The sequence below is a fragment of the Amblyomma maculatum genome, chromosome 7 (assembly GCF_055883805.1).
Source record: "Amblyomma maculatum isolate TAMU_Amacu chromosome 7, ASM5588380v1, whole genome shotgun sequence".
Taxonomy (NCBI): domain Eukaryota; kingdom Metazoa; phylum Arthropoda; class Arachnida; order Ixodida; family Ixodidae; genus Amblyomma; species Amblyomma maculatum.
Genome location: NC_139350.1, coordinates 138,432,809 through 138,504,897, shown reverse-complemented (window position 1 = coordinate 138,504,897; position 72,089 = coordinate 138,432,809). Strand labels below are relative to the sequence as shown.

General features: G+C 45.2%; 1 protein-coding gene and 1 long non-coding RNA gene across 2 annotated transcripts; both read right to left on the bottom strand.

Annotated features, from left to right (window-relative positions):
- Positions 1 to 16,350: 16,350 nt before the first annotated feature.
- On the bottom strand, positions 16,351 to 64,661 carry LOC146184851 (uncharacterized). Its single transcript, XM_084609504.1, has 4 exons — positions 64,316 to 64,661; positions 33,121 to 33,378; positions 22,550 to 22,718; positions 16,351 to 18,824 (listed from the first exon to the last, which is right to left on the bottom strand). The coding sequence occupies exons 1-4, from the start codon at positions 64,634 to 64,636 to the stop codon at positions 18,661 to 18,663; spliced, it is 912 nt and encodes a 303-aa protein (XP_084465630.1). The 5' UTR covers positions 64,637 to 64,661; the 3' UTR covers positions 16,351 to 18,660.
- Positions 57,379 to 60,969, bottom strand: LOC146184852 (uncharacterized). Its single transcript, XR_014708938.1, has 3 exons — positions 60,931 to 60,969; positions 60,633 to 60,698; positions 57,379 to 57,624 (listed from the first exon to the last, which is right to left on the bottom strand). It is a non-coding gene; the product is annotated as an uncharacterized LOC146184852 (long non-coding RNA).
- Positions 64,662 to 72,089: the final 7,428 nt, after the last annotated feature.

Here is a 72,089-nt window from a genome sequence, read left to right as displayed (position 1 = left end):
AGCCGATCGACGTCACTACCGTGACTGTAGCGTCCGCCGTGACTCTGCCACAGGGTGCGGCAATATGGGTGTATGTCAAGCTTGACAGTCCTATCACAGCGGACGTGCTTTTCGAACCCATGCGGTGTTCAGCTCCAGCCCGTGAGATGACCTCCCCTCGAAGCCTTCTGCCTGTGTTCGAAGGAGAGGCCCACGTATTTATGTTTAACATCAGCCGCGCACCTCTCGTGCTGGCTCCTGGCACTCAATTGGGTACAGCCTCAATCCTGAACTCCGGATCACCGGTTGCGTCTCTGCAACCTAAGCACCGCCTCAGCACCCTCCAGCGCCGGCGGTCCTACCATGGGAAACAATTAACAGCCACCCTCACCGACGCAGAGCTTGCCTCTCTCAAGGCCTTGCTGCTCGAACATCGCAGTTGCTTTGCTCTAAGCGCCGGTGAACTCGGGTGCACTTCCTGGGCTCAACACCGGATCAACACCGAAAACCGCGGGCCCATTCATCATAAACCTCGCCGTGTAGCGCCAGCCGAACGGAGAGTCATCCAGCAGCACGTATGCTGAATGCTTGACCAAGGAATCATTGCCCCGTCTTGTAGTCCTTGGTCCTCCCCTGTAGTCCTTGTGCGCAAGAAGGATGGAACACTCCGCTTCTGCGTTGATTATCGCAAGTTAAATGCTATTACTCACCTCGACGTGTACCCTCTTCCCCGCCTCGATGATGCACTTGATCGCCTGAAGGGGGCCCGGTATTTTTCCACCTAGATCTTCTCTCGGGCTACTGGCAGGTGCCTGTTCACTCCGATGATGCGGAAAAGACGGCTTTCGTGACTCCCGACGGCCTTTACCAGCTCAACCGTATGCCCTTCGGTCTCTCGAATGCTCCAGCTACCTTTCAGCGCCTCATAGACCGCGTCTTAGGCAATATGAAGTGGACTATGGCGTTGGTCTACTTGGACGACGTAATTGTCTACGCGGCTACGTTTGAAGAACACCAAACGCGACTCAAACTGGCCCTCGAAGCCCTTACCTCTGCTGGGCTCCGCTTAAAACCAAAGAAATGTTTCTTCGGTTTTGCAGAGGTGACGTACTTGGGTCACGTTGTGAGCCGGCATGGCATCCGTCCCGACCCTCAAAACTAAAAGCGCTTACGGCTTACGAAGCTCCCACCACCGCCAAGGAGCTCAAACGTTTCCTTGGATTCGCTTCGTATTTCCGTCGTTTCATTCCGGACTTTGCCAAGCGAAGCGCTCCGTTGACCGCCCTGCTGAAGAAGTCTGCAGCAGAAGACCCGCCGCCGGACCCCCACCGGTAAAAATGGGTACAAGCGTCCCCCAGACTGGCGCCCGGCTCTCACAGGGGTGTGCGCTTGGAAGAGGCTCCACAAAACCCCGCTGCGCTCCCTCTGGGGCAAAATAGTTTCGAACACTTCAGCCTGCAAAGGTGGTTCGAGTTACCGTGTTTCACGGGGTTCAAAACTGAAAACGAGTCGTGTCCTGCACACGCGAAAACTCAGAAAAGCCTTGTTTCAAGTGCGAAACGCTTTAAGCCAGCGTGTCGAAAGACGTAAAGATTCACTGTCACTGATGAAGTTCACTTCTCAGAGAACAATGCAGTCCCATGGCATGTCCGGATTTCCGGCTCTTACCTTGTCTTGCCTTTTTTCGTGTGTTTATACTTCATGCATATAACATAGATTTGTATAACAGCTTCGGCGTCATTTACTTAGGGTATATTGAGTTTTGTTTTTCATATTGTTCCGTTAAACCCATGCATTCTTCTCTAGTTTCTGTCTTCTTGTTGTTCCAATGTTTTCCCGTTCTTGTTCGCATTGCATATTGAGTTTGCTCACCAATTATGTAATGCCCTCGGGGAAAAATAAATTAAATTGCAGAACACGAACCCTCTCAGAAGGCTCACATGCAAGCAGATATTCTTGTGAATCTCTTATTAAAACACATGTAGCACTGTTTTCAAATCCCTTCGGTCACTCAGCTTTTCAAGTACAAGCAACTCATCAAAATTGCTCAGCTTCAACAACAAAAAAAAAAAACACTTCTAAGCGAAGACCGGCAATGACACAATCACCCGCGAACGGACTTCGCAGAAGAATGAATAGGATCGTGCAATTTTTTTCTTCTGAAGTTCGCAATAGTTTTCGGTACCATCCGTGCGTTCAATGAACGCTGATAACACTCAAAGTGATAGCGGCCAAGGCGTGGCGATACTTCACGCTGCCGATCGACTGCAGTGCGCCTGCAATTATTACCGCCGCGCGAGCCATTTTTTATGTGTGTTTTAGTTGTCACCGCGAGTCATTCTTTACGTGGCATATACATATACGTATGATTCTCTCAATAAATAAAAAAAAAACTTCGAGCGAAACAGCCTCATTAATTATTTGCAACGACTGCCTTCGGGACGTATGTGACTCAAGCGACTGTGGTGAAGTCCAATTCTTCCGCATTTGCCGGCCTGTGCGGCGAAGTTTCCGCATGCGCGGAACGAAGTATCCGCATCAACCGTACGCACTCCGTAGTTACCGCATCATGTCAGTGAGGAATCCGTATGCTCCGCACACATCCGTCCGCAATCGCCGTACATCCTCTGTACACTCCATTAGGACATCCGTATCGATCATCATCATCATCATCAGCCTGACTACCCACTGCAGGACGAAGGCCTCTCCCATATTTCTCCACTTAACACGGTTCTGTGCTAGCTGCATTCACTTGACCCCTGCGAACGTTTTAATCTCACCCGCCAACCTAACTTTCTGCCGCCTCCTGCTACACTTTCCTTCCCTTGGAATCCGGTCTGTTACCCTAAGCGACCATAAGTTATCCTCTCTTCGCCCTACATGTCCTGCCCATGTCCATTTCTTCTTCCTAATTTCCACTAGAATGTCGGTAACTTGAGTTATTTCTCTAACCCACTCTGCATGCTTCCTATCTCTTAATCTTACCCCTTCCATTTTTTGTTCCATAGCCCTCTGGGTTGTCCTCAACTTAAGTAGAACTCTCTTGGTTAGCCTCAACGTTTCAGCGCCATAGGTGAGTACAGGTAAGATGCAACTGTTATATATTTTTCTCTTTAGCGATAGCGGTAAGCTGCTAGTCATAACCTGCGAGTGCTTGTCAAATGCGCTCCATTCCAATCTTATTCTTCTTGTTATTTCCATTTCATGGTCCGTATCTGCGGTTAATACCTCTCCTAAGTAGACATATTCGCCTACTACTTCCAGTACTTCGCTACCTAATGTAAGCTGCTGTTCCTTTCCGAGGCTGTTGAATATTACCTAGTCTTCTGCATATTGATTTTCAAGCCTACCTTTCTACTTTTCCTGTCTAGGTCATCAATCATTATTTGCAATTCATCCCCCGAGTTGCTTAGCAAGGCAATATCATCAGAAAATCGCAGATTACTGAGGTATTCTCCATTTACCCTTATCCCTAACTGCTCCCATTCCAAGTCTCTGAATACTTCCTCTAAGCAAGCTGTGAATAGTACTGGGGAGATTGTGTCTCCTTGCCTAACACCTTTCTTTATGGGAATTTTGTTACTCTCTTTATGCAGATCTATGGTTGCTGTGCAGCCACTATATATATCTTCCAGCACTTTCACGTACGGCTCGTCTACCCCCTGATTTCGCAATGCCTGCATCACTGCGGATGTTTCAACTGAGTCAAATGCTTTTTCGTAATCAATGAATGCTATGTATAAGGGCTGGTTATAGTCCGAGCATTTTTCTATCACCTGATTGATGGTATGGATATGATCGATAGTAGAGTACCGTTTCCGAAACCCTGCTTGATCCTTTGCTTGATTGAAGTCTAAGGTTGTCCTGATTCTATTAACGATTACCTTAGTAAATACCTTATACGTAATAGACAGTAAGCTGATTGGTCTGTAATTTTTAAGGTCCTTAGAGTCCCCTTTCTTATGAATGAGGATAATGTTTGCAGTCTTCCCTGATTCCGGTACCGTTAATGACACCAGGCACTGCGTATACAGGGTGGCCAGTTTTTCTAGCACGATATCCCCCCCGTCCTTCAGCAAGTCTGTAGTTATCTGATCCTCTCCAGCTGACGTCCCCCTTTTCATAGTTTTTAATGCTTTTTTGACCTCGTCCTTCGTCACTGGTGGAACGTCTGACTGTTTTTCCCTACCGCCAATCTCACTACGGTCCTGACTACTTTGACTACTGTAGAGATCTGTATAGAGCTCCTCGGCTATTTTGACTATCTTATCCAAATTCGTGATGACGTTGCCCGCCTTGTCCCTTATCGCATACATCTGGTTTTTGCCTATGCCCAATTTCTTGTTTACCGCTTTAAGGCTTCCTCCATGCTTTACAGCATGCTCAATTTTCTCCATGTTATACTTCCTTATATCGGCCACCTTGCGCTTATTGATTAGCTTTGATATCTCGGCCAATTCGATCCGGTCTGTTGGATTGGAAGCTTTCATACTCTGGCGTTTCTTAATCAAATCTTTCGTCTCCTTAGACAGCTTACCGTTATCCTCTCTAACTATCCTACCGCCTACTGCTACCACGCACTCAGTAATGATATCTCTGAAATTATTGTTCCTTGCTTCTAGGGTAATGTCGCCATCCTCGGTTTGAGTTGAATACCTATTCTGTAGGGAGATCCTGAACTCTTCTGCCCTCCCCCTCACCGCTAATTCGTTGATGGGTTTCTTTCTTACTAATCTGTTGCGTTCCCTCTTCAGATTTAGGCTAATTCGGGACCTCACTATCCTGTGGTCACTGCATCCCACTTTTCCGATTACCTCTACATCTTGCATGATGGCGGGGGTTGAACACATTATGAAGTCGATTTCATTTTTAGACTCCCCGTTTGGACTTTTCCATGTCCATTTCCGGTTCTTCCGTTTGCTGAAGAAGGTATTCATGATTCGTAAGTTATTGCGCTCTGCAAACACAGCTAGTAACTCCCCCCTGCTATTCCTAGAACCAATCCCATAGTCACCTACTGCCTTCTCTCCTGCCTGCTTTTTCCCTACCTTGGCATTGAAGTCACCCATTAGTACAGTATACTGCGTTTTTACTTTTCGCATTGCCGATTCTACATCTTCGTAGAAGCTTTCAACTGCCTGGTCATTATAACTACATGTAGGTGCATAGGCCTGTACAGCCTCCAGTTTATACCGCTTATTAAGCCTTATTACGATGCCTGCCACCCTCTGATTAATAATATAGAATTCATCTATATTACCCGCTATATACTTATTGACAAGGAAACCTACTCCTCGTTGTCGCCTCTCTGGTAAACATCGATGAAACAGTACATGCCCATCCTTCAGTACAGTATATGCCTCATTCGGCCTCCTAACCTCGCTAAGCTCTATGACATCCCATTTCATACCCTCCAGTTCCTGTAAGAGCACTGCTAAACTAGCTTAACTAGCTAGGGTTCTAGCATTAAACGTTGCCAGGGTCAGTTTCCAATGGCGGCCTGTCCAGCGGAGCCAGGCATTCTTAGCACCCCCTGCTGCGTCACAGGTCTGACCGCCGCCGTGGTCAGTTGTTCCGCAGCCGCTGGTGACTGAGGGCCGGGGTTTTGTGGAGCTTATCATGAGAGGTTGCGGCCAATTACTGCACCAGGGTGGCCAACTCCTGTTCTGGTGAGGGAGTGCGTTGCTGGAGGTGTTCACCGGCATCAGGTAGCACCCCGAACCTGTTTATGCAATCACCGTACATCCTCTGTACACTCCATTAGGACATCCGCATCGATCGCATGACGTCTATATGTTCTCCGCACACGACCATCCGCATCCGCCGCATGAAATCCGTAAGTTCCGCAAGAACTTCCGTAATGAACGTATGAAATCCGTTTGTTTTCTGTAAGCGTGATGCGGAAAACGCACGGAATTCGTACGCTTTCTGTGCTGCTGCATACGGAGTCGTTTAAATAGGGAGCGCTTTCATATGACATTGAGGCTTCAAATGTCGACTATCTGACACAGGGAAAAAACAAAAAATCGGCATATTAACAAAATCAACTGAATTTCAGGTGGCTGTAAATTAGCGAACCATCGGGTGACTCGACAAAACGCACGCTTCGTTATTTGATCGGCCGCGCTGGCAGGTATGAAGGCAAAGAATGCAAACCTGAACTTCGCGCTCTGGACGCGAACCGGACTTCGCATGTATTATCACGTGATAAAATCTTTCGAAACGGGCTAGATGTGAGCATATTGCAACACACTAGTGAGATGTCATCTTTTCCTGCTTTACTAGACGCTGCAGGTTTGGCAGCGGCTTTTGCAGCCTGAAACACGCACCTTGGGCGCACTAAACAGTCGTATTGCTCTCTGCACCAAGCACTACCATTTCGTACGACTGTGAAAAGTAGTTTCGGTAATCATGCCGTTGTCTTAAATCAAATACGCAATGGTAAATGCAACCTACGTACAAAAGGTTTCAAAGAACGTATTTGAACTACAGCGTTCGTTATACTTGCATTGCTCCTTCTCCCGTGTCCTCCATCGAAGCATAAGCTTATTCTTCAAGTTAACAAGGCTCCATAGCACGCAAAACAACCTTGCTATTTTAGGTGATAGCATTTCTGTGAGCTAGTTCCCAGTCAGAGGGACGTGAAGTAATGCTTTACATGATGCAAGTGACACTTGTAAAGCCGGTTAGGATTGCAAACGAGCGGTCGCATACACGAGTATACCTTGTTTCCGCGCGCGTCTACGACGGTGCGCTTGCCGCAAAAGGGCACGCAGCAACATGCTGGTGTCATTCCGAATAGAGCTTGGTGCAAGCAGCGACTGCTGTGATGTTAAAAAATGGAACAATCGCTTGTGAGCATTCCAATGCACCTTGCGGTGCAAGCACGGGTTCCACGAAGGCGCACTTTGACAGCGTACTCGATATGGGAGGCGCGGGCGGACGGAACAAAACATGGCCGCCGCGCACAGTTTCTGTCTCTTTCAGTAGATGGCGCTAACTTTTGTAAAGCCTCTATTGACTCAGCATGCCATCGTAAGCGGGTTTGGAAGCCCTCGACAGCTGTCGGCGGCCAGGCTCAATGCGAGATCGTCTGCTCGCTCTGATCCTCGCGGCGCTAGCGATGCATGCGCAGGCGTGCTGAATGGTGCTAAAACCATCGAAACTCAGCAGACATGTGACCTAGTGGGAGAGAACTTTCGCTTGGCTTCAAAAAATGTGATATCACAGAATCTCATTTTATTGTTTCCTTCCTCAATGCTTCCTGAATATTGGGGTTTCGCATTAACAAGAAGCAAAGTGAGGTGAGAATCGTCCTGAGGGATTAGACATTGGCAATATAAATATCAATTCTTCAAGCACGCATGTAACCTAACCCAAGTAGCACAAAGTGGGCTATGACGTGGGGGCCCGCGCTGGGTCCGTGGGGGCAGCCCATACGGGCCCCATGCGGGATTTGCAACACGTACCCAGAGGGGCCCCGCGTGGGCTGCCCAATTTTGCCGTGATCGGTCCCAATCTGTATCCGTGTAAGCAGCCCAAATAAGGCTGCCCGCATTCAGCCCAAGTAGACGAATGTGGGCAGCACACCAGAATCATTAATGGGTCCCACGTTTGTGCAGGCTGTGCCGTCCCATTGATCAAGGTTTTAATTGTGAGGTCGATTAATCCCTTCAATACCTGAATTGTACAGGCGCGGGATTTGTGGAGGCCAGTCCGTTTCGGGCTGACCCACGTGCTGCCCTAATGGGTTCGGTTCAATCTGGCATTTTCGGGGCTGCCCAAGTTCCAATAATCATCAAGTGTGAAACATTAAGCAGTATTTTTTTGCTTGTATGCGACAGTTCAGTCATTCAGTCGTGTCCAACTCTTCGTGACCCTATGGACCATGTCACTCCACGCTTGTATGGGACACTCAGTAACATTAGAGAAATTTATTCCCAACACTACAATAATGTGGGCTGGCCCACATCACCCCCAACATGTTGGTCTGAATATCTATTTCGATGGTGTGTGTAGAATAGTAATGCCGCAGGAAACATTTGGAGGTCGTTCATTACATACTCGTAAAGCGGAACAGTTGCTGTTTCATATTTTCTGTCGATACTGCATAATTAACGTAGTTTTTAGAGTAAAAATAGATAGTCTTTATTCACGGCATGGATATGCTTAGGACGTTTATGTGAAACCTCCAGAAAAGACCAATTTATGTAACACGATTTACATAAATTAAATGGTGCCCTAAATATAGGGTGGAGACGTTTCAGAGCGGTAAGCCCGCCTACATCAAATTTGGGGCCCACTGCGGCCTTTCATTGGCCGCCCCAATTGGGCTGAGCTTATTTGTACCGCATGGACTACGAATATATGTTGCATTTTCCCGCAAGTACCCCAAGAAATACCCGTGTGGGCAGCGGGGGGGGGGGGGGGGGGGGCGGGCTGTGCTCACTTTGCAGCCCGGCGGTAACCATGCGGAACCTATACGGCTTTTGCGTGGGCAGCCCCAATCGGACTAGTCCGTCTTCTATTTGCTTTAGGCTCACATCTGCATCGAATCTGCCCTAAATTGCACCACAAGAGACCGATGCGGGCAGAAGTGGGAAGGAGCACTTGCCTTCCCCGCTAACGGCCATGCGGAAATTATCTAGGTTTTTGGTGGGCAGCCCTATTTGGGGCAGCCCAGGAATTTTCTGCATGAATTCCACATTTCCGTCTGACCTTCACTCAAGTACCCCTCGAGGGTCCCATGTAGGAAATGTGCGGGCATACTCGTATTTAGCCCCGCCGCGGCCCATGCGGGGCCTATTCGGCTTTTTAGTGGGCAGCCCCAATTATATTAGTCCAGGCTTTTCCTACGCAAAGCCAAAATTTTCTTTGCATCGGCCCTAAATATTCCCAGGCGGGACCCTTGAGGGCCAGATGTGGGAATATGTATTCAGTTAGCCCTTTCCATGCTTATATGATGCCCAGATGGAAAAAGCATGGGCAAGCCCAATGTGGGCTTGCCCGCTTGATCCCTAAAGGGACCGTCATGGGTGTTATTGTGGTTGGCCAAGCCCAACTTGCCCATACGGGCCCCAGGTGGGCTAGGCAATGTGTGCTACTTGGGAATCTTTATGGTGTCGCCAGTCCATGAAGCAAAATGTGTCTTTAACAATTTTTAACATTAAAGTTTTGTGAGAGTGAGGTGAAAACTGGGAATAAGTATTTCTCGATTTTTGACACATGCGAGCTTCTATCCAGGCGCTTTCGGCACTGCTTCCGAGATATTCCCGGTAAATTTCCTTCTTGCGACATCAATAGCTTTGCGTTCTAGAAAAAACGCCTTGCGCTATATGTTCACAGGTACTTGCCTGCTATTGATTGATGCTACTCAAAAGCGAAGTGATGAATTAACCTCAAAGATGCCTCTCTGGCCACAGGCGGTGTGACTGATTCCTATGACGTCATGGTTAAATACCCGTGGACAAGCTTGTGGCTTTTTGTGGTCATACCAGAATTGATGCATGATTGATCCACAGATGACGAGGCTAGAATCAGGCCAACATAGCGGCCTTCAGCCGGCTGGCCCGTTCCAATTCTGTATCCCTAAACTCGCCAAAGCCGTACTTCGATATGTGTGCTATGCCGCTGCAGGTTGTTTGAATCGATTTACTTGACTCAGTCGCCAAGTGTGCACAGGAAGAATGGCACGTGCATCAATATGTAGCGGACTATGTTGGCTAGATTGAACTATATAATAAAGCACGCACTTATCCTAACTGAAAACAATTTATGCCTATCACAGCTTTTTCGTAATATCCGCTGCTTGTTAACTGTCCGGTTCATAAGCCTGAAATCAAAAATGACCAATCAGGCAGGACAAGTTGGAATTCCTCTGGATCCATAAATTTTAGTGTCTACGTAATTGGAGCGCGGTGCACGTAACACTGGTGTGCGTGACGTTAATGTCGCTGATTTTGCGCCTGCGGACTCCTATAACGCGTCGACTAAGGTGTAACGTCAAATGACCTTCCTTTCTATTGGTTTCGATGGGCCTATTGGAGACTCAAAGAAACATTCCAAAACACACGCTGGATTTTCTAATGGATGTTGCGTTTGTTACAGTCGACAGTGAAGGAACAACACCACCGCAGATTTTGGCCTCACAAGGATAACCGGCCTCTAGAAGAGGAGAGCCTTTAAGATAGCCCCTATGTAGACACGTGCGATCAAAGACGATGAAGTGTCTGATTGGTCACGTAGTCCCGCTGAAACTTCACTATAATCGCTCTGATTACTGTTGATTCTTTATTGGTTTTTTAAATTATTTAGGCCATTCTTTTTAGTTACGGGTGATCCGGGTGCCCGTGGGTCCTGGCCGATGGGTTACCTTTACAATCTCCAAAATATATTTGCAAATCCTCTCCAATCTACTGAAGAAAACCAATTATCAGTCCGTTTCCACTCACGTCAGGTATCTACATTTAGTTATTGCCGCAGGAAATTGCATAACATTTCAATGCGCATCAGCTCTCTGTGGCATTCTGGCCAATGAAAAGCTGGTGAATCGGCCCGTAAAGGCCGTGATCAGTGATACATTCGGACTTTCCTCATGAACTCTGACGCGTCCCAACTGCCTAAAAGATTTGCTTTGGAAGCAAAATACCGCCTCTGGAGCTTGCTGACCCATCACTACGAATTTCTTTCCTCATTCGACCCACGTCTAAGATCAAGACTCTCTGCCAAAACGTTCTCGCCATCTGAAAACTCTATCATCCACTTCGTCTGAACTCTGCCTTTATAAACGGCTTGCGATGCATTTTGATGAAATGAACAGTCCACATTGTGACAACTACGGCTCGATCAAGGCTGTGGAACGTATCCTTCTTGAGTGCTATGCGACAACTAACTGGCGTGCGTACTATTACCAATGCATGGAGAAGCTCGTCCCAGTGCCTCTAACAATGGAGTGTCCTTTAAATCTCTCAGCATGCCCTAGGAAATGGAAACAAGCAATGCTCTTTTTATTTGCGTATATAAAAGACACCCGACATCTCGGCAATCTCTGGTTGTATCTTGTGCGTTACATTCAAGCATTTTTCACGCAGTGAACTTCGTAATTTCATTTGTCGTAATACGCTCAACACTTCATGGTTTAACATTGCTAGATGAGGCACCTTAGTGCACATTTAATGGCCATATTTTATCTCCCCTTTCATTAATGTTTTTTTTCTACACCACTCTATTTCTGTCTTTCTCCAATTTCCTTGCCCACGCAGAGTAGCATACCAGTGAATTCTAAACATCGACTAAATTCTCTGTTCTTCATTAAAGAGTTCTCTCTCTCTCCCGGGTGTAGGTGATTTCTCACCAGCTTAATCTGCTTGCGTTCTGCTGCTTTGGAGACGTGGGACATGACAGGTTTCTTTTTATCTTTAAGACGCTCTTTTGACAACGAAATTTTCATTCGACATCATAGCCTTTGATGTGAAAGCATTTCTCTCGAACACTCATGCGTGCCCTCCCTGAACTGCGCTTCGTTCCAGCTCTTCCGACGGGGATGTATAGTTAACTTGTGAGTGCGATTTCAAACGTTCACGGCATTATTCAATTCATACCGACGGCCAGCTGTCGCGCACGCATGTGCCCGCCACCAGTCGCCTACTGGAGTGAGAGCTTATTTAGTAATTAACACCCGCCCCACACTTGTCTCTGCCACCATTAATCACAGCGCACAGCAGGAACGAAACGCCATAAGGGACTGCAACACTGAGTGCATGCGTACAGAAATGGGCACCATGCAGCGTCACCTATAGCTCGATGCCTATCAAAAAACTAAGTGGACATCGCTTTTACATCTGGCTGAATCACTGACACAGTGACGATTGAAAAAAGCTCGACTCTTGATGTTGGGCAAGACAGCATACATGCGCACCTCTTTTCCTTCCGCCTACTCGTATAAGACAGGCTGAAAACCGGTGGAAGACAAATCTAAGCCAAAAACTTTCTTGCAGTTATCGACGTCATTTTGCAGTATATACGGTGTTGGAATGGTTGTGGCGTTGGCCTGCTGGGCAGCAGTTCACAGGTTCGATACCCGTCGCGTAGACCACATTGCGATGGAGGAAAAATAGGAGTACTGAAATTGTGCTGCATGTTAGCAAACCTCGGTTGATATAAACAAACATTTCCGAACCATGGACTATACAGCGTACCTCAGCGCTTAATGTGCCCGTTCGGTACAATAAATAATACATAATAGCAGCCCTCGATATTGCTGTATCGCTCTCTTGTATATACGCCTCTTGTGCAACCTAAAAGCTTTTTGTACCACACAAGTGCGGCCTCCTGCGGAACCTAGAGCTTGCACTTATCAGACAAGTACTGAAATCCCGAAAGCTGTCGGCAAAAACTTATCGTTATTTGAATGCAGGATTCGTCTTTCGCCACCGACCAAGGAACTGGCACCGGCTGCAGTATCAAGCCCCCCGTGCTTTTGGCCTTATCAGATCATGGGATTCAAGCTCTTGTCGGCAATGCGCAAGTGCAATTAAGGATGTGATGGCACTGCACTGCAAGTGCAGAGATCGAGCAGGGCAGCGTCGTTTAAAGAAAGTTCAACTGGAGTACGAGTTACCTATGTGGCGCCAAATTACGAGAGTAGTTTTATCCGCTTAATGTTAAAAGTCCCGTTCTCGCGAAAAAACATGGCCTCGACTCAGTCAGGTGGTAGTTGGCAGGTGACATGGAAGAGCACGGCTTTGTGGTAAGGTTGTGCGATATCATGAGGCCATGTTGCATGGCAGGATGGGCCAAGTCATGTTATTCTCCTCAGATGGGAGTCGAAATCATCGAGGCTTTGGATCCCGAGTCGGCAACGCTGTTTTAAGGCTACGCAAACCCGTTCGTGCGGCTTAGTTAATGTGGGGCTTGATATCTATGTCGCGTAGTATTTCGTATAGCAGTATAGCTTACAGCTGTTCTCTAATGAGTGTTTGTGAGCGACATATTAAGGAATCAGTAAATAAACCAATAGCAATGCGCTTATGCACGAAGGAGAATGCGCAAGTGGGGCCGCAGACAAAAGCCATCAACACTGTCACATCACACCCTTCAAAGCAGATCTTTGGTATCTCCCAATTTTTGCGTCACAATGCTTCAGAACGCGTGATACAGACTCTGGGGTTAATATATGTGCAGTGAATAATTTATTGCTGCATTACCCGTACTGAGCGACTTCGGTTTCGGGTTTCTCATCACCAGGAGATGCTGCGGCGTCAAAACCAGGGACGATCAACCCCTGTGGTCACATGAGTTCCTGAACTCGTGACCATGGCTTTGCTGGTTGTGTCGTCGGCTCCAGTACACAAGGTGTGTGTGCGAGCTCCTTTCTAAATCCGGCACAATGCGTGGGTCGGTTTCACCATATGATGAGAAAACTCCATGCGGACGAGGGCGGCGCAGTCTTCTCAAACCGAACGGTTTGCTTGAACTGATTTCGGCCCTTGTATTAAGCTTTTTCAAGCACGCAACGCTACGCCGATTACTGCAGACGTCATGGTCGGTGGCCCATAGCCACGAGAGGTCGTTAGCGTAGGCCGATACTCATGTCATATTTCAACGGTATACGATGCCTCACAGTCTATACCGACCACGATCCGTCGCCCTCCATTTCGGCCCACTGCCCCACTCCCTTACTCCCCCGCCGGGCCGAAACACTGGCCTAGGTCTTGTGGCTGGCGACTTCTTTATCTGCTGAACCCCTTCTTTTTTATCGAACCATTCTCGCATTCCCTAAATGATGGCTTCAAGATAACACTAAAGGATTCAGCCTTTACCACACGCGATTAGCAGCGCGATTGCCCCTAGGGTACGCAGGTGACGACGATACAGATCGAGTCACTTTCACCTGATTACAACTGCACCTCAATTCTGCTTATGTTTACATAGCTATATTTGTATGTAGCAAGCTAGTGTGGGATTGTTTCGGCCTGATATGCAAGTTGAGTTGTGCTTAGGGCAAAAAATATTTTCCAATTTTCACTAGTTATACTTTGACTTTTTTGCGCAATGCGATAACACTGCGACAAGCGCCGATTATTGCGAGCGCCAGTCTATTGTTGGCTTATTGACGCAGCGTAGGACCGGCGTTTAACACTTATTGTATCTGTTTTCTCAAATTTTACGAGTATACTCAATTTTAAATTGCTGCTGCACCCAGCAGTTCAGCGACAATTCTTATCATATAAAACGGCCTAATTTGTCCGCAAGCATTGCCGACGAGTCGACGACAGCTGCTGGTTGCGTTTGTAGTAAGACCAGGTCACGCCGCCCGGCAGTGGAGCTTTCGGCTCATCTGTACTCGTCTTAGGATACAAAGAATTGTAGATTTCAAATCACCGCTGTAAAAGCTATACTTCATTGCCATCTCATTCTCTAAAAGTTACAAACTCTATGTACGCAATCATCGTCATCGTGCACACGAACCCCGCCGACTCGCTATCATCGAGAAAGTCGGTGTCAACTATAAAACCTCGATCGGAGTTAGCCGCTGTGTGTCGATGCGTGCACTATTAAATGCAGTGTGGTTTAATTTACTTGTGATTCGATGAAGTACAAAGAGAAGCTAACCAGGCCGTAGTCTTGTCAAAATCCCGCTCGCTATTCCCATGGAGTTTTATAAAGGCTTTCTCTCCTGCCTTTGCATTATTTGGATATAGCGCAAAAACAAGGACAAAACAATGAAAACACGCACGAAGGGGTAGTGTGTGTTTCTCCTTTGTCCTTGTGTTCTTTGCGCAATGTTCTCTTAAGGAAAATGCACAAAGTCGCCCAATTTCAATGATGCTTTAAAGGGGGCTAGTTGGTTGTTCATAGTAATGGTTGTTTATGATTTTGTTTGTCTGTTTTTTCAAGTTAGCGCCCTCCAGTAATTATTATTCGACCATTTAGCATTCTTGTGCTCCTGTCTTCGACTCCCTGCTTTTTCAAAATCCATTTGTCAACCTTCCATTGCCTACTGCTCCTGCTGACGACGCCCCAGTTTTCCGCCATTCCCTTCTTCCTCTCCATGCCATGACTTCTCGTACTGCAACGGGGGAGAGGGCTTTGTTGGTTCGAAGAAAAGAAAGGGGTGTATGCGACCAGATGCAACGCTCTTCGGCTTTTTTGTCAGTACATTCGCTATCGACCGCGCTCGCGTTTATAGGACTCTAAAAGAGAAGGTGCGGAACTTGAAAGACAAAAGTAGGCTCGCCGCAGAAGCTCTATCGGCTGTTTTCTCTGCATGCTTCCTCTTAGTGAATAAATTATCCTTTCTCTGCACTCTCTAAGGACAATCAAGCAATAATTTATCTAAGAGCAGCCTGTAAAGGAACATGGAAAAGAAAATACCCATCTCATCCGAACCATACCATTTTTCACTCCACAGTTCAAATACGACTATTTCGCTTCAGCTTGAGATACGCCATCAATCCGCAGAAAACGCCCTCGCCTTGTCATTGGCCCAAAATACTTAATCTTGACGCATGCGACACTGGTCTACAGGTAGGCCAGTTTCAATGATGGCTTATTATCGACTACTAAAACGCCCCTATTATTCGATCCAACCCCGTCTTGGACAGAAGTCGTGGAGCGGAATCCTATGTGATCTATATACAATCCTGCACAACAGCAATTCTCTGCAGCCAAGCAAGTGCCGTAAGCGGGAACTCTTCGTCTTAGTCGCAAATGTACTACCACATTGCGTAATATGCATTTGAACATCGAAAACCTTGCGACCCGGGCTCCTTTCCTCAAAGAAGCAGCAGCCTTTGCTGCGTCCTCACACCAAAGCATGCAAAAAATATACATCATTAATTGTCGCGCTGACGATGGGTCTCTATCGTGAAAGTCTATAACGATACATTAGAGCTAAATTAACGTATACTTTAGCCGTTTGATGCTTCCAGTACTTGGCACGTGGGTGACATTGCATGCACAGGAAGCCCATAACATGTTGATTTACTCCCCCAAAGTTAGGTACGCCTCAACCACATTAAGCACCTTTGCGCTAGCGCGGAACAGCCTCGCAAGTTGCATTTGCGGGGCAAAGTAATGTAACTAATCTGGCAGGAAGCGAAAAACACTATTCCACTAGTTATCAACAAGACAGTTACACAGCATCCAAATAAAAAAAAAACATTTTATGGAAGCTTTAGCGACACATGGACGGTTAAATGAGTTATACGCCTGCCAGCCAGGCTGTTCTAATCACGTACGAGTCTATTATTTTATGAAGGCACAACTATTGCGCAGTGTCTCACACTACTAACGTAAGTCTTTTATCACTGATATCCCCAAAGTAATTACAAGATTACAAACATAAAACCACAAAAGCAGGCCAATAGGTTGTTTAATAAATTTAAGTACAATATCAGAATCTTCACTCTATTTTGGAATGAGATCAATGCACGCCCTAATATATTTCTAAACTAATCTGTTTTCAGAGATTTCTTGTGCTTGTTTGACCCCTAACGCCTAGCCTAAAACCGCCTTCATTAGGCATCTAATTAAGTCCTAATGAAGTATAGATGTTCTCCGAATTTTTTTGTAGTCAGCAGTAATTTCAGGCATTCTTGAACTATATTTTTTTACGTTTCGTTTCCTGTTATTTTCAATCTTCTTCATTAATCTACGCTCCGTGACCTTCTATAAGAACCTCAGGGGGTCAGAATTTTCGAAGTCCTCCACTACGGCGTCTCTCATAGCCTAAGTCGCTTTGGGATGTTAAACTCTACAGGCCAAACCAGACCACACCTTTCACTAAGGACCTTTTAACACTACTATCATGTTTCAATGAACTCGTTTCACTATCGTTGTCTGAGCAGAATTTACCCTTTATATTTTTACAACATTTGTGATTTTCAAATATGGCATTAACATGCTTGAACTCGAACAGCATCCAGATTGTCACGCACAAAACGTAAGTTAGGCACCAAGAAGATGATTAAACGTAGATTTAAGCACCGAATGGGCAGCAATTGGCACTAGACAGAAGTGCAAATGGTTGCATATCTACGCATCACAGAGCAGTACCTGCTGCCAATTAAAAACTAAACGGAGGTGGGAAGGGGGGGTTGCAAACAATTTGGAATTACAAAAAAGGCGCTAACTTTGCTTAATGTTGAAATGGTGCTACCACCATTTTGACAAACAATTTTTATGCCCCTGGCAAATGGCAATCAGTTTCACATAAAATTGTTGTTAAATCATAAGGTACTGTCGGGTACAGAAGTCCCTGGAAAGTGCGAGCGTCAACCAAAGCACATAGTTTCCCCTATCGGCTAGTAAGTTCGGACCATACTTGCGGCTGTGAAAGAAATAAGGAATTAAGAAATTGGTCCATATCCCGCTTCTGTAAAACTCTTCATTCACACAAGAAATTAGTTTATTTTTAACAGCAAGATGTTTCAAGATTAAAATTTCTAGGGGGCACTTTGGACCACTATAAGTGCGGTGAGGCGAAAGCCTTTGCTCGAAACGCTACTTATTCCGGTTTTACTGCACCTGCTTCTGTATGCTGAGTGGTGCGGCTTTCGAGGAAGCGCCACGGCGTTCAAGGAAGGCGCAGCACGGGCGCCCGGATCAGACGCCCAGTGGGGTCAGCTTCGCATGTGTGAATCGCCTGATGATATCATCGGTCATAGCCAGACGCGACGTCATGACCGAATGTGACGTCAACGTTAGGTCACAATCCATGGCCGATGACGTCACCAGATGATTATGTCACAATTTTGTGGAGTCCCGTGGAATCTCGCGAAGTGCCACACTTCTCGCGGACGCACACACGGACGGACACGCTAGTGAGCCATGAGCAGTTGGTGTCTAAAGCCACACTGCATTCTAGTACTGCTTGTCTCTTACAGTGGTCCGGACACCGTGCAGAAATGTTTCGTTGTTTTGGCTTAAGGAGCTCATTTCATTGTTTACACTCTCGGCGTTGATACAGCGCTCAACACTGACAATTGGCAGTCATTGTGTCTTGCCACGTGTGGGCATGACTGAAATTCAAATATGTACGAAAGTAAATTGAATACGACGATCAAAGCACAGAACTCTCATTGTCATTAAAAAAGTTCAGAGGCCATTTTTAGGCCACATCATATTGGAATAGGCATATACAAGCAGTAAAACTAAAAGAATTCATTTATAGCCACTGTTAAACAGTATTCGACATATTCTCATCCCCCAGTTTGTGCTGTTTGTGCATATAAAAATGATATGGCTATATGACGGTTAGCAAAAGGTTGGGCATTTGCCTAAAATCTGGTCTTTAGTCATGGTAAACGTTTCGCTTACATTGTAAGAGCTTTTCTTCAATTTACTAGCTCTTTGTGTATTTGATAGCACATGAGCGGTCATGTTCTAAAGCTGCCAAGAGACTGGTTGTGTTTCGTGCACCCGCTGATATTCTTAGGATCCCGATGCTTCTGACCTCTTCTGCGGTAAAAAGAAAAATGGGCCCATCACCTCAATCTTTCGAAGCTATAAAACGCAACTGCTTCTACTGGACCTCCGCTACACGGTCTATCGTCGGAGCGCGGCCACTTTTGACAAAGACTTGCATGCTGGCTCAATCCGAAATCAGCGCCTAAAGTAAGCGGAAGGAACCACTCGAGCAGTGGGCTGATCCACCATGATGGGCTCAACGGGGACTATTTAACGTGGCCTGGCATGAACCCTGTACATTCCCAAGGACATCTCATAGCCGGACGGTGTCTGTGCCACCCAGGGTCGCAGCCGCTGGGCAAACGTCGCTTCCAAGGCGTCCCGGTCGCTCGGAGCCACATCGGTGTCCATAAGAAAACAGTCGATGTAAATATCTGCCATCAAAAGAAAAGCCACATTTTTGGAAATGTATAATTCCTGTATAACAGCTGTGCCACGCGGGTATTGCAGGGGCCGCTGAATCAACGAGCACTGTTCTCAATGCACTTTGATCACTGTTTCACGGCTTGTCGGAGGCTTGTTGGCAATGAAACCTTGCTGAAACCTTGCGCGTTGCTGACCCTTTTGTAACGTACTAAGTTTGGCAATGGTTCTCACCTGGTTTGGCCGCGCATAATGATGAACCAGAGTCATCTGGACGAGACACGGGTGCGAAAAACGCCGACGTTGCTTTTCCGGCAAATGGCAGTAGCGGTGCTATCTAGCACCGCTAGGCAAATGTGCCTACGCTCACCTCGACACTTCAAAACTGCGTGCTTTCCTCTAACGCCACCACATGGCGCCACCACTGCCTTTTTACTGGAAACTGCTTTGGCGTCTTTCGCTCCCTCAGTCTTGTCGCATAGAGTTCTTGTTTCTCGTCATGCGCGCCCAAACTAAGTTAAGTACATGATGAATAAACAGGGCTACAGACTAGGACGAAGATCAAGAAGCAAACATGACGGGCGCTGACCTCGTCGTTGATCTTCGTCCTAGTTTGTAGTGCTGTTTATTCATCATGTCACCGTACCAACTCGCCCAGATGTATCTTCTATTACAGTAAGTTAAGTACTATTGTAAAACTATCTCCACAGCAAAAGGGTACACAACGCACAAGCTTTGTGCACGGTTTTGCCGCAAACGAGCCTACGGTTGAGGCAGGGGCGTTTTTGACATGGTTTCGATAAACGTACAGAGCAATATATATATATATATATATGTATATATATATATATATATATGTGTGTGTGTGTGTGTGTGTGTGTGTATAATTATTATGAGCAGGCATAAATTACACATCACTCCCATCAACGCCAGTGCATGGTGTGCGTCTATCGAACATTGTGCCACGTATGGTCCACGTAGTTCTATGCTATTGTGCACAATGAACAAGCAAAGTGCCAACGAAAGAAGAACATGAAAAAGTAAATGTCATCCATTCCAGCCAAAACATGTTTAAATATGTCTCAGGATTAGCACCTTGGCCTTGCCTGGCATAAAGGTAATCCACATCCCAGATAACCCTGCTATTTATTCCAACATCTGCTCACATGTTCTCCGTGCGCATATATGTAACGTTCTTCTCAATTTTTAGTATGCTGTGTGCTATTGCGAGAAAAAGACATCTTCCAGCGCGTGGCGAACCACGCCGTTCTCCATGCAGGCGCCACGTGATGAAGAACTCCTGGTTTGCGTACAGGCGCGCCGAGGTTGTCTCAACTTTCAATTTAGCTTTCAATATACGCCTATCACCCCGTTCGCTCCCTTAGTTATCATATATTGGTTAGAATCATCATCATCATAAACCTGACCATGTCCAATACATTGCAATGCCCTCTCACATATGACTCCAAATAACTAGATGTGCCAGCTGCAGCCATCAAATTACTACAAATTTCTTAATCTAATCCATCCACACTACTTTCTGCCGCCGTCTGCTAAGTTCTCCTACTCTTGGAATCAAATCACTTGTTGTTAGCGACCATCAGTTACCCTTTCTTCGCACTACAAATCCTGCCCATGTCCATTTTTTCTTGATTTCCACCAGAATGTCGTCAACTCGCGTTTGCTCTTTGACCCACTTTGATGGCATCATGTCTCTTAATGACGGCTCCTCCTCCTTTCTAAAGCTCTCTGCTTTGAGCTCAATTTAAGTTAAACCTTTTGACTATCCTCCACGTTTCTCCTCCGTAGATGAACACCGGTAAGATACAACTGTTACACAATTTATTTTGGGGGATACTGGCAAACGACCATTAATAATCTGAGCATGCTTGGCAATGCGCTTCATCCCATTCTTACTATTCTAGTTAACTCCACTCTCGTGGTCCGGATCTGCTGTTCCTACCTCTTCTATGTGAACGTGGTTTTTTTTTACCGCTTCCAGCGCCTCGCTACCTAAAGTAAGCTTGATTCCTTCTGTGGCTCTTGAACATTACTTTAGTTTTGTGCACATTAATGTTTCAATTTACAGTCTTAATTTTTCTATCAAGTCGTTTATCATCCTTTGCGATTCCTGCTCTGGGTTACTTAACAAAGCAAAGTTGTCAGAGAATAGCAGATTACTGAGATATTCTCCTCTGCCAGTCACTCCCAGCTGTTCCCGATCGACACTTCTCACTTCTCACCAGGAAGCGGTGAAGACTTCCTGTCAACACCCTTCCATTGTGGATTTTATTACCTTTTAGCAGTCCTGAGTTGCTTGATCCTCCCCTGCTGCTTATCCCGTTTCATTGCTTCTAAAGCTTTCCTTACTTCGTTCTGCGTTACCCGCAGAATGTATGATTGCGCTTCACAGTTTTTACTTTCATTCTCAACCTGATTATATCGAACAGTGTGTATATCAGTGCACAACTCCTCAGCTACATTGATCATATTATCCATATGAGTAATGACATTGCCCACCTTGTCTCTTATCGCATACACATGATTTTTGCGTATGACTAGTTTTCTTCTGGCTGCTTTCAGGCTGCTAAATTTTGTCTTTATTACACCCCCTTATGCCCATTACTTGAACCATATTGATTAACTTTGATAGCTGTGTGAGATCTATCTTGCTTGTTGGGCTATAGGCTTCCATGCTTTGGCGTTTCTTATTCCATATCTTTGAACCATTCACCGGTATCCTCTTTAACTATGCTATATATAGCACCTACATCAACAGCGCACTCGGTCATGATATCTGTGGAATTATTCCTCCCCGCATCTACGTTAAGGTCGTCCTCATCTAAAGACAAATATCTTTTCTGTACATATAACCTAAATTGCTCTGCTTTCCCTCTTATAGAGATTAGGGTAGCTAGCAATGAGGATATCCTTAATGACCTCTCTGTCTACTCTTCTTTTTTTGCTTCGTCTCTCTTTCCGATGTCTGTTTTTTTTATTGAAGAAAATATATGCATTTCAGATTTTGAATCTAATGATATCCTAAAACAGAACATCATGATGTCAAATCTGTAGCGCACGTTCAACTTTGCAACTTGGCAGCGAACTAAGAGACCTATTCAATTTTCGTCAGAATATGCAGGTCATCGATAGGCAAGAGCCATTTACGGTTATAGAGAAAATACAAGTGGCAACTAGTTCAATTTTCTGCTTACTCCACCATCCTAATCTGGCACAACATGCTTTCAAAAATCGCAGTTATTCAGTGTCCTCTCTCCTAGTGAGCTTAAGCAAGAACATCTCAATTTGTCGTAACTGCAGAGCACTGCAGCTTTGAAAAAGCGATGTCTTGTAACCGTCCTCGCACTGAGCCTACCATCGTTATCTAATACTGTTTCCTTAAAGAATAAAGAATTAATGTCTTACGAAGAACTTTTTTTCAGCTCTACGCGTAGAATCAAACGCATGCGGTTGATTTCCGATGCGAGCGCAAAACGACGCAAACAACTAGAAGTAGGAAAACGCCAATACGATTCTGAATTGTTAAAAGCGGGCATCGCACTCCCGAAAAAGGCATTAAACTTTTATCATCTTTCGCCGCTAATCTTTTCTATCATTTTCCTCGTCGAGTATTAAGAAGTCCCGTTAGCGCTTCATGTGACTATAGGACAGCATACGTACCCAGATTGAAGCATGAACAATTATTATTTGTTATTGATATAACAACTGCTCTCACCGCAAAAGCCTTTGATGTCCGGTGACACCCAGGTGCTTTGCCAAACTTCACAGGCGATGCACTCCAAGCCGGCGGCGCTGACATGTTGCCGCGTCTCTTCTTCTATTTGCGCCATGGTGCCCGTGTAGTGGAAGTTGATCGACCACGAAGGCAGCACGGTCCTCGGATCCTGCGAGAGCACCGAGTCCCAACGGGCTTTTCTCAAACGGGCAAGTGCGGCGGCTTTGTCCAGCGGCGTCCCAGGCTAGGGGACTTCACTCATGTAAAAGGCCGGTCTGGACCTGCACCCTCATTTTTCTTTCATTCCAAGTTTTCAACACCACGGAACGAATTTCTACACCGCGCTCTACATACTCCCCGCTGTGGTACCAGTGCACTCACTGTCCCTGTCATGACAAACAGTTGCTCACTATATCGATTTATTTACTTATTTTTTTATTTATTATATCCGCCGGCCGAGCTTTAATTCGCACACAAAACAGTCTATGACTACTGCCAGCACTTAAGCTTCGAATTCGCATGTACTTAAGCACGAAAACGGTAAAAGAATGAAGCTACCATTTCTTAATCAGAGCTGCATGTACCTGCAGGAAATCGAAGACCTCACGCAGAAATCTATAGGCTAGATGCGTGCTGCGCGACAATGACAAAAGGATACACAAATGCCCCTGACCTTGATAAGAGCACAGGCGCGCAACATTCTTTTCCAGAAACCAGAAATTGCAAAAGGGAGCGACAAAACATATCTGCAAAATGTGAAATGAAATGCGAACAGTGGAGCGCGTGACCAAGTATATACAGTGTGCTCCTTCTAGCAGTCCTCGTGAGAGAAAGGCGCGCTCATCCGATTTCCCGCAGTTTTGGTTATATTTTTTACCCTTCGTTTTTCAACTTTCCCATTGCAGCGCCATTAGCTTGCATTCACCGTCCACCATCCGATCGGCCTTAAACATTATTGACACCGGAACCAGACACTGATAACACGGCGATGATAGAAGCCAGACGCGTTCCATAAGCGCTCAAGGCAGGGGCAAGATTGATGTAAAGAGGTGGTGAAGGCTGGGTCCAAAAGCGGTTTGGTGAGAATGCAGCATCCGCATGCTAGGGGCCAGAAAACTTACCACTTGCACAAAAAAAACTACTAAATTATTAATTTGACTTCTGCGTCCTAACAAAACCATATTAAGTATAGAATACATCGTTTTGTGAATCACATAACTGGTTTGATAAATCGTAGAGTTTTGTTTTGTCATTGTATCGAAACACGCCTAATGAGCCCCACTGTTTATAGCTGCTGTGCAGTTTGGCGTTGCAGGCCGTACTGCGGTCTTTGTGCTTGTGAAGCAGGCAACTGAGCAGGTTCTTGTCCCTCCCGTCTCGCTGCCGTCTCGCTGCCGTCTCGCTGCCATGTCGCCGTCTCCGCTGGTAAACGCGGGAAGGGCAGGGTTAGCTTGTGTGTCTCAAAATGTGCCGGTTGAGAAGTCTTCGTCCTGCAAGCTAGTTGTTTTACAGTGATTGCTATAAGGTAGGATGCTTTATAGTTCTGTTATTTCTTTGTTTCCTCGTTCTAGGTGCAGCCAGCTAAAAGTCTTGTTGCACCGTTGAGGCACGGCTTTCGTTTCTTTTAAAGCGCTTGACGCTTATGGAACTGAGTTCACGGCATGCGAAGAACCGACGCACTGTGGCACATCGTGAAAGCGAGGACTCTACCGTCGGTGCTTGTTGTTTCCCGCTGAACTTTAACACGTAAGATATTGTGTGCATGTGTCCTCTGCTTTCCGCTTGCTCATTGGTCACAGATATATATTGCTGGCTCTTATATTTTATTAGCATGCTTTAGCATTGCATAAAGCACGGATCTATTGGGTCATAATTGTTAGTCACTACATTGAGAATTGTGCAGTTAGGCCAGCGCTTTATAGGACATACCTTTCTGCGTACATTGTGTGCAAAGGATCTACGTAACATTTTGCAATAAAAAGTATGCTGAGCCTTTACCTTCGAAAGAGTTGCTACTCTGCTCCCTTGCTGTGTCGTGTTCTTTGCCAGCCACATTTTTTGGTTTGCCAACTGCACGGGAATCGAGCACATTTAAATGACGAAGGCTGGCTAGTGCCTGAAGGCCCCATTAAAATTACGGCCTCGTAAAAAATGCCCCTTTATCATTCGGGTCAATAGCATACGTATGCGTGAGGTCGCTTAACGTCACAAAATTAACTTGCCGTGCAGCACCCAGGGGCACTGGGGTGCCCGTGAGCCGCCTTGATTTGAATGTACGGGAATCTATTTATTCTTGGCTACCAGGCGTACCATATAGTGACGTCTCAGCGGCGTCACTATATGGTTAACGGCACCCGGTGCGTTGGTGCGGCGCAATCCCCCCTCCACCTCCCGCGCTTGGCTTAGCAGCTGCACTCTGTTTTTTGCATAATTAAATATAGCTTCAGTCTCTTTTTCGATTGCCTTCCATTTTGTCTTTCGCACTTTTCTCTGTTAAGCCCCACTTGGCCTTTTTGGTTTATGCACTCTTCCCTTCCGCAGCAAGTATGACTGATGTCCGTGACTGCAAGCACACTAGAGTGACTGGGCCATGACTGGCACAATAAATTCAAAGCGTTTACCTTCCCGTGCTGCATATCGGAAGAATTATGCTTAAGAAACGCAGAAAAGGATGAAACGCTCCCATTTTCATGTTCAGTCGTTGTGAGCTACGTTAATTCGTTAATATTTCAAGTTTTGGCTGTAAATTTTCCTGTTCACAAATTCTTCTCCGCCATATCTCTGAGGTAATTCAAGCTCCACAACCTAGGTCCCGCTTTCCGCCTTATCTCAGAAATTCCTGGAGCTGGCGTCTGCCACTGAGGAGCAAAGCCTATAGATCTTGCGTTGCATTAGGAGCCGCAAACGCTGACGGCGCCGTGCTACGATGCAACCGCTACTGCTCCATGTCTTCCACGGTGCGCTCGCTGGGACGAGAAGGCGATGCATCGGCCTGTGGCCTGTGTTGTGCGCTGCTCGATATGCGCAGTTCTTGGTCGTCTCAGATATCTTCCCGAACCAGAGCCATCCGGCAGTCCGATTCGCGACTGTATAATACCGACATCCGGTCGTGTGAACGCCGCATAGGCCCAAATGCCACATGCGACTTCCTATGCAAGAGTGATTCAGTTCCCGAGAGTGAAATGGTTAAGACAAGTAGCGCCAGGCTGTTGCATGCGGTGATGTCAACGCCAAGTTTTTTGCGTGTGACATTGTAGTGCCGAATTACATTTTTCGGCTTGCATGGCAGATCTGTCTGCGAAGCAGCTCACATGAAAAACGATAACGTTTACCTGGATAAGTATATAGAGCATATTTTTAAGCATTTATGATATTTCAGAGTTCGCGGCCATATCAGGATGTATGTATGGATGATCCCCACTGTCGAAGGAAGAGATCGGGAGCAGAAAATTTTAGCAGAGTAAAATAAAGACGAGTCAGAAATGGTAGACAGGATTTCTCGTTCAGGATTAGGCGACTGTAGCTGCCAAATTTCGTGGTAGTAAATGACCGCAGAATAGTACTTCTACTCTATTCAAAGCATTACTCCAGTACTTTCTTCGAGCATTACGCAGATCTATATGCACATTTTATTGCTTTCTTCGCCCTCTCAGGGGCGAAATCTTTAATTGTGCCTGCAATACGCGCGCTGTCGTTGCAAAAAAAAAAAAAAAAAAAAAAACTTGTCCCGCTCTCAGCATATTCGTGATCTCTCAGCCCATTAGTACTTCGCGATCGATACGAGAAATAAATGCGCGTTAAGATACAAGTCCTGGCACAGCGGTCCTATTTCCACCCAAATGTCCGTTGTTGAACGCTGCTAGTTGTTTCTAGGCCTTGTTTAAAACTGAAAGCGCATCTAACACGTCGCAACCCATTCCGCGCCATGCTGCCGCTCGGGGCGTTGGGCTCCATGCGTTGCTATCAGGAAGGCGGTCGGGGTAAACGCGCAGTCTCGTAATGATTGTTGACAGAGAAACGCCCCTTCAGCAGACTCAATCCCGCAACCCGTTAGAGTGCTTTCAGTCAATAAATTACTGCCTGTAGAGCCTTTCACCAGCCAAAAACTGGGACAGACAAACACAGCTGAAATTTCGCTCTGCATTCATTCTCCACATTTCATTCACGACCTCTCCATTCCGCCAACATGGTACAAGCTGTACCCTGTTTTCGGAGCGAAAGGTTGCCAATACGTACTGATGCCGTACCAACAATATATTTAGCTCGAGACGGTCATTTCTAGATGTGTGACGGTGGGTGTCGTCGGGCTCAATTTTATGTCTAACTCAGTTGTATTTCTCATTTTAAAAATGTAACCTTGTAGTGCCAAGAGAGAAAACGTCCAGATTGACGTAGTGCTGCGCATGAATAGTCTTACATACATTTTCTCTTCCTCATTTGTCCTAAGCTCGACATTGGTAAATGTCCCCGCCTACTCGGTTCTCTTTGTGTTCGAAATTTTTTGTAGTGCGCCCGTAACGATCGCACACTTGCGGGATCCGTACATTTTCACCGTTTTTCGCAGAATACTTGGTTGCCATTTCTTCCCGCACACAAACATCCCCAGCAGCCCCCCCCCCCCCGAGCGTTTTACTCGGCGCAATCCGCTGCCCCTTACCGCCATCGATACATCTGTGTATACTTGGCCAGGACGCCAAGGCACTCGCCTCATCGACATGAGATACAGCCAGGGCTGCTATTTGTACTGCGCTGCGCGAGCTGAGACTGGTGGAGCGAACGAATGTGGAACTCCAGTGGCAAACGAGAAAATCAATATATTAGCAAAACAATATAATCCGAATTAGTGCGCATATATCCGATGACGACAGCGCAAACTGTGAATTTGGGCACAAGCTCCAGGGCTGACATTTCATTTAGCGCTGATGGTATTTCAATCACTTTAGCATCTCGTCAGAGGTGTTGTTTTTTGTACAGGAGAGTGGAGCGTTATATCCGGTATCTATAAGCAGCTTGTTGTGGGAAACGCAGACGTCGTCACACAAAGTCGAAGATAAAAATAAATGCCAAGATGAGTAAAACACTTCGTCGCTGCTGGCGTGGTTTGAACCAACGGTGCGAACAGATCACGTTCTGTACCTGCCGTGACAGACCACTACGTGAATGGCGCATCCTAATATCACGCATGTTAGACTGCCAGTGTAGATCTCGCACAGCATTGTTATTGCTGGTCTCTTGAAACGTGGCGCGTGGCCACAAGGAGGGGATGGGGCGTACACAAGGGAATTTCAGCAGGCGATTAGGGGAAAAGAGTGGGCGCCAAGAGGGAATGCAAAAAATTGTAACGATACAAGTCAGGCCAACTTTAAGAACATCCAGGCATTTGGCGTTGCATTTTTAATGGGTTACGCGATTTTTTTTTCTGGTTGACCCATCTTCTTACGCGAAACGTGACACACTTATCTGATGCGGTTGCATTCTTTTACCTAACCCAGGCTAAATACCATTTCTCTAGAGTTTAAAGGGACTATAAAATGATATTTACTAACAAAAGGTTTAAACCTCGCTAGCATTTAATTTCTAGCAACAAAATAGCCTAAAACTTGAAAACATACCTTGCTTTAGCATTTGCCATATATGCAGGTACAAGTTCCTAGATTTTGAACTATATTCAACTCAGCCGGATTCTTTTAAAGCATCTTCCATTGCTTTCCCGATATTTCTGGATAAACGCCTGTGTAGTAAAAGCACCCTGGCCTGCACTCACATCAGCTAGATAGGAGTGTATCACCTCCATATTAGTATTTCATGCAGCCGGCAGCATGAAAGACAAAAATAATTATGTAGAAACACTTCACTTGTGAGAGTGCTTTCGCATTCTCATGCGTTAAGCCATTTCAAGACAATTCTTGGCAAAACTGTCGTGATGGGAAAAATGAGACTTGACCCCGGTGTCAATAACTGAGATCGACAATATAAATACATCATAAGAGACGCTTGTTAGCCTTTCATCTGTATTTCTACGTGAAAAGGAATCCTCGTTTCATAGGGACGGAAACTGTTACCACAAGTGATAGCATGTCTTCGGCGTGCAAATGTGCTGCACGTGTGAAGTAAAATTTGTTGGAAGCTAGCGCTCGTATTTTTCCTTTCTGTCTTGTGTCCTCGTCCTCCGCTGCGCTACAGTCTTGCAGCGACCATGTACCAACAAGCCCAAAAAGCTTCGCTACTAATTACGAAAGCATCGTGGATCACGGTGGCCACGGTTTCACCGCATATGTTTCAGTTTACAAAATTATTTCTTATAATGCGTTTACCTGTTTGTATCACACCAGACCAGCGATATTCGGTCGCTGAAATGCGACCAGATATTCTCAATTTGCATGACCTGGTAGCACGATGTAAAGTGCATTCAAGACTGTCTTTTTTTCGCGCAGTGCATCTGTGCGTCGAGACCTGTAAATATCAATCACTGTGTAGGCGCTGCCTCCTTCTTCCTGATTTTGTCTGCCAAATATTATTAAGGTAATACCATTAGGCATTCCAAATACATATCGGCAAGCTACAGGTACCACATCGCGTTCATTTGGTGCCCATATATAGAACGCCTGAACCAACTACCTACCCTTCGTGGCCTATGCGCTGAGAATCACCGAACTAACGCTGCGAAAAACACCAGGGCCCGACTGCCTTTGATGACACACTCTGCAAAGCTTACGCAGATGAATTATCTCCCATTTTGAATGCATCCATCACGGAGGCATACAAGGAGAAACAAATGCCGCTTTCTTTTTGGGATATTGACGTCGTACTTATTCCTAAAACGGAAGGCCGTGCTCAGCTGCTATCAGTGTTCGCCGATAACCCTCTCAAACACCGACTACAAAGTCTACACGAAAGTGCTGGCAAAACCATTGCAGAGTGTTATCATATTTAATTTTGAGATGCATCAAACATGTGGCATAAAAGGACGCTCTATCTGTACAAACGTGCATGTCGCTAGCAGTATATCCTAGTGTCGTGATGCTTTTGGCAGCCGGGTAGCTAAACTGCAGCTCGACCTAGCAAAAGCTGTTTACGGCGTGTCCCATCAAGGTGTTTTCAGTATTCTTGAACACACAAACATAAGCAGCGTGATATTCGATGGCTTAAAAATGATCCACAGTGACTGCAATATAAACCCTATAGTGAATAAAAAGCTAACAAATGGTTTTACGCTCCGATCATCGGTGAGACAAGGATGCCCATTGTCCCCTTTGCTCTTTGCTATCTGCTAAAAGCCTTTTTGCTTATCTCTGATGAACAATGAAAGAACCAATGGTTACAAGCTTGAGTCGTGACAAGTTAAAGTTCTTGCATATGCTGACGACGTTGCCATCTTTTTTATCGACTGCGAAAGTATGGAATGGGCGATGAATGTTTGGTAAAGCTAAAGGATATTAATCTAAACTTAAGCTAAATCATTTTGGAGACAAACCGGTTGCGAAAATAATTGGAATAAAAACGTTGGGTTTTGGCATAGTAACTGGGACATCACATCACCCGACTTTGCTAATATAGAACGGACGGTGTCTCCTTCAAAATATCTGGGTGTACCTCTTGAGTACCATGATAATAGCGCGCTCTACTGGGAGGATGGCACATTAAGCTTGAAGGGAAAAAAGCGGAGCATTCCAGGGTCGCAACTTATCCATGTTTGCCAAGGCAATAGTTTGTAATTGATCTTCAATTGCCAAAATGTGGCATGTGCTTCAGTTTTTGTCGATGACTTCTGTAAATGTACAAAAAATGCACCGAGATTTGCTGTGCTTATTTCGGGTTCCATTCGGGAGAGACTGCCGAACCAACTTATTTCGTCCTCTTCAAGACGCCGATCTTGGATTGTCGCATTTGTTTTTAACGGGCATTGTTCCCCGTTTTTGCTTCATGCGGGACCAAAGTGATTTATTTTGACGTACCTTGCTGAAAATTCGGTTGAAAGATGCTTTGCCTGAAATCACTGTGTCTACTGCAAAACCTCTCAATTGTGGTGTTAAAGAATATTTTCGAGAAGTAGTAGCTTCCTTTCGAATAATAAAAGTTTGGTTTCCAGTGCAATACATGTGCACTGTAACAAGAAAGAAACTTTACAGGGATTTAATTGAAGTTATAATGCGTTTACATAGAAAGAAATAATATGGAGGCCCTGCGAAGGATGTATTGAAAATAATGAAAAGGATTCCTGTGAGTGCGAATAGAGTATATTTATTTAAATTACATACATGTACCCTTCCTGTCAAAACGTGGATTGCCGAAAAAAGGAATAATAATGCCCTAGACTACAAGCTGCGCACTCTGTCCACAACCTGAAACCATTTAGCATGCATTTATTGAGTGCCGGAACGCAATATTTTATTGGAATGCCTTTCAGAAAGCCCTGAAAAAGCAAATGCCGCTAACGCCTCAGTGTACACGCTTCCTTCCAGGACCACGGTTTGCCATATGACAGGCTCTTGGGCCTTCATAGTTTTGGAAGACACGAATAGCAGTGACACATGCTGATATCAACGCACGGTCAACAAGTGAGAATCTTGTTGAAAACAATGTTTTCATTCGTGATTTGTATCGCGCACATACAGATCCGCCTGACTGGTTGTATGTTTTGGATGAATTGGTGAATTTCAACATTTTAAATTAGCACGATGGCCTAAGTAGACCAGCGTGTTTTTATGTATGTATTTGGTGGTAGTAAAAGTATTTAAAAATCAAAAAGCCTATGTGTTGCGAGCCCGCCTGGCGTACAGGAGGCCTGAGTTCAGACCTAAATACCAACGAAACCATTTTATTAAATTACTTCTATTTTCCCGCAGTGCTACTCACCGCCATTTTTATGGGTACTATGGTGTGCTCCCAACTGCAAAAGAACAACGACGACGACAACAACAAGGGCATTTACGCGAAATGGGCCTGGTGACTTCTGCGCATTGAAAAAAGAGGCAACAAAGCAAGAACCCGTGTCCAACAAGAAGGCGCTCTACAGAACCCCCAAATTGCAGCGGCATATGCGAAGCTTAGTGGTGCCAGTGCTGTGGCAGAGCGACGTATGGCCTTAGTTTCGAATTGCTATGGCGCTAGCATTTCTTCGAACCTCGCAAGAGAACCTCTTTCACCGGGAGAAGGCTTTAAAATGGTTATACTTGGGAGGGCGGCGTTTCTGATTTTATAGGATTCGTTCGGCCGCATGCCTAAATTGACAACTCCCGTAACAAGAGAGCGGTAGCGATAGCTTGAGAGCTCTTTATCTCCCCATCTTTTTGCCATGTGTGAGCTCTCTCCATAGATCGCGTGAGGACATACATCACGCTGTGAGGAGAGCATACTCCTCAGTTAGCTAAAGTGTCTATTGCGGATCAGGTCAGCCGGTACAGATCATTGTTGGCTGCTGAGCGTGATAGTATTTCTGCTAGGACGTATTATGAGCTTCATTCAGTTTACAATAAAACAAGTGCCGCATAAAATTAATCGGTGTCACCATCACCAAACCTATGTTTTTCTACGCCACTACCAAATTATGGAAGGCATGAAGTTTGGGGATCAAACCCATACCTATTCGCTGCTGAGTTGTAAGCTTCTCAAACTCAACTATATTAGGTGTTCGCCTCAACAAAAAAGCTTTCAGTCTAAGTGTTTATATCTTAATCCTAATGTGAGTTGCGACCATGTTTGGTGGACGCAGTAGTCCTCTCTTATAGAGCTGTCGAATGCAGTGTCGCAGGCTGATGCATTAATTTACTGGCATGACTCGACGCAACTAAATAGCTGACGGCACCCGCCTCGAAAATATGCGGTCTATAAAATTCGAACAGATGACGTACTGAAAAGCCTTTCGTGTTTGGTGATACATGTCATCTGAACAGGAAGCGCTTTTTTAACAACAAAAATGAAATAAACGCTTTTAGACCCCAACTGAACTCACTCATTTTTTCTGCCGTCGTTTTCTGTCACACGATGCGGTGTGACGTGATTCCTTATCGCACCTCACGCAATATACGTACGCAAACAAATGCTTTGTGTATCCCTCGGAAATTCACACGATAAGCTCGGGGTATCGTTGATTTTGCTATTCTGTTGCGAGCGGATGCAATTGGTCTTTAAGAAAAATCTAAGACTAATCTCAAGCTTATCACCGAAGTAAAGGATGTTTTCGAATGGCTCTACGTTTTTAGACAGTACGAAACTGCATGGTAAGTAAAAAGTAATACCTTTTCCAACAATTAGTTGCAGCGCAGAAAATCACCTCGCCTGCCGCTTAAATAAACTTCTCTGCATCCGCTTAGTTAATTGCTGTAGTGTTTTGCATAAACAATGGCAGCGTGATAGTACGATTCTGCTTCCCATTCATAATATTGGCTGTTCTTGGACGGCGACAAGCAGCTTACATTGTGGTCTCGCTATCAGTTTTGGTGATGCTGTCGGTGGAGATAAACGGTGGAAAAAAAAAAAAAACAGTCCCGGAACATATCTCCTGCAAAGTGCGGTTTTCAATGACAGCAAGCAAGCATGCAAATAGTGCAGCATCTCCGTGCGCAGCTTACGGGAACCAGCGTTTTCCACTTCGGCATTAGATGGACGTCCAGCCAGGCGTCCACAGCCGGGTTAGTCACACACGCCGTGACGAGGCACTCGCCGTCGGCTAACAGCAGGCGGCCAATGTTGTGGAAAGCCACCGTATGGTCCGGCACCATGTGGAAGCACATAAAGGAGTAGATGCGCTGGAACTGGCCATGTTTAGCGACAAAGGCGGACACTTCCAGGTCTGAGCTGACGTCCAGGAGGTCGTACACAATGCCTTCCTGCGTTGTTGAAAAAGCGAACAATGCAAACAGCCGACGGCCGGTAACGGCAATAGAGAGATTTAGCTTACCGGAGACGTATTACGTCTCCAGGAGACGTACAGACGTAGACGTATCGGACGCCTACTGCACATGCGTGAAAATTGATGTAGACGTATTCGGCTGACACCGGGCAAAACACGTTTTAGCTGCACGTATCGCCCATACGTAAGACGTATCGCTAGACATACATGCAGATGATGATGACGGCTATCCAATAAAAAAAGATAGAAGCTATTTGTAATAAATGCTTCAAATAATGTCACTAAAATGTCACATGCAGATCCCCCGAAGTCATCATGTTGACGTGTTAGCTGTGTTTCGAATAATTATTAATTTGAGCTCACTTTTAACCACTTTGCCACCTGCAGCAAGCCTGAACAATCCAAGCCTAGTTGCATTAAATCCGTTTGTTTTGGTGCTCGCATGGAGGAAGGAAACAACTGCTCGTGTTTGCTGGTGTTCGGTCGTGTGCTAGAATTTGCTCGTGCTATCGGTGCAACCTGCCCACGTTACGTTACATCATGCCGACATCATCCTTCACCCTTCACGACAGGCAGCTTTTTTGAGCACCCTATCATGGGATGAATTTGAAGACATGCATTGATTTCAACGGGAGCGCGATATTCCAAAGCCTCGAAGGAACTTACGTGAGCGTGGTACCCTTCAACATCGGCGCCAAGAACAACATAGTGTTCAACAGGATTTTTAGATCCTAGAAAGAGGATTTCGGAGAGCTGCAGTTAGCCCTCCTAATTCCAAATGAGGTCATCAGTGCGCAGCGTGTCAGGGTCTCCGGCTCCGAGGCACCTTGGCACAGCTCGATTTTTACTTCGGTCATCTACTCTACGATATGACAAGTGGCTTGATCTGCAAGCTCTTCAGCGATTCTCCGAGGTAAGTAGCGCATGGTGTGGTGGCTGTGGTGGCTTGACGGTTACAAGCCAAATTATTGATAGCAGTGCTTTCTGTGTCAAATAAATATGCCCGCCGAAACATGTAAAGCAAAGCTGACTGGCTGTGGCGTTTCAGTAGTCATCTTTGAATGCGAATTAGCGCTAATCCTGAGGTTCAGAGCTTATCAAAACAGTCTAACACTTGTGCGACCGCTTATAGCGCTTTCAAATTTAAAAAAAAAAAAAAAGAAAAGAAGGCCGGAGCGGATTTAAAGCGATAAATTCCTTGTGAGAAGCGGGGCGGGATGTCGTATCATCCCGCGTGCACACTGCTACGCACTCTCGCGCTACTTGTTGCACATCATCCCCATCAGCTTCCATGTGTGCATAAACGCTACCGAGCCTTCTACTCGATATAACTACGTCAAAACCCTACCATTTTGTAGTCGAAAGGAACCAGCGCTCATGCTCCTAGCGATGATGGCATGGGACCAATGCTCTCTGGCGCGTAACGACGTTTTGTCGTTTCTAGCAGGCGAGCAGTTTTGGCTACTGTGAAACATAATATTCATTAACATTAACGATTGCAGTTGACTCGCGCCCAGTCACCGAACGTCTGCTGTAATCATTGACGTTTTTTTTTTCTTTCTTTTTTTTTTTTTTTACGTCACTTAGGCACACTTGTGCAAAGGCATATATATATACCCCTGCTCTCCAACTCGGTTGTAGAGCTTTGGGAAGGTGCTCTCTTGTCGACATCGAATTTAGTGAAACTGTTTAACGTCCCGAATGCAACCAGTGCTATGCTGCTTTTCGATCTTGCCTACTAGCACAGCATAAGGTCATCAACAGAAACACTAGCACACTTACAAGTCAATATTTTTTTTTATTAAATTAGGGAAGTCCACGGAAACACAAACTGAGAAATACGCAAAAGGTTGTTATCAGCAAAAGTTATTTTTTAATTTGCTTCATGTATTAGAAATACTCAACACAGAAATTTCATAAAAATTTATGCAATAATTTAAACAATGTAAGGAATTTTGGATTTGGCCCTTATCGATATGAAAATCTATATTTGACCCTACTTTGACTGAAGGAAATTTTTTTCAGAGTCGTTTCTAGTCTCTGTGAAAATAATACCTGTAAACGATCATACTGTGAATAGAGCTGATGAAGAGTTGTAATATTCATTGTCACACAATCAGCAGCACTGATTTGCTCTAAAGTGAGCAAATAAATGCTTAGTGGGCTTCTGCTTCAAGCAAAGATGTGAGGCTATTTTCTGTTGGTAGAAATTAGTTGGAATGTGTTTAATGAAGAGCTATTTTAATTCAGTGCACCATTGTATTGCCGGGGAATGGTAGATGCACATAGGATGCAAAGCGACAAGACAGCGGCAAATATTGTCGTTTCTTGCCAGTTTCGGCTATTTGCTTATGTTGCTAAATGCAGAAAGCCGCTGCCAACTGGCTAAACTGAATGTAGTCTTTTATAAGTTATTTTGCTAGCTTTATGCACAAACTGCTTCGTCTGCTGCAGGCCTATGTTCCCAGTGTTTTCATCTTCCGGCTTCAGATTTTCCTGTGATCTCTTCGTATCCTAGACAGTGATAAGGAAGTAGCTATGGAGAAGCAATAATTGAATTTACACTCGCAGTAGTCCACCCTATCATGCTAAAGCTGAGAAAGAAAGCTGTCAAGAATAAAATAGATTTGGCTCATTTACATCTGCACATCAGAAGAATCTGGCTCATTTTTGATTTGGCACATGATTTCTGTGAAATTCCTGGTCTTTATTTACATCCTTACTGTCTCAAACCGTTTGCAAAAGTGAGATGTATAATGATCTTTCAATTACAAAAGAAAAAGAAAATAACCTAGTGTAGGTTTCTGAATTTCGCTTGCTTTGAAAAAAAAAATCAAGTGTCGATGATAGTGTTGAAAAAATCCGGGAGCACTGCGGAATCTACACTGCAGAAATGTGAAAATCTAAGCGTTGCTGGTGCATCACGTTTGCTCTCATCATTATGAATTAAATGCACCGTCATTATCATTGCTAATGTCATCACTGCTAATTCCAACTTCATTGTCATCGCTACTATCATCCTTACAGTAGACAAGGAGAATTTTGATGTGTGTTTCAAGATCCTGAACGTTGCACAGTTGGCTAAAGCGCTCGGATGGGGATGCGAGGGATAGAGGTTCGGCTGCCAGCGGAAACAGGATTTTAATTTTTTCTGATGGCATCATCATGACGTCATTTGATTGACAGCTATAGTGTGACCAAACAAACGAATGCCGACAGTATGAGCCATTAAAGATTTTCACCTTAAAATTGATGGGCCTGTACGAGGTAACGCTAGTGAACTCTTCCAAAAGCAATGCAATAAGTATTATGCTACGGCACAGTAAAGAAGGTGCACACTGAAAGATTATTTTCTCATGACCACTTTATAGGGACTCTATAAGCGATCGTTGCTTGCAGCCGCTTCAATTTTTCCTCCTCAGGCGGTGCATGCAAAGGAAGGCCCCCATGCTCAACTGCTGGGGTTTCATCATGGCACAGCAAGGCAAATTTGTCGACCGTCTGTGGCTCAGAAGGATGACTTCTCTGGGCACAAGTGGAGCCTGTGCAGAAATATCAGGCACTAATGTGTACCAATGCCATAGTCTGCCAGTGGGCCATTTAAAGGCAGACGCCACGATGCAGGTAAGCCTGTTCAGTCATGTCTGCATTGCAGTAACTAGCTGTAATATGTTTTTCATATTCAGGGGAGTGCATTTCCAAATTAAAGCCTAACATCTCTGCTGCGAAAATTCCGCGAGTACTTTTATATTTTTTGAGTTGGTTTTTGGGAAAGGGTACTCAATGACCCACCTCATGAAAAACAGCATTTCATCTGTAAAGAAACGTGGCACTTAAGTATGTGATGCAAGATTGTGTTAGCATGTGGCATTTTATAAATTTGTAGGAAAAAATTGTATCTAAAAACTTGCAACTGTAATTACATCTCATTATACAAAAAGAAGAGGCACCTGTGTAGACCCGCATTGGTTATATTTTTAATTCTTGCTATCTTTTAGGGATCCTCAAGGAGACGGTGCACTTTGAGAACCTGCAGAAGACCACCATGGGTCATAAATATGTGATCTATAGTGATGCAGCCTACCCCCGATGGCCTCTACTCTACAAGCTGTTTGGAGGTGCCATACTGCAACCTCATCATGTTGCCTTCAACAAGGCAATTAGCAGTGTTAGGAAAGCTGTAGAGGGGGGTTTGGCAGCGTAGCATGGGATTTTGCTTTTATTGACTATTTCAAGAACCAAACTTTGAGATGGTAACAGGCAGGGCGCATGTATAAAGTTGCGCAATGAACTGCCGAACATCTTTGTACAGCTGTCATGTGTCTATCTACTTTGTCTTGTGTCTGCCTCAGTTGGTCAATACCTTGTGCCTTTTCAGACATATGTGTCGGCCTACGTCCTGCGGTCGGTCAAAAAATTTGGAACATTTTTTTATTTTTTTAGGCTGCCTTTCTCAGTAAAATATGGACAAGCATGGCAAGCAGTGACCTTCATAGTTGAGGCATTTGTCAACAGTCGCAGAATTCATCTCTGTATTCCTTACAGCAATAATTGCAGCATGCAGTGGTGCATATCTTGTAAATAGGGTAAGTACACTAGGAAACTTGGACATCAGAAACAAGTGGACAGGAGGCTTGCAGACTCACAACTGGATTTTACTAAGTAACGATGACATATATAAAGTGCACAAAACCGCATGCTCAACGCTATACTTTTGCTTGCTGTATATATGTCCTCTTTCGGTTAGTAAAATACAGTTGTGAGCCTGTGTACGTCCATGGCCACTTCTGTTTCTGTTGTCCGTGTTTTCTAGAACAGTTACTCCATTTCTAAGATGAGCATCACTGCATGCAACAATGCTACCCAAAGATCTATGCTGTTCATTTGTTGACGCTGTTATGCCGAGATGCAGCTTTATGAATTTTTTTTATGCGAGATGCAGCAATATTTATCTCGCAGCAGTGCATGACTACTTTCTCGTTGTTCTCGTCTCACAGAGTTCAACATGACATGGTGTGTGCGTGGTGGCATTTAGGGTGGCGTGTGATAGTGTTCGTGTTCAAATGCAGGGGTTTTTGCCTGAGTGTTGTGTGCAGCGATATGACAGCTTCGGTTTGCCATCTCGCTACTTGGCGAACTGAAAGGATGCGATGACTTTGGTTCGGCGTTGTCTCCCATGCTCCTTTGACTGCGTGACCGTCTACCGGTGAACACCTGACAGCTGCGCTCCGGACCAATGGCTTCACTTGTTCCCAACGCTAACTTCGAACTGTTAGTGGCACCAGATGCTTGTGACCGCAAATATGCACTAGACCACCAGTCTGAACGCTGTACTTGAGTTCTGCTTCGTGGGCCGTCTCTAGTGTTTCACCCGAACGGTTGTGTGTGCATTTGTGTATTGTCGAGATTAAGGAAAGGTGGCATCTGAGTTATAAAAGTGTCTGTATGTGTGAACTGCCATCTGCTTTGGCGAACCACCACAGCTTGTCTTTGTCAGGCCGTCTGACGGCTTCAGTGAGAACCTGTGCTACCAGATGCAAAAAGTGATGATGCCATTTTATGGTTTTTCACTTCATGCCTCTAATTCACAGCTCATGTATTCATTGATCGCATGTGCTGCTAGAGTCATTATTCAGAGTTTTCTGTACACTACTGAATTAATTGTACTCTCATTGAGCTGTCATGTTGTCATCATGCCCGAGACGCTTTGCATTGTAGCCCCATCCAGTAGTGCAGCCAGAGCTCGAGTTTTACCAACGTTGGCATCAACGAATGCCGCAGATGCCCTCTCCCTCTGTTTCCACACTCTTTTTTTTTCATAAACTAAAGTCGCCTTTGAATCTCCTAGATTTTAACCCTGCAAAACTGTGTCTAGTCAGGCCAAAGCTATCACGCATATATCCCAGGCAGCAAAAGAGCCCGGGCCAATATTGTCAGTGAGTTGGCTGACATCAGCCCTATGTAGGCCCAGCGCTGCCATCTTATGGCTGGTATTGGTTGTGCCATTCTGTAACACGTCCAACACTGGCCCTGAGGATTCCATTGGTAACCAATATTGTTCGTACCTATTTATAATGTTAACAACATTGGCCCGTCATATCCGATGCCCTGACAATATCGGTGGTACCATTATACGAGGATGGCAATGATGGGCCTGGATATCCGACGTATCACCGGTGTTGGCGCTGCCATGAGATAAGGATGGCTATAACGGACAGCATTAGCCGTCAGTCCACTGATGTTGGCCAATATTCGTCATATGCTGGACAATAATGTGAGCTCTGTTACAATGGCCCGCCAATGTCAGATATACACTGGTATACCTTACAATCAACAGTATTGGCATTGCCCTTTCATAAGGATGGCTATATCGAACAGCGTTGGCCATCACTCCACTGACGTTGGCTAATACATGGCATATGCTGGACAATACTGTCAGTTCTGTTACCATGTCCCGCCAAATGCATTAGCACACACTTCAGTCAACATTGTCTTGTCTATTTCACCTACTGGTCAATATTAGATGCAAATTAGCATGTGGTGGAAATATTCCGTGGGAAACTGCATTAGCGTGCTTTTTCGGTTGGCAGGCTAGTTTAATACTTGGATTCGTTAACTGTGCTGTTATAATCGATGTTTTCAAGTTACCTTTGCAGTTTTAAATACTTCAGAAATCTTGTGTCTAAATAGTTATAGTTCCACGGTGCTGGTTTCAGTCGCGTTTGCTTTAATCCCACCTAGCTGTTGTTGATGTTGCTTGGGATTACACCATGTTCTTTTACACTATATCTTCATTGACTTAAGCTGACACTGTAATCAATCCACATGTATACTGTGACGAATTTGGATGAGAGCGACAATCGGTCAACGGCGTCAAATATCAATAAGTTCACCACCGTTTGCTGGTCCGTCAGGGCGGCGGCGGCGATAAATAGCTCCACGCCGACCGGTAGATTAGAAAGAATCAAAACGACATGTCACATATCGTGCGTAGGCAATGGTTGCTAGTTTTTGTATTCTCTTCGGCAATGGTCTAGGTTCTTTCATAGATGCTCCCGTGGCGATTCCTGCTGCTCTGGGTGAAGAGAATTCCAAAAGTTGTAGCAAATTTCTTTGCACCCGAGTGTATTAGGTTTAACCACAGTGGCTTCAAACAGACGATTACCGCAGGACACGCATGCAGTGCGATGCAAAAATGAGCGATAAGCATCGGCATATTAAGGCTCGTACGTGACTCAGATCGACTATGGCGAGCGCGCTTCCATCGAAATAAACTTTAAAAATACACTAGGCCGTTTAAGCTATACGAATACGAAGCATCGCAGCACATACTTTCGCTTAAACGATTTAACCATGGTGATCTAAATTAAAGCTGAGCGGTAAATTAAACGTCGGTCCGCACATGCATGGACGTTCCCACATATGGCAAATCGTATCGACGCTTCCTGCTTCGTTGTCGCTCTAAGAAGGGAAGTATTAGAAAAAAAATGGAGAGAAAACACTGCACGTACAATCTCAGTATGAATAATAATAAGGTTATGCTGAAACAAATAACTGGGTTACAGTTTCACTTTTCTTCATCACACTCGTTCGCACATTTGTTTTTTCTCAAGCGTCCGCCCTTGTTGACGACACACCTCGCGCCGAAATATGAACGCTCTGTTCGCTGCTTGCTAGGTGCATTGAAAACATCACATAGGAAGAAAAACATGGAGGCACGGCGCCAGCAACAGCGGCGCCGACTTGCCCGAGTGGATGCGCTCTGCAGGTGGGGTTGTCGGGTTACACGCTGCGCGATGCAATCTAAGACGCAGGCCCTGACGCTCCACGTGTGGTTCAAGGTGCACACGGCCGCCGCCTGGGCGGGAACTTACGACGCAATGCGTCAGCCGCTATACTTTAAGGCTATATTTCTTTCATATACCTATTTGACATACGTAGAGCTAGCGTAACTTACGTCTTAGGCTTTGCGAGAGTAGACCATTCCATACGTGTATAATCAAAAATACGACTGCAATGACCATGGCGCATTAATCACTAATGGAATATCGCACACATACGGTACTGGTAAATGCTCTGATTATCTTGAAACACTCATTCGGCAAACGAGTACGTCAGTTATTTGCTTAACAAGCCGCGAATATTCAAATCACTGCAGTGGCAAAAATGATCGCAGAGCCAGCTAGTCGCCCGCGGCACGGCGACGGGCCGGCTTCCACATTTCACAAGAACTTGAAACGCGAAATATATCCGCGTGGGGCTTTGTCACACTGAATTTCATAGGAAATCAAAATAGCTTCGTGTATCAGCCAGTATACAAGAACGGCAGCTCAGCAGAACAACATTTGATTGGACGCCATGCAAGTGCATTGATAGCATAATTTTTGAATTTCTGGATTATTTCTTTTGCACAAGTGCGAAAAAAGAAGTCTGTAACGTTTCTCCGCTTTATTCACACCCCCCAATTTCGCGATTTCGTCGTTCACTGCATTACAATGCTTGCGCTACAAATGGCAAGAAGGAATAACTGTAGCGTTCAAAAACTAAATAAAGCAGTCGTTGTTTTACAATTAAGCTTAATTCGGTATCAAAGCTTATTATTCTCTAACTACCTTCGTGGTGGAACAGTTACAGGCGTGCGCGGGGAAGGGAGTTTTTTTTTTTTTTTACAAATGTTGTGTATGGAGAGAATATTACCCACATGTAAACTGACTTGTTCGCATTAGAACGAAAAAAAAAGTGTGAAAGAAAAGACTGGAAACACAAATAAAATACGAAAAGGTACAATGGGTATATTAACAACTGGATTACAATGACACATCTTTGTTTCACACACGCTCGTTCGCACAGTTTTCCACCGCCTGCTCTCCGTGCTGACGCACCGCTCAATCCCGTCCTCGCGCACTTCGCACTCCTGTCGTTCCCCGGATCGCACTCTCTCACCGCATGCGATGCGAGCAAGGTCCGAGGTTGCATGCGCGCGTCGAAATCCACGCAGGTGCGCCAAAGCGGTGGACGGGTCGACGCACCACTCAGGGTCCAAGGGGCGGACGGCCGCCGACCAGGGGAAGGAATTGCGCAGTAATAAAAACACGAACGCTAACAGACTGGAGACTTCTTTCAAACATTTCCGGGCTCTCATAACAGGTTGCATAGAGAAATGTGCTTTTACCGCATTTTCTTGGCCAATAAAATATACGCAAGAAACTAAACTGTGAGAAAGAAACAAGCGCCTAATGAATCGGGCCAACAAACGACTAATCTATGAGATAGAATGATGCTGACGGTGCGGATATATGAGAAAAAATGTAAGCATCCTATGCAACTAGCTTATAAAGAGGTGGCAAGTCGTGGTACTGAGATGCTTAGCTCAATAATTTTCAACAAACTTGCTTCAAATCCTCATTTCAGGGTGATTGAAATATTCCACTCGATTGAGCACTATTGTATGAAAGAATTTTCGTTGGTATGCTAAAAGTGAGCAAACTATTCGTAGTAGAACACAGCATTCACAAAATACAACTTGAACAGGTTTGGGTGTTAAAAAAAAACAGCTAGGCGCCTCTCCAGGGCGACGACGCGCTTCGCTGCTGGCACAGAGCCCTACATAGATGAGCAGCCGCAGAGCGCATCTATGCTGCTGCTGCTGAAAAGGCGATTACTAAAAAGCTCGAAGGATGACGCGACAATCGCTTAGCCGGCATTGTATTTTGTTTCAAAGAGGGCGCTCCGTTCTTTCGTCCATCCAACGGCCAGAGGACACCGCTAGGGGGCCAGATGGAGCGGACGTGCTCCACATGACCTCCTGCTTCGACGCCGTATTTTACCCGGAAAACATCAACGTTACAGGAAGTGGGATACTCCATCGGCTTCCACTAATCAAGCTGAATCTGCTGACAACAGATTTTCATCTGTAAGTCCAGATTTCACCACCTTCTGGCCGTTCGCAGATCCGAAGCGGAGAACGCCGCGCTAAGCCTAGCAGCTTCGGGCCATCGGCCCGACGAAACGCTGCTCGAGCTCACGCGGGAGCCTCCAAGGATGGCTGCTGACAACGCAGCGGCATCGACCGGAGCCACGACACCGACTCAAGAGACAGAGCACGAAGAGAACGCTACCAACGACTCACAGAAGACACTCGACAACGGAGGATGGTTCGTCGCAAAATACCACAAATCGAGGCTGACTGCCGTTCCGGAGACCGGGACCGAAGCGGCAGGCAAACCACCACCGAGCCAGCCCAAACAAAAGGAAAATCTTATTCGCAAGGGCAAACTACCTCCACTGCCGAAAGCAGACTTCAAAATCATTATTAGACCAAGTAATGGGCTCGACATCAGCCAGCTGAGCTCGCATCAGATGGCCCGGGCTATAACTAAAGCATGTGGAAACCCAGACATCTGCAACGAAGGCAGCCTACTTATACGGCTGCACAACGGATCTAACATCGCCATAATCAGCACGCCAAGCAAGGAGACTGCCAACGTTGTACAGAACATTCCGAGACTACGCTTCGGTGCAAAAGACTACCCTGTGACGGCTTACGTTGCCGCGCCGGACAATTCATGCAAAGGAGTGATCCACGGACTGGATGTCGGTACAACACCTACCGAATTGCTGTCCCATCTTAGGGTACGCACCCAAGGAGTGAAAATCCTTTATGCACGAATTCTTGGAAAATCTCAAAGCGCCGTCATAACATTCGAAGGCAAGATCGTTCCCCGCTACGTTTATTACTACGGCGGAGAGACGCGTTGCTACCTCTACCGATCATCGCGCCAAGTTTGCTATATATGCTTCAAGCCTGGGCATAGGGCGGACGTATGCCCGACACCTGACGCCGTTGTGTGCTCGAACTGCGGTGAACCAGTCATCGAGGACGGTCATTCGTGTGAGCCCAGGTGTGCGCTGTGCAAGGAAGCGCATCCCACAGGGGCAAAGGAGTGCAAGCAACGCCTAAGAAAACCGAGGAGTCCACGGACCAGAACGAAAGAGGAAACCGACAGCGCAGCAAAGGGCGATGGCGGCACGGGCGGACGCGGCCGGGCTCGGAAACGCTGGTTCAGCTCAGATGCTACTTCGCCATCCAGGTCCAGGTCGGCGTCGCGCTCGAGATCAAGGACCAGGGAGCCACCAGAAACAAAAAAGGGGCAGCAGCAGAAGAAGATAAAAAAGGATGAACAGAGTAAGTTGAGCTGGGCAGCGCAGCTTTTCTCTACTTCTCCCACTGTTCCAAAGAACACGACCGCGCAGGCACAATTCAGTAAAAACACTAGTGGACAACTTAACGAAGTGCAAGAACTAAGACAAACCATTCAGACACTCAGGGCGGAAAATGCTGAACTGAGACAGAAACTTAACGACCTTATAGAAGAGCTCAAAGCCCAGAGAACAGGGCAGACTGACACGAACGCGCGAACAGATGAAACTCAGCCAGCCACCATAGGGCGGCAAGAATTCGCAACTGCCATGGCAGCCATGAACAACTCACTAGCTAATCTTAGTAATCTCATTTCTAACATCCAGGCAGAGGCGCAAAGAGATAGAGAACGCCTAGTACAATTCACGAGCATGAAATCCAGAGGCAAACCCTATGATAGGCCATTGACCGAGCATGGAGAGGCGCCGTAAGAGCTCGGTCAAGTTGGAAACCCTTGAAATATGGCAGTGGAACTGCCGCGGGATCAGCAAAAAGCGGGGACTTCTTAAACTACATATCACAAATTGTACAGTACCGCCAGACATAATCGCCCTACAGGAAACCGGCTGCTCACCTACTCTCCCGGGTTACTCAGCATATGAGGGGCAGGGGGAAAGCAAGGTCGCCACGCTGGTTGCCAAAGCTATCACCGCAATCAGACACGACATCGACGGAACGGACATTGACCACGTTCTTATCGAAGTCATTACCCAAAAGAGAAGCCAAGAAAGCATCTTCTTGCTTAACGTATACAGCCCGCCCAGCCAAAAGAACGCTAGCTTCAGCTACCTGCTGGGCAAGGCAGAACAAGCAGCAGGCAAGAGGGGTCTTCTCATCCTTGGGGACTTTAATGCCTGGCATAAAAGCTGGGGCTATGTCAGAGAAACTCCGAAAGGCAAGGATCTAGCCAGAGAAGCTGATCGCAGAAGCCTCAGCCTAATCACAGATCACACCCAGCCAACGCGAGTGGGAAATAGCATCAACCGCGATTCGTGCCCAGACTTAGCGTTCGTCAAAGGAATAAGGCAGGCAAAATGGGAAAACGACGGGGAGACGCTAGGCAGTGACCACTGCATCTTGCGCATCCAGATAGAAACTCTTCCGATCAGGAAAAATTATGGTCAAGCTAGACTCACAGAGTGGGAAGCCTATAGAAAGACCAGGGCGGAGTCCGAGGATACAGAGATCAAGGACATTAAGGATTGGGTAGAGGGTATCAAATCCGACTGGGAAAAAGTCACTAAGAAGGTCACTCTCACCAACAAAACGCCCAACGTGGATAAACATCTCTTACACCTCTGGGATGCTAGACGGGGGTTGCTAAAGAGATGGAAAAGGCAGAAGCACAACAGAAAGCTCAAGCTAAAGATCGCCGATGTCACAAAACAAGCCGAAGAATATGCGATGGAGCTCTCGAAACGGGACTGGGACCAGAAATGCAACGATCTACAGGGGACTCTAGGTTTGGCCAAGACTTGGGCATTGCTAAGGGCTCTCATAGACCCAACTCAGACCAAATGTGAAAACCATAAGACAATCCAAAGGATCGCGCACCAATTCCAAGGTACAGACCGGGAACTGCTAGAGAACATCAAGCAGCGATACATCGGTGACGAAACGGGCGCCGACTACAGCTCGGCATACACGGGAGAAGCAAATCCCACTCTTGACGAACCCATTACTATAGAAGAAGTCAGACACGCTGTTATGTCTGCCACAAAAAACACCACCCCAGGCAAGGATGGCATTACCAACGCCATGATTAGGAACTTGGACGAGAATTCAATCCACAGATTTACTGAATTCATCAACACACACTGGGAGCAGGGGACCATCCCGAAAGACTGGTCTCATGCGGAAATAGTAATGATTCCTAAATCCGGAAAAACTCCCAGCCTGGAAAATCTACGACCCATTTCATTGACGTCATGTTTGGGAAAGGTATACGAAAGAATTGTGCTTCAGAGGTTGCAGACCCACCTGGAGGACAATGACCTCATGCCGCACACTATGTTCGGATTCCGAAAACATCTATCAACACAGGACATCTTCCTGCAGATCAAGGAGGAGGTGCTTAACACGGTCCCGAAATACGGAGAAAACATCTTGCTCGCGCTCGACCTCAAAGCGGCATTCGACAATGTCAGTCACAGGGCAGTGCTAGACGGGCTCTGCAACTTAGATTGCGGGCAGAGAATACACAGCTACGTGAAAGCCTTCTTGAGTAACAGAACCGCCACCATTGGAATAGGCGGCATCAGGACAGACACCTTCCCGACCCCCAAAAAGGGAACACCGCAAGGCTCAGTGATATCCCCTATGCTCTTTAACATTGCTATGATCGGCTTAGCAAAAAAACTCGAAGAAATTGAAGGAGCCAGACATGCTATCTATGCTGATGACATCACGATCTGGGTGACCAGGGGATCCTTAGGAGAAAAGCAAGACTGTCTGCAGAGAGCAGCAGACGCTGTCAATGCATACGCTCGACATTGCGGCCTTGAATGTTCTCCGGAGAAATCTGAGGTGCTCAGAGTCCACAGAAGAGGGTACGATCTGCACAAATCCATAGACATCTACATAGGGGAAAAGAAGATCCCGGAAGTATCGCAAATAAAAATCCTAGGCATGCGGATACAAAGCAATTGCCGTTTAGATCAAACAATCAGGCAGCTAGCAAGTACCACCGCGCAGATCACGCGAATGATAGCAAGAATCTCCAACAGAAGACGAGGCATGTCCGAGGAAGACACATGTAGGCTAGTACAGGCCCTCGTTGTAAGCCGAATTATATATGGCGTCCCCTACCAAATTCCGCTCGAACAGGAAAAAGAACAACTGGAGGCAATCCTGAGGAAAGCCTACAAATGCGCTCTTGGACTACCGGTCAACACCTCGACCGACAAATTCAAAAAACTGGGCATAAACAACACAGTGCAAGAGCACATCGAGGCCCACCTTCTCGCGCAGAAAATAAGACTCATGCAGACGCCAACGGGAAGGAACATGCTAAATATACTGGGCATAAGAGATGCTTGCAGAGAAATAAACAGCACGGGCAGCATACCGAAAGAAATAAGAGAGATCATTAAGGTCAACCCGATTCCGAAAAACATGCATCCGAAAATACACAAGGCCAGAAGAGAGGCAAGATCCGAGGCACACGAAAGAAGCCTCGCAGGGAAAAAAAACATATTGTACGTCGACGCGACCACATACAAAGAACAACGCGGAGCGGTAGCCAGTGTGGTTGATCACCAGCTTAAAGAAGTCAACTGCGCCTCGATCAAGAGCAACAACATTCTCGAGGCTGAGGAAGCGGCAATCGCTCTCGCTATCACCCACCAGGGTGAGGAGGCTACCACAAAAATAATTACGGACTCGCAAGAAGCATGCAGAAGGTATAGCAGCGGACGAATATCCACTGTGGCCATCCGCATACTCAAGGCAAGAAAAATCAGCTTTTCGAGATGTTACATAACGTGGACACCAGGCCATGGGACTGTCAAAGGTAACCAACGTGCCGACGCCAATGCCCGAGCATACGCCAACCGGGGGGCGCACAACGACGGGGAACCGGACGCAGTCACTAGACGCTATGGAGCCATCCTTGAACATCAAAGAGCCTTAAGGAGGATCTATCCACCTCCCCACGAAGACCTCAATAGAGAGCAGTCGGTTGCCTGGAGACAGCTACAGACGAACACATACCCCAATCTGAGTCTACTCAGTAAAATCCACCCCACTACTTATGAAAATAAATGCCCACTATGCGGAGAACCCCCTACACTCTACCATGTTACATGGGCCTGTCAAAAAACGCAGGTAGCACCAATAAACACCACACCAACACCGGAGCAGTGGGAGGCTGCGCTGTCCTGCTCGACGCCTGACGACCAGCTCAAGCTGATTGACAGAGCGCGCAGGACGGCAAAGGCCACTGGGGCCCTGGACTGAGGGCCCCACCAACGCCGGGAGAATTCCCTTTGTGTAAATAAAGTTTTTCATTCATTCATTCATTCCAACGGCCACTCGTTCGCTCGGCTCGACGTTCGGTGGCACCGCGCACGGAAAATGCTTCTTTCTTCAAGAAATATTACATGTAAGTTTTCAAATTTTTTCATTCAGATTTCATAAAGCGTTTGTATATATTGGAGCAAAATATTAGCCTCTTAGATTGAGCATTTTTTAAATTACAAGCGTTGTCTTACATTTCATTGTTGCTGCAGGCTGCGTAAGCCATGTGCTAGGGAGATTTGTCTTCTTTTAGCATATTTCTTACGTTGTTAACTTTTCAAAAGTGGTTCTCAAGTGTGCGCAACTTGATGCTGATCATTTTGCAGCTTATTTCAAGTTAAACCGTTACTGTTTTGCAGAGTACTGATTTTCTAAAGTAAACAACTGCGTGGCATCGTAGCCCTAAAAGCCAGCTTCGGATATTCACGGCGTTACAGCGGCTGGAACGGCGTATAGCCGTTGCTTGGCTCGGCCGCTCGGGTTCCCTCGGGTGACCTCGGGCGGAGTCGGCAGAGTCCGGGCAAAAGCATATTTTCTCGTGTCTGGTGCGATAAAACGCTAACCGCATGAGTCGCGCGGCAGCACGATGCGCAGCGCGTTGAGGACCGCTAAAGCATTGCCGCTCGGCGCTGTCGCCCAGGTTCTGGGTTTTTAGAAAATCGCTCATGATGCTGGAACCAGCTCGCGAGGCAGCCAATTCTCAAAAGGCTTCGGGGTACTCACCTTCGTTGTTTCCTTTTTTTTGTTTTGCATGCAAAGTTTGTTTCTCTAGTCCGGTATGAGCGAAAATCCTGCAGACGCTCATTTCGTCTGATCCGTGCATATATGAGCGCATCGAGACGGTGTAGTAAAAGCTTGGTAGGGTAGTACTGCGAAACAAAAAATGCTAGTGTGGCTAGATATGCTAATTTTCGAAAGTTGCAGAAAAACGCCACTGCTTTAAATTATGTCTGCATCGCAGTATAGTAGCACGCCGCTGCGCTGGGACCATTTTTTTTTAAGGGGGGGGGGGGGGCTCGACGCTTTTCAAGAAATTTCATCAGTGTTGCTGTTAAGTGCAAGAAACTGGATATAGCGTAACTGTACTCATTTACCAAACGAAGAGGCGGCGCTAACAAAGCAAGGCTGAAAACGTGTCTCTGTCGCTGAGGTCCTTCGCTCTGTGCAATGTGCACCAGGGGCAGCGACAGGCGTTGGCGTCGTCGTCGCGCGATGCATCGCCAGGGATTGTCGCCTATTTTTTTCTTTCTGTATCGTTGCTTCAGTTGCAATAGATCAGTTGCAAAACATACACGTCAGCTTCCAGGTGCGGCAGATATTCCTGCACAATGGCGGCATAGACTTTGGGGTAATAGTTCGGTACAGTGCTAGCACATCGCCTGACGGGTAGGGTAATTCCCGCACCTCTTGCCCATTCGTCACAGTATTATTCGCGTGCGCATTGTCGCCCCACTATTACCCTCTCCGATTAGTGTCCCTTTTGTAAATTTTCTTTCTTCACCCCTAGGGTGACGTGCGCCCCCCTTTATTCCAGCGTTAAGAACGCCCAAAAACCTTTCTCTGACAATGGCCTGTGCGTGGGGAACAGCATCCCAAGCAGCGTGGACTGTGGTAGATGCATGTACTGCACCTAACTATTATCCCTGAATCAGGTTCTGTCGCCACTGTGCACGAATTCCTGCCTCACAGGGAAGCCGACTTGTAGGTTTTGCAACTGGTCTGTTATAGCATCTCCAGCAGGGCCGGAGCCTTAAGTGTGAGTGCTGGGTGGGCTCAGGCAATTTCAGTTCCAGGCCGGGTTCGGGTTTGTAGCATGAGGCCCGGGTCGGGCGCAAAATTTATGCCCGTGCACACCTCTAGTCGCGTCGGTTGTGTAGCACACGTTTGGCGCCCGTGCCTGCTTTTAATTTTGTTCTTCACACCATGACACTTTGCTCCAGCATCAAGACTGCATGAAACATCAGTATGCATTTTCCGGTCGTTATGCTAACTGATCGCCCCACCGCCCTGGCACAGCTATGTTATACCATGTGTAACATAGAGTTGCAATTAGTCCATTTTTTGAGACAGCTTTGAATTGAAATTATAGATTAACTAAACAGAGAAGAGCCGTGGTATGCTGTTATCATGATTTAGAGGCATCGATTTAATGGACACTTTCTTTCCTTGCATTTAGGGCTCTTTGCTCTATAACGCCCGCAGTCCAGCTGTTCCACATGTATCATCGCACTGCTTTTGCACAAGCAATCATCTGCCATCAAAGGGGTGCTGCCTGAATGTGAGGCAGACAACATCGTCAACATTTTGGTGCTGCAAACCTGTCAACAACTGTGGGAGCCTTGAAACATGCTGTGTGTAAGGAAACATTGCCTCGGTAGGTATGACACATTGCCTTTGTGTTGCATTATATACAGGCTTTAAATGCTCTGCTGGCGTTTTGGTATATGATTGCATGCTATATGACTTTTTCTGGCTTTTTAGCTCAAGGCTTACTTGTTCAGAAGTCTTGCCCACCAGTATGCAGAAAATAATATCTTTCATGTCCCTGGCAGTGCTTTAATAGCGGGTGCTATATTTCATTGCTTTATTTCAACAGTATGTGACTATTTCAAGTTGAGGCATGATTGAGTGAACCTGTGGTGTAATAGCACAATAACAGACATAGCTTGTGAACTTACGAAGTAGTTGTCATTTGAGTAACCCGGGAGTGCAGGTGCTTTAAGTGATGGAATATTTAGCATACTTGATTATGCTTGCATTACAAGAATTCGCAGGAAGCCTGTATTGAGGTTGCAGAGAAAAAGCCATTCAGTATTGCTCAGGTTATTTGCCTTCCACTCTCCCTTCATTACTGCTGCCTGCACTGTATGTATTTGTTCATACAGACATGCAGTTACTGACTGCTTGTACATTTCTGGTTGCCTACACTGGCTTCAGCCATGTAGATGTAATATTACTTTGATCTAAACCAGGCTATTTACTTTGCTCAAAGTGACAATTTTAAATAATTTTCTCCCCAAGCCATTGAGATTCGCCATTAGCTCCCAACTCGCTTTATTCGCAGCTGCAATGAATTTATTCTGTAACCCTAGAGCAAGACATTTGCAGAAAGATCATCATGCAATACGCGTTCAAATTTTGTAAATTTTAGGGAACATTGTTTGTTTTTGCATATGCTTCTGTGTTCGGAAAACAGAGCAGACTTGCTTACAGTGCAGGAGGGGTGGGCTGAAAGACAAAAGGAAATTATTAGTGCAGCTGCTCATTCAGGCATGCATTCCTTGTGCATTTATTGCTCTTATATATGTGCACCTTTGCCTGCATGTTTGCCAGGGCTTTCCCCATAATGGGTGGCAGTGATCTTGCCGCCTACCTCTCAGGGGGACTGCCGTTTTCTAACTACCTGCTCACAACCAACTCACCTCCTGGGCTTCAAATTTGTCATACTCAAGGACGATTTTCTGTGCTTGATGTTACCAGTGACGTCATTTAAGATGCGCAGTGTGCATCATTGGTCCATTAGTTTCATTTCGGGATGTTGTCACCCCTTATATTCCTTACTCATATTTCTTTTTCTACATCCCCTTGCAACTGCCAAACGAAATAAGACGTATAAAACTGCCAAACTCCCGCAGTCTCTGAATGGTATGTCAACAACAAAAAAGCTTTTGCAGATCTTAATAAAAGTAAAAATGATCCCCCGATGTTTTTTTTTTATTGTCATATCTAGTCAGACGGTTTAGTGAACTGCCACATGACCAAGCCAATTGCAACTGTAAGTGCACTGAGGAGTCATGCGCTAGAGCAAGCATATGGATCTTGTGTTGCTTAGCTGCTTAACTCCAAATATCCTCCTTTGTCAGACAAGATATTTTTTTAGAAAACTGGATGAGCCAGAAGAAAGCATATTGGATTCTTAGCAGCATTGTTACTTGTTACACGTGCGTTCCACCCCTGTATACATCAACTCGGCAGAATTGCGTCGAGTACGTCTGTCGAGTGAAAAATCAGTTGGTGGGTTCATGTATCCACAGTCGGGTCGAGTAAAATAGGCGGCGAAGAGGGTCGCGTTAACTCGCTTGCAGAGGGTAGGTTAATTCGCTTGACCCGCTTATCTAAAGGCATCTAGAAGCTGTCCAGTCAGGGAGTGTAGTTATGGGGAACTCTGGGATAGGAAAAAGCCTCTGGAGCGGCGACGAGCGTCACTCGAAATGAATGCTTTTTAGCGCTCATCAACGATAAAAAATAATCGAAGCTCTCGATAGTAAAAGTCAATGGGAGCAAATACAAGTGAGAACTTGCACAATAACTTCGAATCTCGATGCTACGCTCTGCTACGATACTTACTCATTATAAAGCGAGTTCATGTAGACATCAGCCGTGTCGAGAATGATGACCTTGCCTACTCAACGCTGATTCAACCCGGTGCTGTCGAGTCCATGTACACAAGGCTATTGTACTTGTAATTTTAGGTGAACTCTCAGTTCGTGTATTGCTCATTAAATTTGAGCGATATTGGTGCTTTTTTGCGTATGTGCTGTTTTGTTCTGCAAACAATACTATTTCTCCAGACACAATCTTATTTTTAATTTGAGCACAAAATATTGTCCATTTTTGAAAAAAAAAAAAATTTTTGAAGCTCTTAAGAAATTTTGATTTTGAAATATATTCACAAAATATCAACATTTTATAGATACTGAAATGTAAAATGTGTGCGAAACAACTTTTCAACTCAGGATTAAACTGGTTTTTCAAGGAACTTGTGATAGGGTGAAAGTGAAAAATCACTGTTATGCTAGATGTATCGTTTTTTATGATCCCATAGTCACATCATGCATTGTATTTTAAGGTGCGCTTAAGCAATAAAATAATATTTGGCCTCAGATATTCAGGAAGATTACTATTCTCTATACCAACAACTACTATGAATTGGTTTGAAAAAATCAGATGCCCTAGCACCACACCTGATACCTGGACATAAAATCACCCATCATGCCTAACTGAATATAATCTTGCACGTGGAAGGTTGCCGATGGTATGGCCATATGATTAGCTGTGATGAGGGAAAATGCATACATGGTAGGCTGCTAGCCGATAAGGAAGTACGATATCATTGTACTCAGATCTAGCATAACATTTTCCTGCCTATGCAAAGTAAATGTCTAGTACTTGCTCAATTGCTCATTGCAGGCTGACTGTAATAATTTTAGCTGAACAAGCATGCACTGTATGATTACTATAACTTCTTGTTAGGCTTGTTCGTGTTTATTTATTATAAACTGAAGGCGCCAAAACAATACACGCACACAAGAAAAGAACATGACAGAGTTCCACTCACAACTGATTTATTGTGCAGAACAAAGTACATATATATCTCACTGCCGGCACATGCGCAAGGAACACATTCAGCTACATCACATTCAGCATCTTGTAGTTTAAGAAAAGCTATGTTAAAGAACTGATTTCTCAGAGAAAGAGGCTATGGTATGAGACATGGGCTTCTTGAACATATCTGATCTTAAACTACATGACGCTGAATGGGTTCCTTGCGCTTATGCCGGCAGTGAGATGTATATGTACTTTATTCTGCACAATAAATCAGTTGTGAATGGCGCTCTGTCCCGTTCTTCTTTTCTTGTTTGTGTGCATGTTGTTCTGGTGTCTTTAATTTAATTTATTTAATTAATGAAAACTATTCCTTGGTACATTACAAGGAAGGCAATTGTTTATAGTAGAATGCAGGAAGCAATAAAGCTGTGAAAACTAGAAAAGCTGGAACTTGAAATGGTACGGTTATTGTAAACCACACAGGTGATCTCATTCTTCACTGATTTTTAGAATATTATATGCACACACAGTCTTGAGAATATCTGCGATGTACACATCTCCCTGAGTGAGCTGATTGAAGATAGCTTGATTGATTCTGTCAGGGCAATGATTTCTTTATTCTGGCCGCAGTAATGTATGCGTGCCTATAACTGGTGTACTGCAGAAAAATATTCTTTAATGTGTTCTTTAATATCATCCAGTTTGCATGCTTAGTAATCCATATTGTCTATTGCAGATATTTTTAAGGATATTTTAAAAATTGAAAGTTCTGGAGCCTGAACCGTCATATTTTCAGGAACTGTAATTTATATGAACATTAAGCATCCACCTGAAGTTATCGTTTTGCCGGAAGGAGGTTTTTCCTTCCAAATATCTTTCTTTTGTATCTGGAATGAATATTATTTTGCATATATGTTTATCATCCCTACGTCTTAAGATGCTGCATGCTTTTGCAGGCCCAGACACCTGTCACAAAGTGCTCTAAAAGAAGAATGTGTGGCAATAGGCCTTCAATATATACAGTAGAACCCCTTTATAGTAAAGCCACTGAGGCCAGCGAAAATATTTACTATATTAAGGTCTTTACTGTATCAGTGGTCTGTGATGACATGATCCTGAAAGTGCTGTCTAGTAGTTAAATAGGCACTTACTGAACACGTCTTGTTGCTTAATGAAAAAAAAACCTAAATGCCTTCCATCTCGCTTTTATCATCTCTTTGTGTGATTTTTTTCATTATAAAATTTCTCTACATCTTGTGGAAGTACCACTGAAGCATGAAGACGTGATTACGAATGCAACCAAGTTCGATTTCATGTAAAAACTAAAGCCTTGCATGAGCATGGTGTCTCTCTTTGCTCTTTATGTCTTTTAAAAGGCAATAAATGATAAATTCGCATGGCACTCAAGTGCTGTAAGACCTTACTCGCTGCACCTCCGCGTTCTGCCACCACTGCCTCATGATTTGTACTACACATTGCAGTAAATGTTGACCCATTTCTTTCCCTTCCCTATTTCGTGCTGCACTTTTACTCCTTTACTTTTTGAATGGAACACGCCGCCTTATTTCTATGTTTGTAGACAGCTTTACTTTTTTATTCTTCGCGCTGCGCGCTTTCCCTCACGGCTCCAAGGCTTCTGTAAAGTATGCTTCTTCTGACTGCTGCTACGGCTAGTAGTAAAGCCACCTAAACGAACACTCGGGGTTATTGTTCTGTTTTCAAATACAAAAAGTCTTGGCCTCGCGACTCTAGGTAGTGCGCGGGAGTCGTCGCCATGACCAGAAGCACTTTAACCGTTTTTTACCAAAAACATCTTCACTATAAAGGGGCAAAATGTACTGTTGCCTATGGAAGATGAACTGGGACTTCAGTTTCACTTTACTATATCAGGTTTTGCTATAGCGGGGTTCTGTATTTTGTACTCAATCGTATAGAGCACCCAGACTTCAAATATGTGTTTGAATAAGTGTTGAGAAGGTGAGATTAGATCGTATGGTGATATATGCTTGTCTTCTGTGCAGATGTCATTTGTAACACCCACGGGCCAATCTCTTCAACAAACTGTTCCTGAATGGTTGTTTCCTGCGGGGTGCCCAGCTTACTACCTGGGCCATGCGCTTCCCCCGCCCCCTCAACCTCATCACTTGATCCATTGACCCTTCACTGCCAACTATCATGCTCAACGCAGTCCACTGCCATTTTCCATCCATGGTGGACACTGCCCTGGAATGCACCCATGCTCAGCCTCCTATTCCTGCAACACCTCTCGCACTACAAGGCTATAGTGCATCAACCCTGCTCAACATGTCCAGCCCCTTCCATCATGAGCAATGCACACTGCACCCCATCACCTCTACCTGCACTACCTGGTCATGTGCTGCTTAGTGCCTTGTTTCCAATTACACCTACTAGCCTCTCCCATATTAACCCTGTACCCAATGCCTCCTGCACTGCATTTTGGCCCTCTGATGTCCTTGTGGCATGTACATGTATATGAGCTCTCAATAAAATGTTTTCGGAAAATATTTTGCTTGCCTCATTTAATTGCATGGTTTTTATGGCTCCTTAGGGAGATGACATGCAAGGTTGTATTGGGAAATGACTGCATAAGAAAGCCACAATTGTCAGTGTGACAGTTAAGCAAATGGCAGCAGTAAGGGCAAGGGTGAAATAACTGCATGGCTAAAGATGGCTTAACAGTGGCAGTGCCAGTGCCACGTGTGCCGATGAATACTTGTTGCATGCCAATAAATACCAATATGTGATACTAGCGGCACGGCCGGTTTATTGCCAATGCAAAATGTGCCAATGAATACTAGTGGCATGCCAATACGTGACACTAGGGGCACGGCCAGCTGATAGCCTATGTTGGCAGTGCCAAGACAGGTGCAATGTTGGCATATAAGCCGGACCAATATATAAAAATGTAGTAATTTCTCAAAAAACCAGTGTTACGCCAATGTTGGTACCAATTTTTGTCGACGTTGGGCCGGGGTTGGTGCGATGTTGGTGTGCTGCCTGGGATCTTTCTTATCTTTTTTTTTTGCAGCTGTGGGTTTCGTGGACCCTGAAAATCACTTCGTGAGCCCTTATTTGAGAAACACTGACCTATGATATGCTTTTAGCAATTACCACTATGTGACGGGACATTTTGAATTTCTTTTGGTGAAGTGGTGACCACAGGCCACTAACAGTGTTTTCAACGTTGTAGCTGAGGCTCACTTGAGAGAGGTTGTGCACATATTTTTTTTTCGAGTCATTGCATATGTTTACAATTCTAACAATGCAAATATTTCTTAAAATATGCAATTTAAAATTAGTGTTATGCCCTTTGCAGATAATTTTGGACCTGTATTTGCGAAACTGTAGCCTTAGCTACTTATGCACCATAAAATGCAAGAACAGAAACACACCGACAGCATGTGTGTTGCAAAAATGTATTTGGGATTTATTTGGCAAAGTGAACATGGTCGAGAGAGTTTTGGAGAAAATAAACTGGTGCTATCTACAATGTGATATAGTGCCAACATAACTTTCATTCTTTCATCAGCGCAATCAGCATCTTGTCAACTGATTGCCAAGATTTCACCAGCTGATCTTCACATGTCCATCTTCACACGGGGCAGTGTTCGTCACCATGTGCTGCATAAAACATCCGTGTTGTATTCTTCTACCTTCCTGGAATGAAAAGGCGCAGTGTTCACAGAAATTACTGTAAAATTAAAGCTGTTATGAGAAAGCTGGAGGTTGTTTAATATTGCTCTCCAGCTGGTATTGCAGTGAATAACTACGCACATGATTATTCATGAAATGTCTGGGCATATGGCATACCCCTATATCATGGCACAAAAGTGCACCAGTCTCCTCTTGTGAATGCACCTATCGGGGGTGGAATTGCCGCTCCATTTGCTCCATTCTGCTCCCAAACTGCTTTTCCTGCTCTATCCTGCTCCAAAATGCAATATTGCTCCAAAACTGCTCCAAACTGGCTGTTTTAATGTTCTACCATCAAATTTAGTGCAACACGCAAACAATATGTCTTTGCACCAGTGGCAAAGATATAACGCATCTAGCACTGGGCTTAATACAAACGAAATTTTTGTAAGGGAAGGAAGCATGTGGCATAATAAATATTTGTTTGCAAGTAAATTTAATCTGAGTCACTGGCGATTGGAGATAATTGCAAGAAAAATGCACTGTGCATGTGCCGTAGCACCTCCTCTCAGCCTTTTGAATCGCCGGTGGAGGGAGAAGCAAGAGCAGCAAGCGAAGCAGATAGGCGCAAACTACTGTGAGTCGTTCGGAAGGAAACTTGTCCGACTGGAAAAACCACATGAGTTATTCTAATGGTTGTGGTCTAAGAACAAGCAGGCACTTATCGAGCCTCTTTTTCAGTAACAAGCTTGTCGGGCCTACGGAAGACAAAATCATACTTGAATCGTTATGGGTTGGTACTCCAAAGATGTCACTCACTAGGAAGCGTCTCAAGGGGAATAGGCCATGGTATATAGCAAGTACAAAAGGTTCATGGACAAGCAATTGGGTATTTTGATAATTATGAATCTTAAACTAGAATTTCATGAAAAAAAAGAAAGGAAAAGAAAAGGCAGTGAATTCTCATTGTAGCAATCTACCTGGTGTGATTATATAGTTGTGAACAGAATTGCACACAGGTTGTAGGGTATATCCCTTGGCACTTGCCCCAAAGGAGAGGAGAATAAACACAAATAGCATGCCTGAGTAATCGTCATTTGAACGATTTAACAGTCACTAACAGTGTTTCACAAGGAAGCCTGCTTTAGCCACTGTTGTTGAAAGTGTTCATCAAAGACATTGCCCACATCGACATATCCATTAAATTTGTCGTACATATATAGGGTGGATCTGGTACATATGATATGGGCGTGTCCAGAAATCTAACATATAAATCGAGAGACAAAAAATTTTGGGAAACTACTGTCGAGCTCACGCCCTGAAACTCTGCTAGGTCTAATCCGACTAGCTGACGTCGCCCATGTCCAAGGACTCCAGGCCGTCATCTTTGCGGATAAGTTGACACCTATCTTGCTCCTGTTGGATATTTATTAGTTTTGCCACCACCACATGCAGATGACTGTTCTATTATGACCGGCACAGATGCAGACACGTTGACAAAGTAAAGCAAAGCCTTCCTGTTAACATTATTGTTGTGGCTTCAATCAAACAAACTTAATATAAATTGTTCAAAGACAACGCTAATTATTTTCCCAGAAAAGAATTTTTTTTTAATCGTACTGTCAGCAATGAGAGCCGGAACATTACAATTGTAGGCTCGTAGAGAATACTAAGTGTCACGTTCAACAGCAATCTATACTGGGACTTGCCTGTTGCTGGCACATGCAAAATGTTATTTGATGTTATTTTATGTCAGTGAACGCTCCTTCTGATGCACATTGAAAACAAATTGAATCATTTTTTTACATCAACCAATGCATTAAAACCACAGTGGAGGGTGGAGTAAACAATAATATAATTTTGCCATCCTTTTCTTGAGGATAAATAAAATTCACCAAATGGGTAATTGCGGTAGAAATGTCTCTATAAAATATTACTTCTGAGCTTTTGCGTTGATTACGCACATTATGCTCTTAGGTCATGGTGCAACGACCTAAGAGCTGGAAATGCATCACGCGTCCAGGCAAACATCACACAAAAGTGTGAAGCCGCAAAAAGAAAAAGCATATGGGAACTTCCCACGCTTTGCCCGATGATGAATACATTCTGGAGAGGGGTGCCTGAGGGCACACTGCACAGGAAGATACGGTGGCTGTTTGGGAGAAGGGACATGGCCATAAAACCATTACACTGATCCATTAGGAGTTGAGTTCTACAGATGCTGTTTTGATCCGCTGTATGTGACATCAGACATGCCCTGTGTTTTTCTGGCAGACACACTCCTTGTTCGACTATTGCAACGCTGTCGAAGTGAAAAAGGAAGTTTCTATGTCTCCTCGCCTGTTCCCAAGGTATGACTGCAGGAACATTGCTTACCAATACTGTTTGATTGACTGGCTGATTGACCCGGAGAGATGTGCCGTGTTTTATTGGCCAAAGTTCTGTGAGAGGGCTGGATTGATTGTTTAAAGGTTTCTTGTGGAGTAAAAAAAAACAATACTGGCCCTGGGCAAGAGGCTCAATAGTCTATCATTGCTGTGAACTTGCTTTTGACCTTTTGCTGTTAAGACCTTTGAAGTATGTACATAAGTCTGCAGAAGTGCAATCAAATTTCATTGTTTTTGTTCTCTCATCTTCGAAACGTCATTCTTCTCTCAAACCAAAGACTCAGTCATGCCACCAAATGGAGTGTAGGTTCAAAACAGTCTGAGACAAGCATAACAATACATAAAGCATTGCGATGGTCTCGTGAGTATGCACCATGAACATGAAAATTTGTGAATAATTTGTTTTCCTACTCATTTATTTCATTTATCGCTGCTTTCATAGACCATTGCATTTTGTATAATGCACTGTTGCTGCTGCTGGTCCGTGCATAGATTTGGCATGAATACAAAAGCTAACAACTAGGTTCTAGTGCAGTTGTACTAAGCAGTCTTGAGTTTTAAACTATAGTAAGTTGTTAAGGCATTGAGATAAATAAAACTTTTTACAAATTGGTGCTGCTCAAAATAACGTAAATATGTCCTCACCCCTCAGGGGCACTGACTGCAGGCTTGGTGTTGACGGCAGCGGCTCCACACTGTGCAGACTTGTGGCTGTGCCATGGAAGCAAGCAAACAAATGAAAGAAATAATTATTTCTGCAGCCATGAGATCTTGGGCTGTTTTCCGGTGCATAGCAACATGCACGAGCTTACTTTAGCACTCTGGCTAGACCTTGTACACAGCAGTAAGAGAATCAAGACTGAACGTTGCGCAGTGCTTTGTAAATAGCTGTAACATGTTCAACAAGAACATTGAAGAAAGTAATATAAGTGTTGTCGCTTACTATTCCGGGAGTTGTCATGATTGCTTTCATCATCATGAGTCTCTCTGGACACCATGTCATTCAGGCACTTGCAAGCTCATTTTCATCTGAAAGGGAATAACCATATGAGACACAGATGATTGGCAATTAACTTGCCAACATAATACAGGATCTAATTGTGCAGCTGAAAGTTGCGCCAGGACACTAGAAAAGTGCCACGACGCAGACACTGTTGCCTTCATTCAATGCAATGGTCCTTAACAAGGATCCTTTTAATTTTCAGGTGTTTTTATAACACAATGAGCAAACCAGTTCAGCCTCTGCGACTTGTAAATGCTAATAGGACTTCCAGTGCCTGAATGTTTTGTCCAACAGCATAAAATATTGGCGCACTTCATTTCACGTGCTGACACAGGGACACAAGTTCATAAGCTTGGAGCAAAAAAAAATAATAATAAAATAAATGACCTCTTGCAATATTTGGCTTTGGCACTGCATTCAGCATGTGCTGTTAGCTAATGGTGCCAGACAATTGTCTGAGAAGATAAAGTAAATCATCTTGCAAACAATTTTCATTTACTGTGGCTCCTGGTGGCTGTGCACATTTACATGCACATGTAAACAAAAGCAGCTACACGACGTGTATTATATTATGCAACTCGAGCCATGCTTAGCAAAAATGCTGAAATATCATGTATCTAATTCGCACAACGTAAGTGGCTTTTTACTTTGCGCTGCTATTCCCCAGCAATCGACTAGGCGGTGTTCAGACGGGCGGGCCGTATGTATCGTGGGAAAGCATCATCCACCACCACTCCTACTCGGAGCGCACGCGATCGGCAGGCGCCGAGTCACTGCCATTCCGAGCTACTCGAAAGTGCTGTTTTCGTCACATATGATAACTAATTGTTCCGCTCGGACAGTCCGCTGTCCAGTCCGATCGTCTGAACAGAGAAGGTAGTGGGTAGTGACTTACCAGAATCGTTTTTTTTTTTCTGACGCTGGATGGCTTGCAAAGGCCTTTGCGAACACCTTCATTGCGCAGCGGAGCGAGCGCTTGTTCGCCGTCGGCGGATCCCTAGAAATCGTTGCAACTTCTTTCGACGGCGCCTTCTCCCTGCGCTGTACAGTGTATGTACAGGATGATGGCGATCTCGAGCTACTTGCTGGTCGTCCGCCGCACTGAAACGCTTGCGCATGATGTTTTCTTGGCACGGCCGGGGCAAGGGTATTACAGCATTTGATGACGCCAATGTGAAAACGGGAGAACTATGTGGCCCGTTGCGCACAGCAGCACTCTACAAGCACTCGTAGCACCATCCCATCGGCGCTTGGCTTAGCTTGGCGGCTTGGCTCCATGGCTGCTGAAATCTCGTGAGATCTCGCGAGATTACGGCAAGCTGGACGTCACGCGGCTTACGTCTCCGGAGTACGTCTCCAGCGCCTGTACGTATCGGCAGTTTTCACGCATGCGCAGTAGGCGTCCGATACGTCTACGTCTGTACGTCTCCTGGAGACGTAATACGTCTCCGGTAAGCTAAATCTCTCTAATATCGCACCTCTTCTTACCTCGAGCCTGGCCGTGCCAGCATAGGCTAATAAATTTATTTCCTACTTCCATACAAGACAATCCACAGTGTAGGAAAAAGCAAGTTTGTCTCGACAGACCTTTACATGATTCTTGAACCTTTTCCGCCTAGAATTTTGTGCAGAGCGAGAAGTATCACAAATTTCTGTAGCTGCCGCTCACTTCCCAAGCGGACATAAGAAAAACATGATATGGTTCGCAATGTAAAATTCACAAGCTCGCGAAAAAGAACTATATTCCCTTGTTAATCTACAGTACCCCTGTTTTGAAGAAAACTAAGAACACCTAGATAATGCAGTTTTGGCTGATTTGCCATGCCAAATACTACCGTACCGTGATTTACCGTGAGAAACAAGGAATTATTTTATGGGGCGTGTTGACTGAGCGATTGAAATGGCAAGACTTGTGCGTTATTCACGCTTGTACTCATTAGGAGCCCCTCCCTGCGCCCATCCTCATCCCTCTCAATGTTTTTCAAAAATTATCTTGATTAGCCGTATCCCCCCCCCCTCCGACACGAAAAAAATCTGGCTACGCACCTGTCGCAAAAAAGATTAGTAACTTCGTCAAATAACTCATAAAATTGCTACAATAATGAAAAATATCGGCTTACTTCTCAACTGGATACAAATAATAGTTCATGTTCGACTGTTCACTTTAACGCGCGTATATAGCCTGTAAAAGCACAACCACATGCATACGGGTGTCTATGCGCTCTCCTTCCTATTTTATGTCATCGGCTATACGGAGACAGGCTCTACGATGACGACATAAAGATGGGATCGCATTTCTTAAACTTCTATTTTCTATTTCGTTTGATCAGCAGCAGACGAAAGCAACGCGCTGGCAGTTACACCAATCAGAAAATAGCAGCTTCCGTGCACCGTCGGCGGCAGCCGTCGCCACTCACCGCATGCGCCGAGTAACCATTGGCTGCGCCAAGAAATCATACGCCGAGGTGCGGTTGCTAACGGGCCAGTACACCGGTTGCTTTCCACGAACGCTTGAAGCCGCGGCTTTGTAACCAGCAGCAGGGGCTATAGTCGGACAGAACTAAAGAACTCAAACGTAGGTCTGAGCTATTTGATAACTTGTCGTTTAACAGAAAGCGCGCAGGGCTTAACAGAGACACAAGCTTGTCTCTGTCTTCCCTTGTCCGCGTTTTGTGTGAACTGAAGAACTGGACGGCAAAAGCCACACCAAGGAAACTCTCCAGCCATTTGAGGCAACCGATTCTCGTGACGTCGTGACGTGCCCTTAGGCCTAGTAGTTTAAAAAGCAGTGTGTGCCAGATGAGAGGAGATTCACCACGATATGGGGGGGGGGGGGGACACACACAACGCGGTTAGGGTCGAGCTAAGTGGAACCATCCACGGTGCCAACTGCGCACTGTTGAGACTATCGTGCGCAGGCGCCCAGCGATGGCGATGTACTGTGGTGTTGCCGCTATGTCTCTATCTTCTTTCATATGCCATTGATTATTTCTTAGAAGGAGGCTCAGTAAATGATGATACAGTTAAGTGTTTGTTGTTTTTTACAAAGCTAGCACTGAGTACGAGCAAAATTTTTTGTGTGTGTATGGTGATTCGGTTGACCAAAGCACCAGAAGCGATATACCTCTCGCTAGCCCAAAAAATTGCACAGTTTTAACTATGCAGTTCATCAATGTGAATTCCTATAGTCACGCGCAGACTCCATAGCTTCTGTATTCGTGGTACTCCCAGTCACAAGAAGCAAGGCCCAGACAAAAACTATGGTGAAGTTAACTGGCATTCAAGAACTGAGATTGCGGCCTACGTTTCCTAGTCATGCTGTCACCTGAGTGTTGTTGCGGCGTGCAAACTTCAGCATCGATGGTGATACGTCAGCGCCCACAATTCTCCTGGCCGGCCGGCTCAGAGGTAACAGGACTCTGCTAGTGAAGCCGCCCGTACCGCAGCCCACGTCCAGATGCTGGTGTCCATCACCCGGCTCCCTCAAAAATGTAGTCCTCTCGAGCGCCTCCCTGTCCAATTGCCACAAGTAAGGTTCGTGACGGGCGTAGCCTACCGGATCCATGCACTCCTGCTGGCCATCCGACTCCCCAACGTCCCCATGTGCGACAGGAGACAGCAGAGCCGTGGAATCCAGACGTTCCATATCTGTGCTGTAGGAGTATTTCGCAGGCCGCCGTCACTTTGACTTTCAAGTGGAAGCCCATGCGAGGAGCTATTTAAACCCAGCGAGAAAGGAGCTGTTATAGCACATATCACTTTTTTATACCACTTTGTCTAGCACATATCACGGAGCGCTACGGCAGCTATGAATGATGGGCTCAGGCGCGCACTAACCTATGAAACCACCGTTGGACAGCTTCATAACCGGCGTGTCAAAGTGGTAGTGAACCGCAAAGCAGCGTATGTTATTTTCTGCCTCACTGTGACGACCATTGCTTTTGCAGTGTTTGCATACTATACTCCGAAAACAAAAGAGAGGTGCATCTGTCGTTTACTGTGGGTCGTCATAGCAGCCTCACATTAAGAACCGAGGTGTGCTTCTGCATACAAAACAGGCTGCGTTTTTTTCTTCCGCTTTCTAACTGGACGTGATTCCAGTAGCGGTAGAACACTGCTGCAGGAACAATTTGTTAAAGCGAAAGCTGTAACTGCGTCGTTGAACCGTATTCTTGAGTCGAAAATCATGTACACCAAAAAAATTTTCTTAAATACCCGATACTGTAATGAAAATTACCAGATATAACGAAGTGTCGTAATATGTCATAATAAAAACATGACATTCCGTCCAACCTTTTTGCTTGCTCTTTATCTACCATGGCTAGTTCGCATCACATATGTCATAGCTCCCATAACTCCAGCCGTTGTAAAACCACCGAAGCGGCGAGTGGGACAACTGCATGCACAAAAGATGCTCCTCTGACAGGACCCTTCCCCATTTTGTTGACATTTGGTGGGCAATTTGCTTCTAAGGCGTCACTAACAGGTCGACATGTAGTGCTAGATTTCTCCTCATCAACGTTGGGACGCAACCCTCCTTCGTGCAACATTCTTCGTGGCGTCACGTAGGTTAGCTGCCAATAATCGGCTGTAATCTGCTAGTCTAGCCCTTGATAGGAATTTTAATCGGCACATGCACCTAATAACCTCACTACATCATGCGACCTAGCTCAGTGGGTGTTGCCACAGAAGGGAAGTAGGGGCCCTCAAAGGAGGAGTGCAGGGGGCGTTGTCAAAGAAGTAGAAAGGGTACGCTTAGATTGGCCTCACTCAATACCGGCCGCGTGGCGGCATACAGCACACCAGAAAACGAGTTAATCGGGCGTCGCTGCACGAGCGAGCGTTCATCGTGATACATGCAGGAGGCCCTAAGTGTTTCGTAGCCTTTCTGCCGATAGACCAGCACATTATTGTTCGTCTGTTATCCCTCTACACTTATTTCGTGTGTGCACTAGATGAGAGGTCATAAGAAGCACTCCACTATTCGATGTCTATTATGAGAAAACCGATGTTTCAAAAAGGTGATTCGGAACTTATGAAAACACATTCTGAGCAATATAAAAACAAAGTGAAGCCAGAACAGCACACTGAAAGCATCACGCCGAACAGGAGCGAACAATCCAATAGCCGCTTCCTCATACTGCTATGCCAGACGTACTCACCACTCGATATTCCTATTCTGAGACGAACCACTGGCCCATCGACGCAACGTTGCCCCAATGGGCCAGCGATTCGCTCCGCCATCGGCCAACAGTAATCCCGCCTCGTGCGACAGAAGTCCATTACGCGGCCCTTTTTTATGGCGTTTTGGTCCATGACTCCTTACGCAAGCATTTCAGCCCAGCAAAGGCGAACACCACCCCCGGAGAAATCTTCCACTCAATGGAAACCGGTGGGTACCTGGCGGCACCAGCAATCGAATCTGGTACCTACCGATTGCGAGGCGAGTGCGCTACTACAAGGCCAACGCTTCGGTAAAAAGCGATTCTTTGGACTTGCCCAAAGCCCAAAGGTTTTTGATCAATGACCCCCTTCCCAAGCGTTTCACCCCAGAAGAGCCTAGCAGCAGGCCGGGAAAAATCCTGTACTCACTGGAAACCAGAGGCTGACTGACGGCAGCAGGAATCGAACCTGATATCTCCCGATTACGAGGCAAATGCTCGACCACAAGGCCAACGCTCCGATAAAAAGTTCCTCGGACTTTCCCAAAGGTTTTTGGTGAATCCCCCCTTTCTCAAGCATTTCACCCCAGAAGAGCAGAGCCTTAGGTCGTTTAAAATCTTGCACTCAATAGAAACCGGTGGTACGTACCTGGCGTCACCAGGCATCGAACCTGGTACCTCCCGATTGCGAGACGGAGGCAGTACCACAAGGGCAATGCTTCGGTAACACGGATTCTTTGGACGTACCCAAAACCCAAAGGTTTTTTTGTAAATGGCCTCATTCCCAAGCATTTCAGCCCACGAGAGCCCAGAACCAGGCCGGGGAAAATCTTGTACTCACAGAAAACCGGTGGGTGCCCTGCGGCACCAGGAATCGAACCTAGAACCTCCCGAATGCCCGAAGGCGAAGCGATGCTCTACCATAAGGGTATGGCGCTATATATATATATATATATATATATATATATATATATATATATATATATATATATATATATATATATATATATATAGCCATCGGCGCATTTTTCCTTCCGCTTTGCATGTGATGCTCTTTATTCTAATAATCACCATAAGAAAAATTCTTGTAAATGTCAACAGTATAAACATTAAAAAAATGTTTGCCTTGCACTTGTAGACTGTTCGCTCCTTTAAATATATATATATATATATATATATATATATATATATATATATATATATATATATATATATATATATATATATACTATAGGCGATGCTCTACCCTAATATATATATATATATATATATATATATATATATATAGGGAGGGGGTTGAAGCTCGAATGGGTCCGGTAGGGCACAAACTTAAAGTAGGTGACACATGGTGGAAAAAAGAAGTTTATTCCCACGTTCCGGCCGGACCCCGGCCGAAACGTCGGAATAAACTATTCTTTTTTCCACCATGTGTCACCTACTTTAAAATAGAAGCCTGGGCGAGTTGGTATGTATACATTCTAAAACAGCGCAAAAGAACAGGGACGAGAAAACAAAACGTACAACACGAGCGCTGACTTACAACTGATTTATTGAACATAAGTGAGCAATATATAAGAAAAAACTGGGTGATAAAACCAGAAGTAGTCGACGTCAAACACGGTGTAGGGGGCCGTAAAAGCGATAAGAGCGTGGTAGGTTGATGAGGGTAAAAGACGATATAATCTAAAAAGAGATGATTGAAGTGAACAGATACATACGAAAGATGGGAAGCAGTTAATGTGACAAGGTGTAAAGAGCCATAAAAACGATAAAAGCGAAGCATCGAAACATGATAAAATTGATAAAATATACAAACGGAGTGGAATGCATAAAATTGACAGGTTACTGCTAAAAACTGCTTAAACTTTAACGGCGAGTTAAACGATGGCGATCAAAGTTCTGCAGATAGAAACCTTATTTCTTTGTCGGACAGAAGCACAGACGGAGCACTGACACAGGTGTATTTATTGGTTTTTATGTTAAAAACCAATAAATACACCTGTGTATTTTTAGATTATATCGTCTTTTACCCTCATCAACCTACCACGCTCTTATCGCTTTTACGGCCCCCTACACCGTGTTTGACGTCGACTACTTCTGGTTTTATCACCCAGTTTTTTCTTATATATTGCTCACTTATGTTCAATAAATCAGTTGTAAGTCAGCGCTCGTGTTGTACGTTTTGTTCTCTCGTCCCTGTTCTTTTGCGCTGTTTTAGAATGTATACCTACTTTAAGTTTATCTATCTATCTATATATATAGATATATATTATTAATAATTATATTATGGTGATTATTAGAATATATATATATTCTAATAATCACCATAAGACAAATTATTGTAGATGCCAACAGTATAATCATTAAATAAATGTTTGCCTTGCACTTGTAGACTGTTCGCTCCTTTAAATAAATAAATAAATAAAGAAATATATATAAATATATATATATATATATATATATATATATATATATATATATATATATATATATATATATATTTACGGCACGATAACTGAAAAAAAATTACAAACCTGCCCTTATGCTACGTAAGAGTAAAAATGGAGAACACCCCTTTACGGGACCATTTTGCCTACCTGCTTCGTCATTTTCATGTCTATAATTTATCATCGTTATCGTTAGCGCTACTATCGATATTTTCAGCTGAATGCACTACCATTCTTGCTACTAAAACCAATATCAGTATCCCTAAATTCACCCTCATTTTCGTCGCTACTATCATTCTCACACTAGACACGGAGAATTGCCATCGGTTTCTCATGAGTCAGGCGTGTATTAACGACCACTATATTAAGGCTATACGCTTTAGAGAGAGTCGGAATATTCTGCAGCCGCTTTTAGAGCGCAGCTCTTCGGCGCCCGTTCCTGCGTTTCGCGTCGTCTTTGGCGCTGGCGTCGGCGGCGCCGGAGTTGTTCCTGTAACCAGCTCCGCAGCTCGGGCAGCGCGCGCTCCTCCCCCTCCCCCCTCCCGCTTCCTCCGTGGTGGTGACCGTTCTTGTTATCGGATTGCTGCGCGCGCACTCCCCCCCCCCCCCTCCTTCCCCCCTCTTCCTGCACGGCGGCGAAGGTGCTTTCCAGTTGCCGAAACGCCGGCTCGCTATCAGCGGATCACGGTATGTGCATCTCAACCCGATACGCAGAGTCACGTTCTCTTCACTCGCTAGCGGCGTCAGCGGCACCAGTCAGTCGCTGCTATCTGTTCGTCACGCAGCGTTCCTATGGGTCCACGCGCTGCCTCTCGCAACCTCCCGATAACTTAATTGCTCTTTTCATTTCTCCTACCACAAAGCTTCCTTCATGACAGTCAAGAACTGTTAGTGGAGTGTTTTTTGAAGGAATACGTCCGAAAAAATAAGACGTCTGTAACTGCACATACGTGTCTTGCTCGAAATCTTTGTCTCAGTCTATCGAAAAGGTGAAACAGCTGATGAGCTGCGCTCAAATTTCGCATTAGGAAGTAACGTAATCGTGGGCAATTTTTTTTTCTTCGGTAATAAAGCAATGCATTCTCTCCCGAAAATAAATTCAAGCAAGTCTTGCATGCCTGTCATAGTGCCTGCCATTCTAGACCACCATATAGAGCGGAGGCCCAAAAGCATAATTACAACAAATGGCACCCCATCGTCATTATTCATGATTAAATATCGAACGCCATACGAGTCTACAGTAAATCTTTTTTTTTTATTTTCCGTTGCAATAGATCCCAAAAATAAACCCCTTCCCTCCCATGCAAAAAATATGGTCTATTGCGCCTGGTTTCTTTCGGATTAAACAATCCGTTTCCAACCGTATAAAGATCGCTTCCCTCAAAAAAACTTCTTTACTGGTAACGTGGCCGTACGCAATTTAAAATTTAAAGTAAAAGGTCCTAGCTCCTGGCGGCGCCTACATTTTCAACTGTTTTTAAGACGTCTCTGCCGGGGCCTGCACTGTATGATGCCCTGTATAAGGTATCCGAAAAAACGATATCAAAGAGACCACTGTGCAGTTTTATCAGCTTTACACCGACCAGATAACGCATAGAAACGTTGCGGGAGTTTTAATGTCACCAAGCCAGGCCAACACTGGCTGATCGTGATGTCCCTACATGTACGCACATAGCCATGTCCTCTTCATTTGTGGCCTGGGTTTCTTTTTGTGAAATATTGTATGTCAAAGACAGGCAACAAAGAAAAAAAAACAGGCATATAGTAGTGGTTAGCGCGATCGGCTGGTAATCGGATGGATAGTGGTTAGAATCTTGGTGAAGACTGACTTTTTTTAATTTAATTTTAAGTGGTAAGCGCATCCTGGCGGGCGCGTTCAGCGGTCTCCCGACGACGGAGCGCCCCGTACCATATTGATGTCACCATGAAGAAAAGGATTTGGAGCTTACGCTGTAGCAATGCTGCATTTTTTGGTGAAAAGCGAAAGCGTACAAGGCTGTAACTGAGGAAAACAAGCCCCAAAAAGTTTGATTTCTCCCAGCTTTAACGTTTTCTTTCGACATTTCGTAACCAATGGTAGTAGTATGATTATGCTTGAGATGATCCCCTAGACGTTCAGGAGTGAAATAAAGGTCTCAAATTTTCTGTGAACAGGTATAATAGGTTTTGTCAACTCTCGTCGCAAACGACTTTATGACGTCCCTGCTAAAGCTTAGCTTTTCTTTTCATGAGAGCTGCCGGAGCATTTAACAACTCCGCTACGAAATCCTTCGATTGGTCAAAAGACTGATGATATATGAAAGTCATGTCATGGGGTCATGTGCTCATTGGTCAGTGAACTGTGCGACGTCCGGAGAACAGGTTACCGTTTTTTTGAAATCAGGGATTTCATTCACAGACGCCAGACCCTATTGTGTGTTCCTAGGAATGGGGACTCTAATGTTTTCTCAATAGCACGTACGTGCTTAAAGTTTTATTATCTTACGCATAAATAATTTCAATTTAGCTGTACTTAAAATGGGCCATATTTGCTTCCCGTTGTGACTGGTTGTCAGTGCCTTCTCTTGCACAAGCTCCATGCGGAAACCTTTCCAAAAGTTTTGCGTGCAGGATGAAGCAGCGTTGCTTCTGCTTTGTCGTCGTGCCGCTTTTCAGCGATTTTATGCGTACAACGCTGGTTGTCTGTGTCACACATTTTCGCGTTTTGTTGTGTTGTTCACGGGGAAGTTCGTAGTGTTATCGAAGTGGAGCCTGCGATGGACACACTGAAAACTACTCGCTGCTGCGTCTCGGGAGGTTCGACGACACTACAGCAGGTCAGCGGTTTGCCTCCCGAGACGTCGCGACAAGTGGCGAGGCGACGTATTCTCTGGAAGCAAACCTGGACGGTGTCGTGACGCTGGGACTAAGTCGACCCGGCCTTCACTTGGTAGCGTGCAGAGACTGCGGGTTGATGAAGGACTGAATCTTCGAAGTTGGTAAAATATATACAAGCAGGTTTAATGGCACTTTGAGAAAACGTATTTACATAAAAAAGAAGGGTATATCAGCAAAATGGCAAGCGTTAAGAGTTCATAGCGAGAAGCGTCTGGATGAGCCGTTTACCCAGGGCTCAGAACGTCATTTCGTGCTCTGCAACGTCCTTAAAACCCCCTATGTCCACCCCTCTCTGAAGACTCTGACCAACCAGTTCCAGGGCACGCCCCTCAGATATAGGCATCCAATCGAACACATCACTGCACTGATGGTCTGATGCACTGACTGGTCCGGTATTGTTTCGTTGGGCGTGGTCACTTGTTGGCGGGTAGAGCTTGGGAACGGCGAGGAGGTACATTTCTATTCTTCTGCAAAGATCCGATATCGTGGTTCCGGCAAGTGGATTTCCTTCTCAGAAACCCAAGTGCACGTGCGCGCCACATACTGCTCCCAGCATTCTCCCTTTCCGGCAATTGCAAATCTTTCCTGCATTCCCGGGAATTCCTCTAATGGC

What these genes read in the sequence shown, in the direction of transcription:
- LOC146184851 (XM_084609504.1), bottom strand. Translation starts at nt 64,636, where the DNA reads ATGGAACGTCTGGATTCCACGGCTCTGCTGTCTCCTGTCGCACATGGG. An exon ending in CACGCCGCAACAACACTCAG is followed by an intron (nt 33,379 to 64,315) that starts GTGACAGCATGA and finishes TCAACAACGCAG; the next exon opens with GAAGGCATTGTGTACGACCT. An exon ending in AGTGGAAAACGCTGGTTCCC is followed by an intron (nt 22,719 to 33,120) that starts GTAAGCTGCGCA and finishes GTGCTCTCGCAG; the next exon opens with GATCCGAGGACCGTGCTGCC.